The following is a 61,724-nucleotide window of genomic DNA, read 5'->3' as shown; positions in this document are numbered from 1 at the left end:
CTTTTTATAAATACCCACTTTTTTACTTTACTTCTTTGCTTTCAAAAACCTATATTTTGCCTCAATTTTAAAAATATTTTTAGAAGGATACGGTGTTAATGGGAAGAACAAAATGATCAAATTACCCTTACTTCTTACATAAGAAAAAAAAATTTTAAATTTTTTTTATTATTTTAAAGAGTATTTTTAGTATAAATTATAAAAAAATAAGACGAAATAGTAATGAAATCCTTATGGAGGAGGGCTAAATGTAACAATTTGAAATATTGAGAGAGTAAAATGTAAGTTTTTAAAAGTTAGGAGGAAATTATAAGGGAATTTTTTATAATTTAGCTTGATTTTTTTTTCCTATTGTAAACAAAAGTTGAAGGGTCCATTTCAAAAATGACATATAGTTGAGGGTGTCTCCATACATTTTTCAGGTGCTTGGAAGGAGGAGCAGAGGAGTTCTTTCTCAAACCAGTGAAGCTCTCAGATATGAATAAGCTTAGGCCCCATTTATTGAAAGGGAAATGTAAAGATCATCATCAGCAGCAGCAGAAGCAGAAGCAGCAGCAGCAGAAGCAGAAGCAGCAGCAGCAGCAGCAGCTGCAGCAGGAAAGAAATAGTACTGTTAACAGTAGTAGTAGTAACAACAGCAGTAGTAATACTAATAATAATAAAAGGAAGGCCATGGATGATGGTCTTTCACCTAAGAGGACAAAACCAAGATTCTCTACCAGTAGCTTAACAGTAGTATGAGGGGAAAAAAAAGGGCATAGAGAGTATGATCTCCCAAGTCCCATCCCAACCTTTGAAGATTATCTTTCAGGAAGAGAACTCCAAAATCATCTAAATTTTGTTCCAATTGCGAAATTCTACTATCTAAATAACGATGCTGTTGCAATCCATCACATGGTCTCCTGTATTTGTCAATAATTGCACACAAAGTTATATTTTGAGTGAAATAACCTGCTTGCTATTTTATACGCTCGACTATATAATTAATTCTTCTGATTGATGTTTCACCGAAATCGACGGAGACAGTAGTGAACACTGTTCAACAAACAAATAGGCCCGAACTTACTAGGTTGATCGGCTTTTTCTCCTTCTGGAATTAAAACTTCGAAGGCATAATAATCAGCTACCAATTTTCTGCAGACCCATCAAAAAAACTCCTTGAAGATATGCATTAGATCATCCTTTACAACATCCCTAAAATTCTGAAAGAAGAAGGGCGGCAACGCTGCCTCTGAAGTTTCCTCCTCTGATAAATCTCCTCTAATCAGGCTCAAGAATCTGACCAGTTAAGCCCATAATTCTCTATTCCTAAGACCAAATAGTTCCTTAAATTATCAGGAAAAGTTGCATCTGTTCCTTTGCAATCATATACTGATTGGATTCCATCTCCTCCTCGAACTAGCAAAATTAGGACCAAAAAAATTGGTATTGCCATATCCGGTCCCTAACCAATTCAATTTAGCCCCCTGTGCCCAAAGGATTTTCCTCCAATCAATTTTAACTCCTCCATTCTATTCCTCTCACCAACAGAGAACCCCAACTGTTCCAACTTTTTATCCAGCAAAGCAATCTCTAACACTACTGCAGCTTTCCTTCTTAATATATATGCAAAGTTCTTCTCCCATAACTTAAACTTCCTCATCGTTTCCACAAATCTTCTAAGCACTGAACGCTACTCCAGCACCTCGCTCCACGACTTAAGTCATTTAGATCTGCAAACTCCTTTTAAAATCACACCTGTTCAGATTTGCACACATTAGGACTTATTGTTTTCACATGCACTTCGTATCAATTGGCGTACAAACTGAGGTCAACATCCACATGAGATCATCCCACAGTATCTACTCCTAAAAAACAGTGGTCATTTAACAGCCAAATTGAAATAAATAATTTGTATAGTTCATTTCGACTCACATTTATACAATATACAATTGAGTTTTAGTTAAGAAATTTTCAAAGCATGAAAAAAAAAAGTTGATTTCAATTTGTACTTGAGATAACTAAGCTATGCTTTATCAATACAGTTGGGTTTTGTTTGTACATGCAAAAACCAACCATATCAATAAACTGCGGCTTAGTTGTTTGTGTTTTAGGCCTATTTGGAAAAGTGGTGGTCAAACACACCAGTTAAATATAACAGAAAAAAATCTGCAATTATGAATGGTTTAGAAGACATTGATTTTCTACTACTGAAAGTAAAAAAAAACCTACTAATACGAATTACTTGGCTCCTATTTTAAGGTATGTATTCAAGATTACCTTTCTGCAATACCATGGAAGTTTCTCTTCCTGTCCATGATAATGCAACTATATCACAAAATCCAACCACATCACAGAAATCTGCAATAAACACCAAAAAAAATTTCAAAATTATCAAATCCAAAAGCTATGATAGTCTAAAATCATGCTACTCATGACAGAAAGAAATGAAATGAACTGACCCAACATGGGAAAAAAAAATATAACTTAATCATCTGAAGAAGCCCCATAAACCATGTTGAACCTGCAAGCAATGCCGCCAATTTTATCCACCAAACCATCAATGTTATAACATCCTCCTCACTCGGAAGGAACACGTCACTACTTGAGAAAATCCATAACCTGAATCGATCAAGGAAACCACCATAAATCCTTATAATTTTGGAGAAAATTGGAGATATTTCACATACAGGGTGCCATAATTCGTCGTTCTCTACGTGCATGTGATTCTGTTGATGTGTCCCTATGGCTTATTCTCCTGCATAGCAGAATTGGTTTCTTTCACATATTAGGACCCCAGAGAGAACAAATCTCTCTTATTCCTAGTACTTCGAAAGTTCAAATTGGGAATGAGAGGAAACATACCATCCATGATAAGGCACAAGAATGCAGGAAGCACAAGAATGGAGGAATGGAGCAGATGCCCCCCCACACTTTTCAGCTTCGGATCATTCAAAAAGCTCCCATGCCAACTGCAAAAGATTCAATTTTAACCTTTTTTTCATCACGAAAGACGGAACAAAAGGGCATATTCCAAAATTCTAAGGTCAGCTTTAAAAAAAGCATCACAAAAGTAGAATTCGGAACATATTCGCACATATCAATCGTATGCTAAAACAAAAAAGGGCCCAAAACATTGTCCCAGTGCAGATAAAGCATATTGATGTACAGTTCTTTAGCTTAGAATGGAAAAGGTGTAGCAGTGCACTAATAAAATTGTTCTAAAACCTAAAGAGCTAAAACATAAGGTCAGCCCAACAATGTCTAAAACGTTAAAATAGAAATCGGAACTCTCAAAATTTAAAATAAAGTCAGTACCTAGCACAATATGGAAGATATTTTAGCCTCCAGCCAAGCTGTACAATAATTAGCTTGCTTCAGAAGAGGACTGACTCCATTTTATATGCTTTAGCTGAAGTTGCTTCTATTTTCTTTAAAAAGAGAAGTTAAGGAATGAGCATATGATCTGCATTTTGTCTCCCATATACAGAATATCATTTTAGAAGATGAAATAAGCATGAGAACAAGAAAATTATCATTAAGAATAGTCAATTCTTTATTAATAGGCAGATATTTTGCCTCTTTATACAACTTATAGAATGATTTTGTTGACCAACATTTTGGAAATTCTAAATCAAGAAGAGTTTTGAACTCTTAAAAGTTAATAACCTGCATGATGTGTGTCAGAAGTCCCTTCCTAACTCCTATTTGCAAATAAATGCTCATCAATTTATATACAACAGCAAATACATCTCATTCTGGAAATCCACCTCAATGAGAATCAAGCTGCTCATTTGGAGCTTCAATATGGGTGACCACAAAAACCTAAAAAAGAAACAGAAATTAATCAGAAGTATTTAAATATAAAATATAACAACCATAGACAGACAAAAGAGTGCAAGTGTAATGGTCAATAAAGCTGCAAGCGAACAGTATAAGCAGCAACTATTTAAATAGTCATGCATATTTATGATCAACCAAGTAAGAAGTTTTGGGTGCATAAATAATCACACAGATAGTTAAAATTGGTGAAAAGAAGTAATATAACCAGCAACTATATAAATATGCACATATATTTACCTTGTGCAGGGACAAGCCAATATACTGGCAAAACTCAGAGCTTTAGAGTTTCCATTCAGTGTCGAGCATCTAAATTGCTATCTCAAAACATAATGCTAATGGATCTCATAGTTTGCTGCAAACAAAAGTGCAGAAAATTTTCTATTTCCCACTGCACACAACAAGAGCATCCGATGAATCTGAGTCTGAAGTTTCAATAGCATTATTACCCTCCAAATAATACAAAAATTGTTGGCAAAAATCTCCATTTTGTTTAACAGAGATACGGCTGCGATGTCGGGAAAGTAATGAACAAGTGGCTGAATTGGGCTGCATCCCCAGATCAAGCATTTTCCTGACCAATCGAGAAGCCGAACGAAAACGATTCAATTTAATCAAGAGAACTACTATGGTGTTGAACGAGATGCTATCCATCTCAACTTCAGCCAACTCCATATCTCTTAGCAATAGCTGAACTGCATTTAAATCCCTAGCCTTGCAAAAGCCTCGAAGCATCACATTATATGTACATGTATTTGGACTAACACCAAACTCCTTCAATTGATCAAACAAATCGCAAGCCTCTTTATACATACTAGCCCGGAATAGCCCATGTATAGCATTAGTAAAAGCCACCACATCAAGAAGGCAGTTTTCAGAAACAGCTCTTCTGAACAGCCTAATGGCTTCGTAGTATTTTCCATTTTTGATGAGCCCAACAAGAATAGCTGTATGGACATAAGGATCTACATTGGGATTATTCATAAGAATACCAAGATAAACATTAATCGCATAGTCAATCCTTCCAATCTGACAAAGGCTGTTCAGCAATCCAACGTAGCTATAACAGTCGGGTTTGAAGCCCCTATCGACTATATCACCATAAAATTCTACTGCTTGGGATGGAAAACCAGCCTTGGATAAAAGGCTTAATACGGAATTACACAGCACAAGATCGAAAGAAACATCCACCCTCGGAACTAACTGAGGAAGCAAGCTTATTTTTCTCGATAAACGTAATATAGACATCAATGTAGATATTGTGTAGGCATCTGGCTTCAAATTCCTATCACGCAAACAAAAGAAAACATCAATAGCATCATCATACCTTCTCTCCTTGGAGAAGCAATCCATCATGACATTATAAAGAACAACATCAGGATTGCAATCATCAGACGACATGGAATCCAAAAGCCCAACAATCTTATCATGCTTTTGAGCTCGAAACAGTCCCTTTACAAGTGATGTATAAGTTACAACATTGGGCGAAAACCCAGATTTTACCATCTTCTCTAGCAATCTAATGGCTGAATCAACTTGCCCAACTTGACACAAACTATCGATTAACATTGTCCAGATGGCCAACGTAAGCTGCATGCCAGATACGAGCATAAAAGATAGCAATTGTAGCAATTCTCGAAACCTTCCTAACTTTCTACAACAATCAAAAACCACCGTAAAGGTGCCAGCATTTGGGCGAAATCCACTCTTCACTATCGCCTTGAAAACCTCCCAAACTCCCACCCAATCACCGGACTTCGAGAGGTTGCTTAAAACTATGTTGTAAGTAAGGAAATTTGGGGACTGGGTACCTCTCAAGAATTTCAAAGCTGCATCAATATCACCGATCCTGAATAGTACGTCGAGAATTATGTTCCTTGCGAAGGTATTGGGTGCAAAATTCCACTTACCCATTTCATCGAACACCTCGAGGGCGCTGCTATACAAATTCCCGCGCCAATAAACCCTAAGCAAAATGATAAAAGTTTGCGCCTTTACGGGGCACCCGACACTCTCCAGCTCTTCTATGATACCTGGAACGGATCCAAACCGATCGGTGAGGCGGCGGACGACGGGGACTATCCGATCGAAGGAGCGGGGATCGTGGAAGTAATCCGGTTGGCGCGCGCACCAGAGGAAGAAGCTCAGAGCAATAGTATCCGAGGGGCAATTCGATAGGGTAGAGTCGACAATTTGTGGGGAGAGTGAAAGGCGAGATTTTTCGAGGGATTTAGCAACTGGGTTCGCTAGGGTTTTGAGCGTCCGGTGCCATGACAGAGTTACAGGTCTCCTCCATATCATAGCATCTAGGGTTTACTAGGGTTTACAGCGAGCGACGAGGAAACCCTAGCCCGAGGCGGAGGAGGAAGACGAGGAACAGATATGGGCGATTGGTAGGGTTTAAGGTTGGGTAAATTACAGGGCGGTGCCTAATATTTTACCAGCGTTTCAAATATGATACCTAATTGTCACAATTCGACCCTTAGCTTTTTTTTTCTTTTCCTTTTTTAAGGTCATGCTTTGTTAGTTAGTTTGAAGAATTTGAGGCTCGGAACGAAAATCGAAAATTGAAATCGTTTATTTCCAGTAAGGTTGGAAGTGCCCGTCGGCACGGGTCATATCCACCGTGCCGTACCGTGCTGTTGAGCCAATTAGGCGCGGACAAGTTGTATGCCGGTATTATTTTCAAAGACATTAATCTAGCCGTGCACCAGGGGCACCGGAAAAGTTTTAAAGAAAAATCATCGCGTTAATTGAAGGAAGTTACAGCAACCGCAAGCAGTTGTATGCGGTTCCGATCGGCTGGAGGTGGTCCGGGATATTAGCAAATAGTGGCCGATCATGTGAGAGCAATAACTGATCAAGGGGCGATCTATAAATAGTTCAATAACGCCCTAAAAAGTGGTCTTTTCCTCTTTGAACAAAAGACTACCCTTATTTTCTCGCAATTTTCTGCATTTTTTAGGAGTAGTCTACTTGTAATTTTACTACTTTTTTTAAGAGTAGTTCGCTAAGTAGAACCCTGGAGTCTGTCTGCCTCACGGGTATCACTCCGTTGTAAACTATATATCCATCCTTATACTTCCCATCAGTCAATCAATAGAAAATCATTTCGGCTCTTCAAGCCGACCAAACCTCGTATTGCTTTAACTATTCGGCTCTTTTTCTGGCTTAGTTTCCGGCATGCTCTGTACCTTCGGCTCATTCCAGCCGAACTGAACAGATAGTAGTATTTTTCGAACCCAGCTGGCTGGATCCCTCGTCAGTCGAATCGCTTGATCTGTCGAATGGCGCAAACTTCGAGGGGCACTATCCGTAGCCGTTCCTCGCCCCGACGCGCTTCCCGAGGAGGATCCTTGACCAGGTCAAGGTTCGGAAAATCCGGCTACCAACACGTGCCAACAAGATATTGGCATGATACAGACCCCGTACCGGTGGCACAGCTCAAAACCCTCTATTCATTAAATTAGTAAATAATTTTCTCAATAAAGTTCAAAAGATGTGATAAAAAAATATAAGAAATAGTTAGAATATTTTGTTGCTAAAGAAAATAAATATTTCGTGCTATTATGTGTCGGCATACAAGAATTTTTTTGACCCGGCACGCATTGGCACGGCTCGGCATGCACCGTGCCGTACCGTACCGTGCTGGCAAGTTTCCGGCACGACCCCGTGTTACGGCACTTAAATCATTGATTTCTAGTGTTGGTGTTGGATTTGAGAAATTGGTATTTTGACTTCTATTTTCAAAGAAAGATTAAATTTTCAGAAATAATTTTCCTTATGGAGGTGGGAATCAATTTTGATTTCAAAAAGGATTAAAATTTTTTTTTCATTTTTAACTAATAGTTATTTAAATTTAAATATTAATTTATATTTAATTTTAAATTATATTTTATATTTGAACTTCAATTATGGATTAAAATTTTAAATTTTAATTTTTCAAGGTCAGAGTAAACTTCAAATACCACCCCTGTAGTTTTACACTTTCTCACTTTAGTATCTTGTGATTTAAAGTTCATCAAGTTAAAGCCCTGTGGTTTCATTTTTCTTTTTTCACAGCTCCTCCGTTAACATTTTGTTAAATTATATATAAAAAAAACTTTAGATATCCTATCTAGGTTTATCGAATATTTACTTTAGTATCTTTTAGTTTTTACTTTGTCACCGATTTAACCAAAAAAAAAATAGTGAATGGAATAATGAAAAGAGAAAAATAAAATCACGGGGTACTAAATTGATACACTTTAAACTATAGGGTACTAAAATAAAAAAGTGCAAAACCACAGGTGCAGTATTTGAAGTTTTTCCTAAATTTTAATATAAGTTTCATACTTGAATTTTAGTTCTAAATTATTTGATACTTTATTTTTAACTTTCAACTTAAATTTGAATTATAAATTCAAATTAAATTGGGCCAATTTGCATAAAAAATCCACAAGTTTTAAGGTTTTGCAAACTGGACCACCTTTTTCAATTTTATAGATTCGAGCCGGATTTTTTGTCATCGGACGAAAATATTTTTATTCCTTTTCTTTCTCTCTTTTTGTTTTCTCTCTTCTTTTTTTTTTCTTCGTTATTTTTTTCTCGCTGAACCTCATCGCCTCCACCGTCTTCGCGGCCCTCGGCGATGGTAATGAGGGCGACGATGTTTCCTCTTCCTCTATCTTCTCCTCCACCGGCACCGGCGGCCCTCGGCGACGGTAACGAGGGCGGCGCCACCTCCTTTTCCTCTTCTCTGCCTCCACCTTCGCCGGCACTGAAAAAAGAGAACTCAAAGCAGGCGCGGGTGAGGGTAGAGCAGACGAAGAATATGAGGTCATGGTCGAGGAGATGCTCGCCACCCATGAGGGTGAGGAAAAAAGACGCACCTATCTCCAAAGAGTGAACAAAGATGCAGAGGATAGTAAAAAAAAAGTAATAAAAAGTAAAAAAAAAAATAAAGAAAAAAATTTGTCTCTTTGAAAGACTATTATTATATATCGTTAATATTATCGAAAAAGGCCAAAAATCAGAAAAAAAAAAAGGAAGAAAAAGATGAAGGTCGCATCGTTTAAATTATGTTGCACTGTTTTACAAAAAAATTAAGCTATTTAAGGTGAACGTTGCACTCTTTGAAATAAAAATTATACTCTTTGAAATAAAAGTTGCATTCTTTTGACAAATATTACACTGTTTTAAAAAAATTACACCGTTTCTCTTTCTCTTCCTCCTTCCCCTCAGCGATGGCTTGTATGGCGTCGGCGTCGGCCTCAGCAGGATCGGCACCGCCTGCACGTCGTACTTGCGTGGGACTGTGAATCGGGCGTTGCGCATAGTAGCGCGACGTTGATTTGGTGGAAGCTGAGCGTGAAGCTGATGTCCGAGAAGCCCGCGGTGGCTGCGCGGTTGTCGTTCTCGGCCACCACCGTGAGGGCCATCCGAACGCCGAGCATGCCCGACTGGTCATAGTCGATCCGGCCCAGGTGCACCGCTAGCACGCGAAGCGAAGGGGAAGAAGGAAGAGGAGGAGGATGAGGAGAAATGGTGTAAAATTCGCCCAAATGGTACAATTTTTGCCTAAAGAAAAAGCCGTCATGGGCTTCTCGGACGTCAGCTTCACGCTCAGCTTCCATCAATTTAATGTCGCGCTGCTATGCGCTGCCCCGTTCGCGGTCTCGCGCAACGGCTCTTGGCCGCTGCAGTACAAAGTGTAGGCGGCACCGGTCCCGCTCGACGCCAACGCTATGTAGGCCATTGTCGTGGAGAAGGAGGAAGAGGAGAAAGAGAAAGAGAAACAGTATAATTTTTTTTAAAAAAATAGTGTAATATTTGTCAAACGAGTGCAACTTTTGTTTCAAAAAGTGTAATTTTTATTTCAAAGAATGCAACGTTTATCTTAAACAGTGCAATTTTTTTGTGAAACAGTGCAACATAATTTTAACGGTGCATATTCATCTTTTTCTTCCTTTTTCTCTAATTTTTGGTCTTTTCCGATAATAGTAACCATATATAATAGTCTTTTAAAGAGATAAATTTTTTTCTTTATTTTTTTTACTTTTATTCTTCTTCTTTTTTTCTATTCTCTGTATCTTTATTCGCTCTTTGGAAATGGATGTGTTTTTTTTTCTCATCCTCATGGCCGGCGAGCACCTCCTCGACCATGACCTCATCGTCTCCGTTTGCTCTATCATCATCCGTGCCCGCTCTGAGTTTTTTTTCTTCGGTGCCGGCGAAGGCGGAAGCGGAGAAGAGGAAAAGGAGGCGACGCCGCCCTCGTTACCGTCGTCGCGGGCCACGAAGACGATGGAGGAGGTGATGAGGGGCGGAGAGAAAAAAAATAGCGAAGGAAAAAAAAAAAGAGAAAAAAAAGAAGAGAGAGAAAGAAAAGGAATAAGGATATTTTTGTCCAATATCGAAAAATTCAGCTCGAATATGAAAAAATTCGGCTCGAAAAATATTGACGGAAACTAATTTCTCTTTCCCTATACTTCAAACGCTACAAAACGTAAAACTTTTCTCCAGCGAAAATTCTTTTCCATGAAAAATTATTTTTTACGATTTTATGTTGAACCAAATGGACCTTAATAAAAATTAATTCTCCAAATCAAAATTAATTAATACTGCAAAAATTATTTTTCCAGAAGCTAAGGCCAAACGGGTCCTAAGTCATGTGTGTGCAAAAATCGCCTCAATTAAATCCCACAATCAGGGATGTCAACAAGTTCGATTTGGAGTGAATTTTTCAAAATCCGAACCAGAACACGAATCCGAGACAATTATTTCTTTTTATCATATTTTAAAATATATTATATTAAAATATAAAATTTCAAAATACAAGTTAAAATATAACATCAAATTCATATATATAATATAGTATAAAATCAACTCGAATTTAGTTCGGATTCAGGTCGTGTAGGTACAAAATTCATATCGAAATTCAAGCTCGCTAGATTTTTATTTTTTATATCCGTATTCAAAACTATATATGTATAGTATGAGAAAAATTCGCGCTTTTCGGATTCCAAATCAGATAAAATTTCAAATATTTTTTTACACACGAAGCTGTGGAGAATTGGGTTGCCCAAATATCACCCTCTTTAATTGAAAAAGAAAAAGAAGAGGATGAGATGTGGGTCCCATTTTGGGACCACTTAAAAATGAACTTATCCTCTTACATGTGCTCTCTCCTTCACAAAATTAATCTGACTCTGACTAGTGGAATCGTGGACTCGAATGTGGACCGTTGATTTGTTGAAGGCCACGGATTTGTGTGGACGCAAACTCCCGGGGCCATGTGGCTGCAATAACTGGTGAAAATCATAGGCCCTGATATCGCCACGTGGCACTACATGCAGCGTATGTTGTTCACAAGTTACGACTTTTCCCTTTTAAAATATGAGTTACAACTTACAACCATTATGTCACTTAATTCGCCAATTATTTGCTCCGTACGTGATTTATTCCTAAAAAATTAAAATAATATGCTAGTTTTTTCCCTTGTTTGGTTGAGGGTTAAGGGGTGGAATAATCCTTAACCCCTATATTATTTCCAAACACTCTAAAAAATGAGTGCGGTTAGTTAATCCCACCTTAAATAAATTATTTCGGGTTAGCTAATCCCACCTAATCCCACCAAACTCCAACCAAACACTATTTTTTATTCATAATAACCCACTATTTTTCTTATCCCATCTATTCCAACCAATTATTATCCTTCTTTATCAATCATTATCTTTTTATCCCAGCTACTCCAACCAAACACTATTTTTTATTATTCTAGACTAACTCCAACCACCAACCAAACACAAAAAAATTTTAACCTCATTTTAACCCTGAACTTAACTCTATCCCTGGAATAGCTACTTTTCCTTAACCCCGAACCAAACGGAGGCGGTTATATTTATTATTCGTGAATAATCCGCGTATGCCGAATTATTTGGCCAAAAAAACGCATAATTTTTTTAAATAAAATTTCTTTTCGAATTATTACCGAATTATTCGCGAATTATTAAAAAATTTCACAAACTTCTAAAAAATGTGGATCATAAAAAAGATGAAGATGAAGACGATGATAAAATTTGCTATTATTTTTTTTACTTAATCTACTTTATTTTGTAGCTTTTTTTTTTTTTATATTCTTAAGAATTTATAATTATATATGCTAGTTGCATAAATCTAGAAAAAAAAATTTAGTTTGATAACCGAATTTTTGATCCTGAATTATTAATTGGTAAATGTATAATTTTCGTCTAAATCGCGTATCCGAATAATTGACGAATCCGTTTTTAAAATCGCATTTTTCAACGAATTTAAAAATTGATATACGAATTTTATGCATATTATACCTGTACCAAATTTTTGTCGAATCCGAATTAACTAACTATGATTACAACATCTTAGAATTTTAAAAATATATATTATTATATATATATATATATATATATATATATAAGAGTTTAGTAGTCTGAAAAATTAAAACCATTCTTATTCAATGAGCAAATAATTGTATTGATAATTTTTTTTGTTTTTGAAATATAGGCCTATTCAGTGCCATAGATCATATCTAATAAGTTATTTTCACAGCTAGTAAAATTAATAATTTGAAATTTAAATTTTTATTTGGTTTTTAATTTGCTAAATAGTTTATTGAGAAAACTATAACGGACAGAAGAAGCGCAGCCAAATAGACTCTGTGTGTGAATATGTACTAAAATAATGTCAAAAAATAAGCGGATTAAATTAAGCCTCCAACTTTTATTTTATTGGTGCACAATTGTACAGAAATATCATTGTATTGTTTCTAAATTACAAAATTTATAGTTGCGAGGACTACATAAAATATACTAATTAAATCTGTAAAGATAAACGATTTGAAAATCAAAGAGGCTTCACTGACTCAAATTAAACAAACTAAAAGTATAAATAGCAAAATCAAAATTTTGAAAAACTGAATAACCAAATCAAAACAATCCATAGTTCAGGTAAATTCTATATCTTTATTTATTTTTAAAATTTTAAAAAGGCAATTTTGAAATTGTCTCGAAATATTTTTATCAGCAATCTTGTTTAGTTCTTTATTCAGTCCAATAATTTTCCTTTTAACAGGATTATTTATTATTTTTTTTTTGTTTGAGATAGTTGTTTCGTAAATAAAATTACAACTCAAATCTAAAAAATATTCTATTTATTTCTGCTCATTCATTCTCGTAAAAAATATAATTTGAAGCAAATTGTAATAATTTATTTACGATATAATTTCTACGAGATCATTAGCGAACTATATTTTATATATTTTTGTCTATATTTATTTTTTTAGTTTAATATTATTAGACAGATCTCAGTACCAAACGATAGGCAGTTTTAGAACCAAATAATATTAAAAATAAAATATTTTTTAAAATAAAAGAAAAAAACAAATCCTATTAAGTTTTCTGCACAGCTCACGCGTGTCGAGAACTGCTTGTCTCGTTCCGATAAATCCGGCCGTCCATTTCGGTACTCCCAAGACTAAAACCTCAGCCATAATATGCTTAAAAAAGAAAAAGGGTAAATTGCACATTTTGTCCTCAACCTATTTGCGATCGACACTTTGATCCTCAAGTTTTAATTTATTATAATTTCTAAATTTTTAAAAATTATTGTAATTCAATTTAGTTAACTAAATAAATATTGACGTATCGTCAATGTAAAAGTGACGTGATATTTTAATTATTAGTATATCATCAAACGCAAAACTACTATATTATTTTCATACTAACGATTTATCAATATTTAATCAACTGAGTATCTAAAAGTTCGAGCTAAAAATTATAGTAAATTAAAGGACCTTCTTTTTGCATTTAGTCTCCTCAGAAATTTTTTTTCACAAGTAGCTCCATAAAATTTATATTTGCACTATTGGTCATATTCCTGCCATGCGAGTACCACATGAGCAGCAGTTTAAATTAAATTGAATATGGTGAATCATTTATAGTATTTTATTAGTTTTCCTACGACGGTATTAAGTAATATTTGAGGTTTGAGATTTAGAAAAATACGGTGAATTATTCATCATGTCTAAATACTGAATGATTCATTTTATTCAACTTAATCCCTACCACCATCGACGCTCACATGGAATATGTATGGTGGGAATAAGGCCAATTTTGTAAACATAAATTTTATAGGACTGTTTGTGGAAAAAAATTTATAAGGGGACTAAATGCAAAAAAAAATTAAAATTAAAATTTGAGGACTAAAACGTCACCTTGCTCATAGTTTGAGGAGCAAACGAGCAATTTACCCTAATAAAAGAATTAAAAAACACAAAAGTTAAGAATTTTAAAAAATTCCTCACCCACATAAAAAAACACAAGTGTTTAAAACCCCTTGTGCTTATATAATGATCGCTCCTCGAACGCGAAAGAGAGAGAGAGAGAGAGAGCACTTCACGCAGCTGCGCTTCTGAATGAGTAGAGAGCGGCGACGCGGCGCAGCGATCGCGACCACCACCACCACCACCACCACCACCAGCGGCGGCGGCGCCGGCGAGAGGGACGATGGCTAGGGTTTCGCGCGGCGCTCTAATGGCAGCGGCGGAGGGGCTCCTTGGGAGGCTGAGAATGGCGCCGGCGCGCGCTTCGAGGTGCTATAACTCCGCGGCGGCGGCGGTGGAGGCGGAGGCGGCGGCGGAGGGCCGCGGCTTGGGGGGGCTGAGGCGGATTCCGGCGAGCGGCGCCGCCGTGGGCGGCGGCGGGGGGAGGTGGGAGATGTTGGCGGCGAAGGAGTACGAGGAGTATCGGAGGTCCATATACGGGGAGATCACGCACAAGGCGCTCCTCGTCGACGCCGTCGGCACGCTCCTCGAGCCGGCGCAGCCCATGGCTCAGGTCGCCACGCTTTTCCCCTTCCATCTCTATTCTCTGCTAAGTGATCGTCGTCTTAGTTCCATTCGTGGATCATTGTTGTCTTTTTCATTGGATTTGTAATTTGGTATGGTTCTTCTTATTATCCGAAAGATCAATCAAAAGAGATGGGAATTTAACCATTAGAGTATAATGCAGAGATTTAACCCGTCAGATGTTGAAATGTTGAAGGCCGGGATTAAATCCACAACTCGATTCGTAGAATGAAGAGGATCAAAATTAGCTCTGATAGTATGTTACTCAAAATATTGATCTAATAGCAAACAAGCTTAGGAATATGAATATATTTAACACTTCTTGCTTGCTAGTGTTTGAATAGTTTGAATGCTGTTTTTTCTGTTTATTTTTTTGATCTCTGGAGTCAGATAATGTGTGTGTTTGTTTGTTAAATCTTACAATTGTTTCGTGTTGTTGCCGTTTTCTGATACTGTAATTGCAGATTTTATGTTGATAAGATGTGCTCGCCAGATGAGCTTCTATATTCTTGTGATTGTTGGCCAGTTTGTGATGCGTGCTCACTGACTATTTTCTAAAGAAAGAAATAAACAAAAATAAATTCACTCTAAGTTTTTGTTTTTGTTCTCGAAAAATCATGTACATTTTTAGATTGCAATCAATTTGGCATCAGATAGTGAAGAGTGTAAAGAATTTGTGTTTAAAAAAAAATATATAACAACATGACACAACAATTTTTTTTTTTTTTGAAATGTGGAATTGATAAGGATTGTTTGTTGGGTTTTAGATTTATAGGAAGATTGGAGAGAAGTATGGCGTGGAGTACTCAGAAGATGAGATATTGCAGCGGTACAGATGGGCTTATGAGCAACCGTGGGGCAAATCGCGGCTAAGGTTTGTTGCCGCTTCTTTTACTCCGCTCCTTTTTTCTTTTTCTGTATGATTGATGAGTTGGAAAATCTAGCATCCAGACTCTAGCTTGCATAAAGGATGTGCTGACAAATAAATATTGACGACTCAGTTTTAGCCTCTCACCACTTTTTTATTGCAATTGTTATTTGGAGTCGGTTTCACCATGTGTGCCACAATTTACTATTTCTATTTGAAGAGCGATCGAAGCATTAAATACATATTATTTACAACAAACGTTAAAAGTGTGATACTTATTCAGTAATATTTCTCTAGAGTTAGAGAATTCTTTGCCTAGAAGTGGCCCACCACATCATTTGTAGACCACCCATCCTATCTCCCTTTGTCCATCTCTGCTTGTTTCCAATATCAACACACAGTGAGTTGCTGACTTTTCTTGAGTTAGAAAAGGTAAGTTAGGTGGTTTGGTTGAAATCGTAAGCCAAAATGCAGGAAGTTGGGGTGGACAGTCTATGCTGATATGGTAGCCCAGATTTAGACAAGATTTATTTGCCAGTTGGGTCGTTTGGGTTTGTTTTCAGTCAGAAATTTCAAATGTATCAAATTCTAAAATGCTCTGTGAAAAGTCCATATATTGATCAGTGGAAATACATGTAAATATAGTCCCTTTGATTTATTGCAGTCTATCTTGAACCTCACTATTTTGCATCTTTACCTGTTTGTACACCAATTTTCCAGTAAATAGATAAAGTCTTGATATACCCGAACTCAGCTAGTCCGAGAAAGTTTATTAGTCTCTTAAAGTATATTATGTGACCTTGTGCCGTGGAAGCCTTTTTTTAGCTTTGTTGGCATCCTTAGCGGACCTTTTATTTTTGTTAAAAGTTTTGAGTTTTTCTTGAGCCTTTTCATGAGCTTTTTTTTTTTTTTTTTTTTTTTTTTTTTGGCGTCCTTTGCTTCTCATGAGCCATTTTTTTGCTTCAAATGATTTTGCCATAAGGTTGCCTTTGAGTTTCTTATTTTTCTCTGTCTAGCTTGTCTTTTAGGTTTCCAAATATACTGTTTGCAATTTCTTTAATATGCTGATATTTAATTATTTCAGGAACAACGATTTTTTTTAGAAATAGAGGGCATTAGATATGAACTTGAGGGCAGAATCACAACTGTGGGCGTCATATAGTATATAATCAACGAACACTTGGCCCTTTTCTTCCTCTTCCTTCTGTCACGTTCCATAGGATTTTGACGCTTGGTTGAATTTTTCTTCTGTTTGTGTGTCGGCGTGCTGGGCTATAGTGGCTGAGTTGAGTTAATTGTGCGATGAAACAAAAAAAAAGAAGTGTACTTCACAATTTGTTGGTCGCCTACAGATTTAAATCTGTAATGCAAGGTGTTTTACAAACTTTAATACTATTTTTATTTTCATAATATTTGTTTTCCTACAAGAAGTGAAACAGAAAGGGTGGTTTTTTAATATTTGAAGTTAAGCTTTTAGGTTCATCCATTTTTTACATCGTTCATTGATTATCATTTGATCAAAGCAATTTTAAGTTGATAATTGATTGCTTATTGTGACTTGATATGTAAATTAGTAACATTCATTTAAGAGTTATCATTCTCAGTAATGCAAGAATTGACAGTATGAAGAAATGGACGACGGTTAACTGTTGGGAAATTAGAATGTTTTTCTGATGTTTGTATATAAGCATTTGTAAACATGTCAATGAAACTATAAGCAATAATCTAATGAGTGCAAAAAACTAAAGAGAAAAGAACAACTCCACGTAGTCACCTCAAGGTGGGAACTGAATGGCCAGACCCTTCATGAGACTTGCAAAGTTAATGAGACAGCGGGCCTAGAGGGTAATGTTGGAAGAATTGATAGATAACAATGGCTAAAAGGGGCTAAGTTTTATGCAGCAGCATGCATATAATTCATAATTTTACATAGTAGGTTTTTCAAGAGTATGTATATGATAAATAAAGCAGATGATGGTTTTTGAAAAATAAAAAAGTTTGAAAACTATAGTTTGTATGTATTTATTTTAAGTAGTTCATTGATATTATACTGGAAAATATTAGCACTAAAGTGCATGGACACTAGTAGACATAAAACTGTTTCCATATGGACTAAATTAATATTAAAATAGAGAAAAATATTATATTTTTCCCTTGAGGAGTACTACATTTTAAATATATTGTTTATCTAAAAGTCGCCAATCGTATTGGTTTGGGGATACTGTGTCTGTTGTTGGGGGAGACTAAAGGTTCAAGTTTATCGACAACAGCACTTTCTTTAACTTTTCCTCCTTTTCCTTTTTCCTCTGCTTATCATCTACACTTATGTTCAAATGCTCCTTCATTAGTTTACGGTTAAGGAAATTGGTTAGTTCCAGTCTTGTAGTATGATTTTATTTCTAGCTTATGCATACCTTAAAACAAGTATTTGTAGTCTTCCTACTCGAGCTTCAGTGAAGGTTTATCTATTAACGAAAGTCTGTTGGTTCTTGGATACACTTCTAGAGCACTTTCTTGCTCTGTGGAAAGTATTACTGAGTTTGACATTAATTAGCCTTTGGTTAACTGCAGGTATGTTGATGATGGAAGACCCTTTTGGCAGTATATTGTTAGTTCCTCAACAGGTTGCTCGGATTCACAATATTTTGAAGAGCTGTATCATTACTATGCTACCGACAAGGTGAGATAAATCTCATTATAGATGGGAAGAAATTTTCTCTTTCTATATGACATCTGATGGTACAATTTATATTTTGCCAGGCATGGCTCCTCTGCGATCCTGACGCTGAAAAAGTTTTTGAGGCTTTGAGAAAGGCTGGCGTTAAAACAGCAGTTGTCTCAAATTTTGATACCCGACTGCGGCCTGTTTTGCAGGCCCTCAAGTGTGATCGCTGGTTTGACGCAGTCGCAGTGTCAGCTGAGGTGGGTTTTTCCCCCTCCTTTTTTTTCGTCATTCTGTTAGTTTTGATGGTACTCTGCGGGCCATTTTGAATGATAGAACAAATTTTCCAGCATTTATCCTCTTGTTCGCTCAAGGACCATCTGTTGATTGGTTGTCTAGAGGCATGAAAAGAAGTCTAACCTAAGTGAGAAGGAATAAATATCTCTCTATCTTGAAAATCCTCATTATTAGAACCTTAGAATATGAGTAATGCCAAGTTTTTGTGTAATAATCACCAAAAGGAAGTCTCATCCAGCAAGATGTATCTATGTAACTTGTAGCACATTGCTACATCCAGACTAAAGTAAAGCTTATTATAAAAATAGTGCATGAACTATTATGTAGACATCATCAACATATCTTGTTTGTTTTCTCGGATCTTCCATTTCGTTTAAATAATGTCTCCAATTTCATCCTCTTTTATCCTCATTATTTCCATCAAGTTCGTTGTTGTGCCTTGTTATTCGTGAGGTCTCTTACGAGGACGTACTCTTTACAGGTGGCAGCAGAAAAACCAAACCCAACAATATTTCTAAAGGCCTGCGAGTTTTTAGGAGTCGAGCCTGAGGAAGCCGTCCATGTAGGCGACGATCGGAGGAACGACATATGGGGAGCGAGGGATGCAGGCTGCGACGCGTGGCTTTGGGGCAGTGATGTATACTCCTTCAAAGAGGTATACCATTTTCCTCTTTATTACAGCTAAGAACCATTATTCAATGCGGGGACAAATTTTATATGGGAAAGCTTTTCCATCCCCATGATATCCCGCTGGAAAATGAGGCTTATTTTTCTGCTGGGGTTTCGATTGCACAAATAGTTACAAAATGATGAATGGCAACATTAACTGGTACTAGTAAATCCGAGGATAAAGTGATGTGTAGAATAGATTTCGGGGTTTGGCACGTATGGCTCTTTATGCTAGGGGGAATAATTTTAGGCTACATACGCAGTTTTCATGCGTCTGTTTGGTACCTTTTTTGTCGAAGATTCGAGCTGCATTCTTTGCCTAAATAATGACACGGCCGAAATTTGCTACTGACTGAAGTCGATTAAAGTAATATGGTTTCAATAGCTCTTACCAAATACATGGTTGACGGCAGTAAAACTAGATCAATTACAAGCTGCTAAATTTCCAGTCGAGTCGAAACTAAGACTTCTCGACTGGTGTGAAAAAGTGATTTTTATGATCGATTCTCGGAAATGTAAAAAGTAAGTTATCCTATGCAGGTTGCTGAAGGGATTGGAGTCAAGGTTTGAAGGTTAAGAGTCGTTCTCGATCCACCAAACAATAATCCTAACCTTTCGATGTTGTTTGTATAGGGCTTATCCATCTTCTTTTCTGCAGGTATGTTATGTTGAGTTCTTCTCAGTAGGTGTACAAATTTGGAGAAATAATAGTGAGGAGGAAGAAGAGGGTGTGTGTTGTATCACAAACTTTTTAAATTTTTTGTGCTTCTAAGATAAGATTGCGAGCTTCTGCTGTGCTTGGTGATCAATTCCTTTGTAGCAAAAGGATAACAGTCTGGGATCCTCCATCTGAAGCTACAATGTAGTTGTAAATGCTGGCTGACAAGAAAAAGAAAAAAAAAATTGTTTGGTTTTGTGCATTTTCTTATTTTCTTTTAAATATAAGTTTTTATAATACCAAGTCGGGTTAAAACGTTTATAAATTTAATGACTCTATTAGATATTAACTGTTAATTGACCTAGTTTTATTTGGCGAAAGCCTATAAATTTGGTAAAATCAGGAATGAATTTTATAAAATTTTTAACTAAAATCACTTGAGTTCAAAAAATTAGTAAACAAAGAATGTAAAAGTTTTTGAGTGGTCTCTTTCAGAAATGCCCGTAGTTGAGGGGGTCTCTATACATTTTTAACTTCTTTATTTATAAGGCTCTTGCACTCCCTTTATTTGATTCTTTTCATCTTATTTATCTTTTGTCATTCATTATGATGACAAATTGGTCCCCTTTGTTACAGATGTTGTGGTAACTCAATTTACAAGCAGTCCAAAATGTCATAGTGTTACAACTAATAGTCTTTCCCTCTGCTTTGATAAAGTTAAGAGAGTTTCAAATTTTACTGAAAAATGTATAAAACTCTCTGAAATTTTCCAATTTTTGCAAATTGTCCTCTGCTGTATCCTCTTCGCAAAGATTTACAAATAATTATGAAAGTTTAGTAAAGTTATCAATAAATTTGATAAAACTTTAATGTTGGTTTGATTAAAATCACTTATTAAAGGAAAAAAATCTAAAGTTGAGGAGGTCTCAATTAGAAAAATGAAAGTGGATCGGGCCATTTCCAAAAAGGGCATAAAGTTGACGCGTTCTTTACGTATTTTCACCCAAAAAAAATAAGAGAAATACTACTTGTACACCCGACAAGAGAGTGTATGATTTACCCCCTCCATTCTTTAAAACTTTTTCAATCTTTAGTTTAGAAAAAAAACAAAACTTTGACAAGACAAGCTTTGTTAACTTCAGATTAAAAAAAAAAAAAGAGAAAAAAAAGAAGACATTGTGAGGTTCTCACTTGAACCTCACCCTAACCTTAACCTCGGTAGATTTATATTAGTGGCGAGCATTGGTTGCGTTTTTATATATAACCAAACTGAACCAAATTGTAGACAGAAACCAATTTGAACTCCGAAATACACCGATTTGCTCTTCACTTTGTCTAAAGGATATGTTATTAAAAACTATCTAACACTTGTAGACCAAAAGAATTTGCATTCGTATTTAGTCAAATTTGTAAAATATAAAAATATTTAAACACCGTTCTCTACAAACTTAAACGTTTAGAATACAATAATTATTTAAATATTTTTATATTTAACACTCTCTTGATATCAAAATAAAAAGCCCTAAATTCGAGTCATATCCAACTCCTAACATTATTAATTTCTTTCTATTTAATTTAAATTCACCTCACAAGCCTATCAAAAAGATCTCAAGTCCAAATATAAGAGGAAATGTTAAACATCATTCTCTACGAGTATAAACGTTTTTAGAGTATAATAATTGTTTTACGTGGTTAATGTAGAGAACAGTGTTTAAATATTTTTATACTTAACAAAACCAATGCGACCTATGATCTTAAACAAATATTTTTTTTATCGCACTTTCTCACTCATCACAAATAATGCATTGTACTAAACTAACAACACTTTCGCGTCGATACCGATCACTGGATACAATCATTCATGGTTTGCCCAGCAACTTAAATATTTTCCAACCAATGTTATCAAATATCATACACACCTACAAGCAGCACATACAGGGCTTCTCAACAAGAATTTCAGCATCCAAAAGGAGATCTCTTAATTTGATCACATCACACGAAGTTCCACTCATCTTTTAAAAACATTTGAAACAACATTCAGCAAAATCAACCCGCCGCGACTTTTCAGACCACCAGTTTTGTATCTAGTGCTGCTGCAACATTAGCCTCTGCAGAATCCTGTTTGCGATAAATTATCAGTATCTGATTTTTAATTTTAGCCTTGCGGAAGCTTGAATTCTCAGTTCTAGAATTTACCTCCATTCCCCATTTGATGTAGTCCGGCGACTCGCATGCCTTGTATTCGTCGACCAAGCTTTCGATTATCTCCCGAGATTCATCAAATTCAGATAGATCATTATCCTGCTCAGGCAGTCCACAAAAATTGAAATAGATCATCAATCAAAACTATAATCAGATTGATTCACAAAAGACTTTCACTTAATAGTAGCTAGTCTGACATATTGCATGCTACAACTATTCGACTAGTTAATTTTGATAGATAAAGTAACATTAGTTTGTGGGGCACAGTAGATGCATGCAATGTGTGCATTGCGTGTCGTCACCACATTTGCAGTGCGCTGGTGAAAACAATCAAACCTGAAGCAAGGTGAGTTTAGTGTAAGACAGTTTGCATTAGTTTTCAAGGTGCGTTGCTTTAAGGTTGGTGCCGACTATTCGATTCTAGGCAGTGCAGCTCCTTATTTTGAGTTATACAGGAAAGCAAGTTTTTGATCCTCAACAGCCGTGGAACTGCAGCCGGTAACAATGCCACGAATTGTTTGACCAAGACCACTTGAGGGGTAATATTATGTGCGCACAGATATGTGATTTGTCCTAAAAAATTGCAGCAGCCAGTAGTAGCATGCATGATTCACATAAAAGGAAAAATAAAAAAGACAGCAGCATGCATGAAACATGCATAAAAAGGGGTGAATAAAGCATTGATCACAAAACATTAGCAAACTTACAGCAAACATGGGGAACTTTCGATAGTTGTCAAGGAAGGCCTGTTTTTTCCTCAGTTTCTCATACTGGCCCAGACACTTACTGAAGAGGTGGCGAATACTAGTATGGTTTGCAAGCATTAAGCCGCTAACCTAAATGATTAGCAGAGAGGTATTACAACATTAGCCTTCATAAAAAGTTGATAAGAAAGTAGTAAACAATTGTAAGTAGAAATCGAGAATCTGTTCGCTAAATATGAAAGACAGATAACAGATGAGAGAGAGAGAGAGAGAGAGAGAGAGAGAGAGAGAGAGGAGATTCAGTCACAAGAAGAGGATGTAACTAAACAAATTATCTTACCCTATGAGTAGTTTGGACATATGGAGATTTCCTAGACAATGCAACCTGTAGTAGTTGTGATGAAATTTTAATATAAATAATTGTAATCAATACAGAAGTAGAAACTTATCCTATTCGTTATATGAACCTGAATGCTAGCAGGGCCCCACTCAATGAAGTTCACAAGTTTTCTTTCACGAATCCTCTGTAAACTCTCATGTACCTGTTTAAATTGTATAGACAAGCATCAACTTCGAGAACGTGAAATCCTACCACAGTATAATATGCAGTCAAAAATTGTGAAAAATAATGGATCTAAGAAAATAATTGCTCAAAGATAACTTAGCAAGAAGAATTGCACACAGCCTGAGTCATTCTGCTGATGCTTATTGTTTCAAGGAAATTCCCTTGTTAACAATATCGGCAATTATTATCTTGTTCCGAAACCTAATGAGAATTTCATTCATGTAAATATACTAGTTATACTGAACAATCCCCTTGTTAACGATATTGACAATTATTATCTTGTTCTGAAACCTAATGAGACTTTCATTCATGTAATACACTAGTCGCACAACATCTACTTACCCTTCTGTTCTAAGTTTTGGAAACTTAGAACAGAATAAAAGCGAGTGCGGCTAAGAATTGTAAACTCATAAAAAATGATAAGCAACAGCTAGGTGGATTGTTAAACTCGACACTATCATAGATGGCCCCCCAATACTGATTTGATAACCCCTTCGGAAATATACCGTCCAATGCTGATTGGCACAGAGCAATCCATGTGTCGAACAAATAGTAAACCAAATAAAGCATTTCATAAAGTACAATCATAGACAACCCCATTCAATTTTAAAATTCACCCAAGATAAAATTGAGTTAAAGCTTCTTGGAGAATCATATCTAGGCAACCAATGTCACACACACACACACACACACAACCACACACCTCCCTGCCCGCTTGGACATTGTGACCCATGTTTCTTTTCAGTTCATATATTAGTAGTTCCTGGAATAATATTTTAGAAAAAGTCGAAGTACCTAAATAAAAGTGTCATAACAAGCAGCAATACAAACATCATCTGAGAATCTAATTGTTCATCTCAATTCCAAAGATCAAGCACCAGGAACCATATTTGCATCTATACATATGGCACTGACGTGAAGGGTTTGTCATTAAGTTACAGGTTTGATAAAGTATGAAAGAATGAACTAAGGTATATAACTTGAAGGATTTATCATTATGTTATGAGTTTGATAAAGTAGCAAAGAATCAGTAAGCGACAGAAAAAATTAAGTCCCCACTTTATCTTAGCCGAAGTGAGAAAGAATCATTCTAAGGTCTTAATATGTTCATGAGACAATATCAATTGCATTGTGGAAAATTCGCTTCCACGGACCTTCATTGACTTATTTCCATACTCCAACGTAGCCACTATGAAGGCCCAGCTCCAACCAAACAGGAAGCTCAGTTGACAGCTAAAATTTCACTAGAAGCTATATATATAGACAAGAAAGTTGAACAGATCCAACCCTCAAATGTGGCTCAAACATCCAATAGAAGGAAGAATAAAGGGGAAAACGCAGTAGATAAGATAATTTACAGATGCGAGTCAAATAATAGCTGATTTGAAAATAGTCCATGCATTAGCCATATCTTTGGCAAAGTAAATTTTCATCTGCTATGTAAATTTCCAATTGACGAGTTCCACAAGAGAAAGTATTCTGCAGTTACTTATTCAACTAAATTAGTACCTGTGTTGGATCCACGTCTCCCTGGATGATGTTCAGTATAGATATATATTTCGCTTGGCTAGCTTCTTTTGTGCGTGCATAAGAAGAGACCATTATATTTTTTGTCTGCAGGGTACTCTAGGTTAGTTTGTTCAATCAAAACCACCACAAGGACAGATAAGTAACTCCAGATAAAATCTCACCTGCAAAAGTCTTCTCATGACATCTAGCACTGTAGTCTTGCGAATCATGTTAACCTGTAAATACAGGGATCCTTGTATCACAAATCTGCTCTCAAGAATGCTAAAAGGTCCAGGACAAGTATGGTCTAATGTCACTTCTTAAATATAGTTATTCTTGTTAGATAAGCTATAACATTTTCACATTTTAGTTCTCAAAGAAGTATGATGGACATTTCAGACAGAGAGTACTCTTGATTCAAGAATAAGAGGGAGTTGAATTGCACCATGAGCATGCTAAAGAGTTAAGATGAATTCCAGCATGATGACATAGAAAAAATAATCTAATTGAATCTGACAATTTAGGAACCAATTATTCTATTTAGTTTTATTATGACACGAAACAAGATTTTTTTCGTGATGGCTCTGTTTTATCAATTTAACTGTACAGCCAGTTTTCGATTCTTATATACAAACCTACCATATTTTGGTGCCTTTAGCACACTGTCAAAATCAATTTCCAGTATTTTCTCTTTTTTTCAGTCTTTTTATGTTTAAAAAGTGTAAAAGATTTTTTTAAGAACCTAAATAAAGGAATAGCAGCTCTTGCGATCGAGACTCAACCATGTCTTGCAAAATAATGAAATCATAACAACATATTTACATAGTTGGCTGCAATCTACATAGGACTAATAATCGGAGATAGAATTTGATGGCAAAGTTTGTATGACCTGGCGCTCCACAGTTAGAGGAGTATAGCCCGTCATGAGGAAATGGCACCTCGGAGTTGGGATTAGAGATGCAAGAAGGCCGACCAAATCGTTATTCATATATCCAGGGTACCGCAGTGTTGTTGTGCTTGCAGACATAACAGTAGAAACCAATGAGTTTGTTTGCGCAAAGGTGGGATTTGATAGATGAAGACGTTCCACAGCAATCCTATTGAGCGCCGTATTGTCGAGAACAACAACACAATCAGCATTCAGTGTCAGACGTTTCAAAGTGAGAAGCGAGTTGTAAGGCTGGACAACAACATCACTGGTTTCCATTTGGTTAGGGAAAACACTATATGTCTGCACGAGTTTTTTGCTGTAACGATCATTTAAAGTCTCCAACAGATATGAGCCCATACCTACACATTACAGCAAAATAAAGAAGGGGTCAGTGGATTGGAGTTAAAGTAGAAATAAAAAGGCCCTATTGTTGTTTGTTCTCCAATAATGTGTAATAAACAACTGCAAGAGCATCGGATTGTTGCTTTTCTCCAGTAGAGTGTAATAAACAATAGCTATAGCATTTTCCACACATTTTCTGCTGAAGTGCTGAGCACATAAAATGATTTTATATGGAATAAAACAAGTGCTGCAATAAAACAAAACAAGGATGTGGAGGAATTAAACGTACAAATAATCATCTACGAAAAGAAGAAAAAAAGGAACATAAAATTGCATATAAAATGACCTGAACCAGTTCCGCCGGCAATTGAATGGCACAAAACAAAACCCTCCAAGCTATCACTTCCATCTGCTTCTCTATCAACCATGTCCATGATATCATCAACAACTTGTTCTCCCTAATTATGAAAGACATTTCCAAGAAAGAATCTGCGTCAGTAGATCAATCAAGTGTTGTAAGAAAGTCACACATAAGTTAAAGAGTATCAGACAACATACATACAGATCAATCTTTAACTTACCATAAAAATACTCAGCGAACAATAGTCATTTAACAAAGGCTGGACTATGCAATATTATTAGGTATATGTCAATAAAAAAGAGAGTTCTGAATAAGGCACACCATATTGAAGAATCTATCAAAAACTACATGAGAAGGAAATGCAATAACCACGACTTTTGATCAAGCATTGAATCCGTTGAATGAAGAATCAAAGAGGAAGCCTAAATTAAATTACGAAAGCATAGTGCAGTTCTTAACTCTATGTTGTAGACGAGGTGGATTTTCTTAATATCGTTTTCTTTGGCCCGTTTTACTCATACAAGCAAATGTAAGCAAAGCTTACCATTTCTCTTACAATCAACAATAGTAGAATAAGGCATGTCATTCAAATAGGAAAAAGAAATAGATAACAGAAGATAGGTTATTACACAAACAACTCCTCTGCATCCAGCTCAATTGACCAAAAAAGGGAATTAGGTAGATTATCAACAATGCAAAATAACTAAGCATGATGTAAATTTGTAAAGAAATGCACCGAGTATTAAATAAGGGTTATAACATATTAGTAATGCTTGACTTGAATGGAGCATAAACAGACCACAACAGAAGATAACAAGAAAAATTAGCGTCTCGGTTCTAACTAAAATTGGCAAACCTGGTGATATCCGCTAGCCCAGTTATTTCCAGCACCACCTCCATGTTCTGAGACAAATATGTTTTCATGGTTGTAAAGATTCCTGTACTCACTATTCTGTATGCCATTAATAACTCTTGGCTCTAAGTCCATAAGAAGAGCTCTGGGTATGTAATGCTGATCATCAGCTTGATAGAAGAAGACATCTTTCCTGTCACCTCCCTGTGGTAGCACCGTAGCAGGTGGATATTAGAGGAACCGTGATTATCTATGCGAAAAACCAATTAACACAAGAATGTAGGCCTCAAGCATCATCATTACATTCACTCGAGCATGAGAAATATTTATTAAATAAAAAGAACAATCAAAAGGCTACCAGAAATAGGAATCTAGCTACTATCCTTTTAGAAGGACGGAGACCTTCGTCCTCCTAAGTCGTTTTAGATGACAGGGATCCCCAATTGATGATTGGAATCGTTAAAGTTGATCTAGAGTATTTAAAGTGTCTACAACCTAAATTTCATGAATTTTAAAAATTATTTACATAATGATCAAAGGATCCCAAAATCAACAGTTTTTTATGGCTTATATGAGCCGTTTGCTTATTTAACGGCACAGAACAATCCAAACAGCCTGAATTTTTGATAGAAAATTCTTTATACTATTTAGATAATGTTTGATAATTCCGACCATAAATTGAAAAAATCTACTATCTATTTTCACAAGGTTATTCATTTTTTACCGTTCATTTTTCAACTCTTCAATGAACTTGATAACGAATTTTAAAATTTACGAAATTTGGTTTCTAGACGTAATAAATACCCTAGATCAACTTTAAAGGTTCCAATCATCGATTTGGTATTCCTATCATCTAAAACGACTTATGAGGACGAAGGCCTCTGGCCTCCTTTCCTCCTAAAAGGATAGTTGCTGGACAAGCAGAAATGGAATCAAATATCGAATAATCTACAGGTACAATGAAATTCAGCGGCGGCGAAGGCTATTGAAACTTTGGCATGGTAAATGGAAATCTAGAAATGCTCTATAAGAAAGTGATCACAATGTATAAATTAACCTATCAAAAGCGGATTCAAAAGAACAGAAAAGTTAATTGCATCCAGATTCCCGCGGGAAAAGCCCATAATTTTATGAAGCTCCTGACATTTTCCTCAATACCTGGGTGGCGAAGTCCTCAAGAAGACCGTCCTTGCCGATGCCGTGCTCGAGGCAGAGCTGCTTCCAGAACTCCATCCCGATCTGGTTCCCGCATTGCCCTACCTGGATCGTGATGATCTCCCGCGGCATCTCTCTCTCTCTCTCTCTCTCTCTCTCTCTCTCTCTCTCTCTCAAGCAAAGAAAACCCATTTGAGAATATATATTATAATAGTAATGGGACAAAACTTCCTCCCTCCACCTTCTCCCATTTCTTCAACCTCAGGTTTCCTTAAACAAATGGAGAAGATAATCATGAGTTGAGCACTCCAATCCAANTTTCTTAGGTACCGTTTGGTTCGGGTATAAGCAAGAACTAGCTATTATAGGGATAGGTACAAGTATGGGGATAAGAAAAATAGCGTTTGGATGAAAATTGGGTTGTATCCCAGCCGGACTCATATATATATATATATATATAGAGAGAGAGAGAGAGAGAGATGGAGAGATAGATAGAGAGAGAGAGAGAGAGAGTGTGTGCGCGCGAGTGAGTCCGTGAGTGAGCGAGGAAGGGTTTTGGCCGGGGGTGGTGGTCAACTGTGTGTTTGCTCTAGATTTTGAATTTTGAATACTAGTTTTACGGCCTTGATTTCAGTTTTGAAGAAACTCTAAATTTTCTTTTTTTTCTTTTTTTGGGAGACATGCAGCACCTTACCCGTCAGTTTTATTTATTTTATTTAGAAATAAATTTAGCTAAAAATATAAATCAATTAGAATTTAAACTTGGAACCTCGGGTATTAATCACCAAGTCCTTTGCCTCTTAGTCTAACGGCATGTTTGGTTATCCGTAAGTGATCGAAGTGAAAAAAGTCATTTTTCAAAAAGTGACTTTTATAAAAGTCGCTTTTGAGTTCAAATGTTTGGTTTCAAAAAAGTGAAAGAAAAAAATACAATTTTTATGACTTCTATTATTTGATTCTATATAAAAAATAAATAATAAAATAAATTTTTTTAGATGCGTATTTTTTTTTCTTTTTTTCTTTTTTAGATGGTACGAGTAAGGCAGTCTCTTTCTTTGTTTTGTTTTTTTTTTTTTTAAGATGTGTTGGTTTTTTTTGTTAAGATACGGTTGTTTTTATATTTTATATATTTTTATTTTTTGTAGATGGTATGGAAGAAGGTTTTGAATGCGGTTAGTAAGTGGCGTGGAGTAAGCGGCCCAATTTAAACGACTTCGGAATTTTTTATGCCGAAGTCAAAAAAGTGGATTTCAGTTATTATCTACTTCATGGGTTCATTTTTCAAAAGTCACTTACATATCTATTACTATATATAAAAGTAGAACCCTTAATGAACCCTATGTGAGAAGCTGACACGTGGCTTTCTATATGCTTGCCACGTGTCAAACTCAAATATGGATATTTCTATATGCTTGCCACGTGTAATGAACCCTATGTGAGAAGCTGACACGTGGCTTTCTATATGCTTGCCACGTGTCAAACTCAAATATGGATATTTGGTTACGACTTATTTGAAATTATTAAATCACCTATAATGAAGGAGAAATTATTTCAAAGTCACTTATAATTATGTTGAGATATTTAAAAAATTCACGGATATTATGTGGCAAAAAAATTGACCGGTGCAGATATTATGCGTGAGAAGAAAAATATTTATCTTTATTTGGAAATAAATTACTACTTAGTTAATTATTTGAAATAATTGATTGAAAATTTATGGACATAAAAATATTAATAAAAAAAGATAAAGATAGAGACATTTTTGGAAAGAGAAAAAATTCAAAACTCACGTTTTTATAAAAAATTAATATCTTTTACTATATTATTAAAAATCACATATAATGAAGGAAATTTTATTTCAAAGTCACTCTTTATTTATGGATATTATGTTGCGAAAGAATTGGCGATGTGGATATTACGCGTGAGAAGGAAAATATTTATCTTTATTTGGGAATAAATTATTACTTAGTTAATTATTTAAATGATTGGTTGAAAATTTTTGGACATAAAAATATTAGTAAAAAATGATAGAGGCATTTTTGGAAAGAGGAAAAAATTTAAAACTCACATCACTCTTGTAATTTTCTTCGCTCTTAAATATTGATGCTTTAAAATAGAACATATTATTTCCCTACTATCACTTTTGTAATTTTCATTTCCTAATTTTTTTTCCCTTCTGTCACTCATTTAACTTTTTATCTTCATGCAACAAAGTTTTTTTTCTTTATATTTTTTTGAAAACCAACATCTACATATTTTTGAATCTTAAAAGCGATAGTAGGAACATAATATATGTGTGCTTACTCTAATTTGTGTCAAATATGAAAGTTTAGTTGATCTCATTATATGCTTAAATATTAATGTCATTTGTAATTTTTCATATCAATTTTAGTTATCATTTTATTTCGCACATCAATATGTAAATGTAAATTGTTTTGCATACCAATTCATAGATAATAAAGCAGGATTGAATTTTGTATTTTAGTTGAATATTTACTTTGGTCCAAATTTTTTTTTCCTTAGCTTGTGTACTTTAATATGTACTATAATTAAGATTGATAGTATATTTTTTATTTGTTAAAAAATATAAAATTAATTAGAAAATCTTTTTGTTATCATCACATAATAATTTTTATTATTCTATATTATTATATTAGCCGTGCATCGCACGGGTGAAAATCTAGTTTACATTTATAATTCAAACAACCGAAATAATCTCACTTCGCCAAAATACCACTTTTATTATTTCACTTACGAGCAGCCAAACATGCCCTAAGGACGGCCGGTAAAACTCCAAATATTATTTCTATAGTTTCGTATTTTTTTTATTTTAATACTCTATAATAATTTAAAATATATTATTTTAATATTTTATAGTTTTGTTTTGTTTCTTTTCTGTTATTTTCTTCATTAATTTTTTTGTTAAATTAGCGACAAAGTTAAAATCACATGATACTAATTAAAATAAGAATTCAGTAAACCACACACAAACTACTTAATTTTTACTTTTTGATTGGCATCCTATTAACTTATTAATTAATTTCAGTAAATAGAAATTGAGAATTTATCAGATTACTTAGTGATTTTATTAAATTTAATGACTCTATTTACTATTTTAAAAAATAATATAAAAACTTAAATTTAAAAAAAGCTGAAAGGATTTCCTCTGATTTTTCTTAAATCTTAAAAGTCTAACAAATATTTTTTAAACCAAAAAAGATGTGATTTATCCTTTGAACAAAGCTCTTATCCTTTTCTCAATTAACAAAAGTGTATTTATGTGATATTTTTCAACTAAATAAGAAAAAAAAAACTGCCATTTATTATTTCAAAACTATTGCTATTGATTAGGAATGTCAAAGGGTAGAATACCCGCGATTTCACCCGAATCCGAATAAAGGCATGTTTAATCGGTGCTAAACGGCAATTATTTTGATTATGGATATAAAAAATGAAACTCGAAGGCTTCGTTTGGTTCGGATATAAGTAAGAACTAGTATACCGGGGATATGCATAAGTATGAATTTTTGTAAGAACAAGAGTAATTTGTTGTTTGGATGAAAATGTGAGTATAAGGTGGAACTAGAAAAATTGTGTAATATCCAGTGTTCGATGAAAAGTGAGTTAAGTAGAATAGTGGTAGTTATAAATAGAGTAAAATGATATTACCCCTATAATTGAATTTAAATTTTTTAAATTTTTAAACTTATAATTTTAAATTAAAAATTTTATTTTAAATGTTAAATTTTAATTTAAATATAAATTTTAAATTTAGACAAATTTAAATTTAAAATGCATAAAAAATATTAAAATTTAAAATTAAAACCAAAAATATCAAAGTTAAAATTTAAACTTTAAAATGTAAATTTAAAATTTTAATTTTAGGAATTATAAATTTTAAATGTTAAAAATTTTAATTATAATTTAAAATCTCTCTCTCTCTCCTCTCTCTTCTCCCTTCATCTCTCTCTCTCTCTCTCTCTCTCTCCCTTATTCCCACCCCACAAAAGGTGTGGTACAAAGAGGGGGATAAACCCCTTTATCCCCCTCTTGTACCATGCCAAACTACTACCGTAAGGATTCGGGTTCAATTTTAACTCTCGGTAGGTTAGCGCGGAATTAGAAAATAAATCTGCTATGAAGTGTAGTATCCCTGGTGATTCTCCGACCTGTGTGATTCTCAGCATCTGAAACTTTCGACACATTGAGATTGTCGCCGGACAATTGAAGATCGTTTTGCGCGCAGCAATGCGACACAAAACGACATCGCGCGAAGACGAAGTGTGAGTTCTGATATGAAATCCGCATAAGTGCCAATTTAGTGTTGAGTACCGTACGATATCGGACTCGTACCGGTACCCAAGGTATATATTACAGAACAAAATTGCCCGGGTTTTGCCGCCATAATTTTGATGTGAAGTACCGCGGTATCGACTGCGTACCGGACCCTTTGTGCGAGCTTGCGCTGAGAGGCGATACCGAATATCCAAATCGGTTACGCTACTCTAGCTAGATTTCGGAGTTAGTGAGGGGCACTTTGTCTGTTGAAGTGTCGTCAACCCCAACTGTTTATCCTCAACCTCGTATATATTTGCCAAAGAGCTTTGAGAGAGGGTTTGGTGTACTCCTCTCTTCTTTTGCTTTTGGACGTGTCATCGCCCGGGGACCCAGCGGAAGCCCGCCCGGCACGTGCCCAGACCCGCCATGCGTCTAAAACGCATAAGGCGTCTAACAACAACAATGATAAAAGCAATAATAAAAGGCATCTAGGAGTATCAGAGCATAATAAATGTCTAAATGCTACCTCAAGAAATAAGGATAAAACTGTAAATCCACTAAATAAGACATGAAGTAAGGACAAGAGGAAATCCCAAATACAAGTGCTAAAAGCAGGTACATAGGTGGTCTCTACACATGGATACAAAAATCTCTCTCTCTCTCAACTGCAAAAAGAAAGAGTAAACCACCTAGGCAAAGTACCGCTCCTCGCTAGCTAGCTACGCAATCCCCTTGCCGCGATCCCGTGCCTCCGCCGGTGCCGAAGGCTCTGAAAAGGAAACATAAAAACAGGGGCATGAGAACTATTAAGAATAGTTCCCAGTGGGCAATTACTGACTTCAGTGAATGCACCACAAGGCCCAAAGCTACCATAGATGTCAGTGACTATAACTGTAGGAAAATGAAAGGCAAGTAAAAATGTAACTTACTACAACAAGATATTTCTGCTTAGCATAAATAGCATAAGTATGAAACAACTATGCATGAAGTAAAAGTCTCCAACTATCATAATGTTCACAATGCGAAATAGTAAAGTTCCGTTGTTTACTATTCTAGTCAATGTCCAAATAATACTCTAAGTCATCATCTGTCCACATGTCATGATGAATACTCAAGTCAAATCTGAAGAGACCCACCCGAAGGCTGTCTATGGCCCTGAGACCTACCCGTAGGCTGTCTGACCGGTGCCGAGCCTAATGGCCCCGTGGTAGTCATCATCCCCACCCTAGGAATGAGCCTGTCCCACGGCAATCCACTTCGGCGCCCAATCCCGCACGGCGAATATGAATCGCGATGGCCATCTCCGGAGTGCCGGCTTGTAGGGAGCGACCCTCACAAGCATGTGCGAATGAGCACAATGGCAAGTAATCAAACGATCAGTCGCAAGTACCAAATTCTCATGTTCAGTAACGTGGTATATAGCAAATGTCCTCGTGGCCAAGTCACTATTTCATCATATCTCAAATATGGAATATAGTTGATGTCAATGTGGCCTATTATCAAGTCTCTATGTTGCAGTTTAGTAATTCTCCAGTCCAAGTGCCTCTTTATGACACTATGGCTCATTCTGTCCCAACATGGATAATAAGTTCAAGAACTTATAATGTCTAGTCAAAATCGAAGCATGAAACTTTATTTCCTATCATCTCATAGAGTAGTCGTCGCATGCATATTAACAAAGCACATTTGTCTCTCTACTATATAGAGTAACTTTCTTGATGCATAACATATGAGTTCTAAGCATTCAAGATTCCCATAAATGCTACTAAACATGAATATGCATGAATTTGAAGAGAATGAAAGCATTTCACCCCTTAGGAGGAATTTCCTCCGATTTCAAGGAAGCCAAACCCACCGAAAGAATCGACTTCTTCGTTTCGCCGAACGAAGATATCCACAAGCTCCCTAGTACCCTAGAAACATCAAAAATAGGGTCACCCAAACGAAACGAAGAGCGAATAGCTCAATCATTAACCAACTCAAGCTAGGGTTGGGCAAAAACTCACCTCAAGTGGAAAACCCTCTCCCAATCCTCAAATGGAAGGTAGAGGTCTCCCAATCTAACCTATTTAAAGGTTCCAAACCATTCAAATGAGATCAAGAAGCCTCAAATCAAAAAACCCCCAAAATAAACCCTAAATCCCAAAATCTAGGGTTTCATCTAGTAAAACCTAGAAATACATGTATTAAATGGGGATTATAAGCTACCAACCTCAAGAAAGCTTCAATCCAAGCTCAAAACCAAGTAGGGTTGAGGTTTGATCCTTCACAAAGCTCCAACTGCAAGTGCAAAGCCACCAAAGGTGAGAAATGAGGAAGAAGGTGATGCTCCAAGGCCTCTATGCAAGCTCTTCTCCTCTTCTTCTCCTTCTTCTCCTTCCCTTTCTCTCTCTAGAAGCAAAAGAAATGGTGAAGTGAGAAGATGAGAAGGAGAAGTGGCCATATAAGCCTTCTCTTGTAACAAAATCCAGCTAGGCCCCTCAAAAAGTCCAATTTACATCAGCCCGGACTGGGCAGTTTCCGTCCAGAGGGACCGGTTGTTTGAGGTAAAATAATACTTGTCATACATATATATATAGGTTGAAACAATCCTAATCCTAATAAAAAAATGATTAGATTCGAGTTCATACAATTCTAATAGGTCTCGTATTAATCATTAATTTTCTCGGATCAATAATTATAATATACAATAAGCCCATTTAAAAATGTGAGTGGGTGGGCCCTTACGAAAGCCCAAACAAATAAAAAAAAAATGTGAGTGGGTGAGCCATTACGAAAGCCCAAACAAATAAATAAAAAAATAAAAAAAAATAAAAAAAAAAAGTGAGGGTGGGCCTTTATTTCAGCTCATTATCATTTGAACCCAATAAATTAAGGTGGGTCTGATCAACGACGGCCCACACCCACACCTTATAAAGTTTCTAGTCGAAATCCGATTTCAAATAATAATCCATTCAAAATTCGAATTTCGAATTTTGAATTCCCAAAATACCATCTAATAATCCATTCAAAATTCGAATTTTGAATTTTGAACCCCCAACAAATTACCAAAATATCCTCCAATAATCCATTCAAAATTCGAATTTGAAATTCCCAAAATATCATCCAACAACACATTCGAAATTCGATTCGAATTTCGAATTCTCAACCAATTCCCAAAACATCCTCCAACAACCCATTCGAAATTCGATTTCGAATTTCGAATTCTCAACCAATTCTCAAAACATCATCCAACAACCCATTCAAAATTCGATTTCGAATTTCGAATTTTCAGCCATTTCCCAAAACATCATCCAACAACCTATTCGAAATTCGATTTCGAATTTCGAATTCCCAACCAAATTCCCAAAATATCATTCAACAACCCATTCAAAATTCGATTTCGAATTTTGAATTCCCTAACCAACTCCCAAAATATCTTCCAACTATCCAACAACTCATTCGATTTCGAATTCGAATTTTGAACTCCCAACCACCCCCCAAATATCCTCCAACCATCCAACAAATAATTCAAAATTCGAATTTCGAATTTTGAATTCTTAACTAACTCCTCCCTTCCCATTATAAATATGGGAACCGAAATCAAATTCGGGGAGAAATTTTTTGGAGAGAGACGACACGATAGATAGATTGCTACACACTTCCAAGTTCAAAATATTCAAAGGAGGAGATATTGCCGAGCTGCTGAAAGGAGGATACATTGCCGAGCCGAGGAAAGGAGGAGATATCACTCAAGCCGCGGAAAGAAGGAGAAATCGCCGAGCCGCAGAAAGAGAGAGAGATCGTTGAGCCGCTTCATCGAATCCATCAGCAGGTAGTAAAAAAGAAAGAAAAAAGAAAGAAAGTAAAACTAATAATAAAACAAAAAAAAGATCTCTTTTCTTTCCCCTCTTTTTTTTTTTTTCTTTTGTCCGACGATCGTAGCCATCCATATCATCTAGATGGCTTCGGTGGGAGAGTGGAGGGGAATCTTTGATTCCCCGTTTCTTCGGACCCTTCAATACTTATTCGAAAATGTCAAATCAAATCCGATGGCCGAACAGATCCACGCCACCGTCATCAACTTCGTCGACGTCATCCGCAGCATCGCAAGAAGAGGGGAGGGGAATCTTTGATTCCTCGTTTCTTCGGACCCCAAATCAAAATCAAAAGGGGATTTCTTCGGACCCCGAATTGGAATCAAAACGGGGATTTCTTCGGACCCCAAATCAGAACCAAATGGGGATTTCTTCGGACCCCAAACCAAATCAAATTTGAAGATCAAATTCAAATTCAAATCAAACGGGGATTTCTTCGGACCCCAAATTCAATTGCAAAATCAATAGGGGATTTCTTCGGANACGCGCTCGGGAACCGGTCTCGCCTGCTAGGGACCGGTTGCCTCAGAGCTGCCGCAGCACTGTTCACTGGGGGAACCGGTCTCTCCTTCCAGGGACCGGTCCCCGAGAGTAAAAACTCTCAGGACTTGTCCAAAACTCTCGAGATCGAACTTTTAGACCGGTATACCATTGACGGCCCTCCACCAAGTGTGGAAAAGTTCGGAATACATCCAAACACTCGAACCTCGCAATTTGCAAAGGTCCAGTGTGTTACACCCCCACTCCAGAGCGGCTTCACGCTTTCGTGGTTGCTCAAGCAGCTCATACCAAAGGACGTGGGTTCAATCACAAGCACATTCGCGAAATGTGATACAAGAAGTGCATTATGGGTTTCACAATTTCGGGGCAGCGCGAGTCAATATTCGACGACTGTAGGCGCTCTAATACCTCTCACTTTCCAGCACATGAAGGACTTATTTTACCTTGCACGACAAATCATTTACCCATCTCTCGGGTGGCATTTCCCAGGAACGGCAATCCTTTACTGCCTCTTTCCCATAACCAACAGCTACCCGCACATTTCGCTTATCGGGCCCGTTTTGTCGCCAATCACCATCGATAGAGGACAAGCCTCATTAATGCTACTGGATACTACTTTGCTTCGAGATCAGGACTGCCCTTCATCCTCGTAGTGTGGATCTAATAAGAATGCACCAACTAGTCGAATGGTCCACCACCACTACACAATACATACGAGTAGACCTCATCAAATCACACAAGAGTCTATAGGGTGGCATTCTACCACTCTGGTCATCCAAGAGTCTACGTTACCAAGTACAACTCTTCTTTGCATTTACCATCCCCTTAGGGAACTCACTCTGATTCGATCACCGGCATTGCTCGAAAGTAATTTTACGGGTGCATCGCTGAATCGCAAGTGCTTCAATCACAACCGGACTCTTAGCTCTGCCGCGAGATGGCACACATCGGCACATCCCAAATTCCAGTTCACCTGAGAGCACTATCCCCAAACCTCACGTGGCTTCCCACTAACCAAGTGTCTCATATAGAGCACTTCACTTTTTCTTTCATATGCCATGGCCAACATCAAATCACTCTCGCAACGAACTCACACTAACATTTCATTCGTGAACCCAAGCCAAACTCCTCGAGAGGGCTATCCGCCAAACCGCTTACCTCAATTACCATAGGTGGTCCACAGACCGCCAATCCTACGTAGGCTTACCGCCTAAACTTGTCTCAATAATGCACAACGTCTCTCGCTCGCATGCGCAGACCCAATCATCACTGGGCGGAGTTCTCATTTGAGACTTCGCACACACTCCAACCAGGAGCAACCAAGACCCCAAACCACGTCATGTCCTCGGGTTGGGTCACAACCACACTCTCGGTGTATTATTGATCACACGATTCAACACGTGGCATTCCACATTCCCGGGTCCTAGCTCGGACTACCGCCCCGACCAAAACCTCTGCCCTACCCGTAGGTACCGGGCCGCTGTCACATACAGCTAACTACGCCTGTCCAAATGGCCCCAGGCCCCATAGTACACAAATGGTCTAGGCACGGATCGTCTCTAAGCAATACCCACCATCGTCGTCACACACGACACGCTCTACCGAGCCACACGTATTACTATCGGCTCCTAAGCACCTAGTGCGAGCCACCAGCCCTACAAGCGGTCCATGNCGGACCCCAAATCAAATCAAGATCAAACGGGGATTTCTTCGGACCCCAAATCAAATCAAAATCAAACGGGAAAATCAAATTCGGACCCCAAATCAAGACCCAAATCCAAATAAAATCCAAATCCAAAGCAAATCAAGTCCACAAATAAAACCCAAACCCATTCCCCAAATAAAACCAAAACCCAAACTCAAATCAAACGCAAACCCAATCCAAATCAAGTCTACAAATAAAATCCGAACCCAAAATCAAACCCAAACCCAAACCCAAATAAACCTAAACCCAAAACCCAAATAAACCCAAACTTGGACCCAAATAAATCCAAACCCAAACCAAGTCCACACATAGAACCAAAACCAAATCTCATGGACCAAATCCCATGAGCCAAAACCAAACCTCATGGACCAAATCCCATGAGCCAAAACCAAACCTCATGGACCAAATCCCATGAACCAACCAAACCTCATGGACCAAATCCCATGAACTAAAACCAAATCTCATGGACCAAATCCCATGAGCCAAAACCAAGTTCATGGACCAAATCCCATGAACCAAAACCAAAACTCATGGACCAAATCCCATGAAACAGAACCAAATCTCATGGACCAAATCCCATGAAACAGAACTAAATCTCATGGACCAAATCCTATGAACCAAAACCAAAACTCATGGACCAAATCCCATGAACCAAAACCAAATCTCATAGACCAAATCCCATGAACCAAAATCAAATCTCATGGATCAAATCCCATGAACCATAACCAAATCTAATGGACCAAATCCCATGAACCAAAATCAAATCTCATGGACCAAATCCCATGAACCAAAACCAAATCTCATGGACCAAATCCCATGAGCCAAAACCAAACCTCATTGACCAAATCCCATGAGCCACAACTAAACCTCATGGTCCAAATCCCATGAACCACAGCTAAATCTCATGGACCAAATCTCATGAACCAAAACCAAACCTCATGGACCAAATTCCATGAACCAAAATCAAACCTCATGGACCAAATCCCATGAACCAAAACCAAACCTCATGGACCAAATCCCATGAGCCGAAACCAAATCTCATGGACCAAATCCCATGAACCAACCAAATCTCATGGACCAAATCCCATGAGCCAAAACGAAACCTCATGAACCAATACCCAGATCTCATACCCATGTCTCATGAACCAATTAGACTCTAATACATAGAGTTTAATGTCGATTAGGTCTTAACACATATCCTTAGGGCCTAATCAACCTCAAATCCAACTGAATCCTAATATATATACTTAGGATTCAATAAACCAAGATATGATTCATTCAATCCTATCTATAAAGGTCTCTTAATCGAAGGTGCCCCAATCTACAAGGGGTAATTAACAGTAGATGTTTGCATCTATTGGAAACCATGGACCCGCAAAACCTGATACCCACATACATATAAATATCAATCTGAATCATGAATACTACCCCACGGCACCAAAATTACATCGATCGTGTGAAGTGCGTCATTCGTGGTGGCAGACAGGATATGTTGCGAGCGTGTGTCATCGATTACAAAGGAGGTTGGTGTAAGTATTTGCTAATGGCCGAGTTCGCCTACAACAACAGTTATCACGCTAGTGTAGAGATGGCACCGTTCGAGGCTCTTTATGGGCGGAAGTGCCGCTCTCCCATTTATTGGAGTGACGTGGGCGAGCGCACGAAATTTGGCCCCGATGTGTTGCGGGAGGCGGAAGAAAAGGTTCGCCTTGCTCGCAAACGGTTACACACGGTGCAATCTCGACAACAGAGCTATGTGGATAGGCGCCGACGAGATTTGGAGTTTGCGGTGGGCGACCGCGTCTTCTTGAAGGTATCTCCTATGAGGGGCGTTAAGCGATTTGGAGTTCGGGAAAAATTGAGTCCCCGATATATTGGCCCCTATGAGATCTTGGAGCGGATTGGGACGGTGGCTTATCGGCTCGCGTTGCCGCCGAAACTCGCGGATGTGCATAACGTATTCCACGTCTCCAATCTTCGCAAATACATCCCTGATCCCGAGCATGCGATGTTATACGAACTGCCGAAACTTCAGGAGGACTTGAGCTACGAGGAGTTTCCGGTGGCAATTACTGCTCGTGAGGTGCGCAAGTTAAGGAATCGAGAAATTCCTTATGTCCGAGTCCGGTGGAGCAATCATGATGATCGCGAAGCCACCTAGGAGCTCGAGGAGGAGATGAAGGCGAATCATCCTCGCCTGTTCGAAGGTTAAATCGAGGTATGAGTTTAGAATTTGGAATTCTAGTTAAGTTTTGTAGTATTGAGTTCGTTTCGAGGACGAAACTCTTTTAAGGTAGGAAGGATGTTAGGAAGTGAATTCTCGAAACTCGAGGATTAGACTTTGGTTTGGAATCGACTATTCGTCGAGTGTGTAAGCTTCGGAAAGTCCGAAGGTGGCTATAATGCATAAAGTGCATTAAAGAAGGGTCCGCGGGAGCACCAGTGCAAAATCTGCGCTGGAGCATAATTGCTCTCGGGGACCGGTCCCTGGCAGGGAGGGACCGGTTCCATCAGGCTGGGCTGCGGGGGTCTCTGATGAGACCGGTCCCTGGCAGGCAGGGACCGGTTCCCGAATGTCAGCCCAGCGAGAATAGCTGAAATTTGGCTAAGTCCCGAGAATCCAACTTTCGGGAACCGGTCTCTCGGACAAGGACCGGTCTCTCGGGGACCGGTCTCTCAGGTAAGGACCGGTTCCCGAACGCGAAAACCCCTCTACTCGAAATGGCAGCTCTCGGGGACCGGTCTCCCCGAGCTGGGACCAGTCTCTTACTGCAAAAATGGCCCAGGGAGGGCTGTTTCAGGAAATGAAAAGTTAAGGGGGCTATCTGCAAAATAGCCTATATGAGGGCTTAGGGACCCCTTTCTCTCTCTCAGTTGCTCTCTCTCCCTTTCACACTCTTTCCCTCTCTCTCTCTAGGAAAGAAAAGAAAGAGAAGAAGGAGTGGAAGAAGAGGAAGGAAAAGAAGAGAAAAGAGGAAGGAGAAGACTAAGAAGAAGAAGAAGATTGTCTTCTTCTCTCTCCCTCAAGCTTGGAGTTTTGAAGAGAGGTGAGCTCTAACCCCTTTAATGGTGTTTTCTAGGGTTTGGGGGTTTCATGGTTTAGAGATGGTTCGAATAGAACCTAATGGAACTAGGGAGAAGGTTCGAGCTCGAAATTGAAGCTCGCACCGCGGATTTCTCCATTGTTGAGACCTAGGGCTCAAAATTGGGACTTTGGCAAATCTAGGGTTTTGGTCTAATCTAATAGGTCGCAAACCTAATTGCTAGGTCTCGGAACGCGTCGGCGAAGTCAGTTTTTCAATCTGACGAGCGAGTGCGGAGTTATCGCCGAATCGGGTACTCGAGGGCTCGCTTCGCCCCGAGGAGTTGAAGCGGCGTGCGAAGACCGCGGCGTCAAGCTTTCTATCATCGCGGCATCGTCAAGAGGTGGGTGGTGTCCATCCCGAAGCAATCGGGCTCCCTTCTATGTCTTAGTACATTTTGATTTTGCATCTTGTATTATTGCATTATAGGATGATTGTGCATTGCCTTTCCTTATGCTTTCCTTGATGATATCGTAGCATGTATTGGATACTTGACATAGTGGATTGATAAGGATTGGGTCGAGACTTGTGAATCCTATAGTGCAGAGAAAGTGATGGGCTCAATGGTTGGTCTAATGATGAACAAAGAACGAGTGGCATCTAGTCGATAGTAAACCATGGACGAGTGGCAATTTAGTTGATAGTGTATAAGAAAACAAGCGGTGCATGTTAAACTTGGTGTATACGACGTCTATGGACTATATGATGATTGTAACCCTAGAGGATAGGGTATTCTCGAGACGAGGATTGGATCATGCTCACGGTCTGTTTCTAAATCTTGTGATGGAAGCCCCACACAAGTAGTGCGCTCCGGAGTTGGTCACGTGGGATTGCCTATTTTGGGTCCCAAGGGATTGCCTATTTTAGGCCCCGGCAGACGGTCTCGGTTCGTAGTGCGAGTTGACCCTCCCTACCTTCGAGATGGCTAGTGAGCAGTAGGCTCCTTCAGGGAAGCCACGAGATTAAGAAACAAGTAAATGACATTGATGAACAAGTACATAGCTTTACCTTTGACATGACGACAGGTTAGTTGCTTACCGTTTTATTGAACATGCATTCATGTATCTATGATTGGGCATAGTAGTGTAGCTTTACTTTCCTGTCTTTACAGCTTTCCTTATCTATCTATCTATCGATTATCTACTTGTGCCCGCTTGGACCTAGTGGGGAGATCGGCGGAGTCGGCGGCCGAACCCACTGGGAACTAAGGAAGTTAGTTCTCACCCCACTCTTTACAGGTTCGAGTTCGGGCGTCCCCGGTGAGCGTGAGGATCGTGGTAAGGGCCCGGCGCCTTAGTTGCATTAGCCACCTACCCTTTTGTGTTAGCTCTATCCTTATTTATATTTGAGAGTAGATGATGTATAGGGTAAGGTTTGAGTGCTTGTATTATGTTTTTGGAAGAATGTAAAAGACGTACTTAATGTATTGAGCCAAATGGATGTAATAGATAGCCTCTTCTCTCTTTATGTACTTGTATATGTTTTTATACTTGTATCTTGCTCTTGGTTGTTGCACTGGTGGTGCTTCTTGATCGTGTATTTATGAATTGATTCCTGGGTAAATTCTTATACATGATCTGTTGGTTAGCCTTGGGCGAACAGGGGAGGTCCTGTCCGTTCGGCGTCTGTTCGACGCGCCCGGGGCCGGACCAAATTGGTAGCGGTCTCGGGGCGTGACAGAGAGCTCTCGGGTTTGCCTCTGCGCGGTGTTACCGGTGACAGCCGATATGTACCGGTACACTTTGGGTTTGGCAGCGAAAGAAAGTCTGCTGCAAATACGGGAATTTGGGGGGCTTAGTTGCTATTGTAGCAACCTATATAAGACCCCAACACCCTCTCCCCTTCACAGCAGCTGAAGAACACCCTCCTACACTCATTTCTCTCCCTCTCTCTCTAGAAGCACTACAACAAGGTGGATTTGGAGGAGATTGAAGAAGGGTTTGGAGATTTTTGGAGGATTTGAAGGGTTTGAGCTTTCCTACAAAGTGGACCTTGGAGAGCTTTGGGCAAAGGTGAGGTTTTCATGTAAGATCTAGGCTAGGATTTGGTTTTGTACCCTAAAACTCTTGGATTTGAGTTTCTTACATGTAGAGAAACCCTCTAGAGGCCATGAACACCATGAAATTCATGGTTGCTTCAAGAGCTCTCATGGTGAAATTCTAGGGTTTGTGTTAGAAGCCCTAAGAACGGGTTAGATGGTTCTAGATGAGCCTCTAGATGTTGGCCAAGCTTATTTTTGCTTGCCTTAGAGATCGAAATGGTGGAATGAATGGCATTGTTAGGGCACCAAAATTGGAGCTTTTGTCATAGTTGGGTTTAAATATAAATTGACCCTATGAAAACCTAATTGAAGGTATTTCCGACGCGTTGGCGAAGACGGTTCGGCAATTCGTCTAGCCTACGCGAAGATATTCAAGAAACAGACGTTTTGGCTTCGTTTCCCCCTGGAGGGCCGAGGTAACGTCCAAAAATTACGAGAACGGATCCGGAGTGTCGTGGCATCAAGTTATAGACCTTTAATTTTCGGATTGTGGATTGGTGGCCGTTTGGTGGTCGACTGTGAGTTCGGGTTGAACCGGGCAACAGGTGCCGCGGGAGGCCGATTGCAAGCGACTACAAGCAATCGGAGTGTGAAATGAGGTGGGTTGTGCTCACCGAAGCGACTAGGTCGCCTTCATGTTGAAGAAAATATGGTTTCATATTGATGCATATAATGGTAGCTAGCGGTAAAATATATGAATGCATGAGGTGAATGTTAAGTAGGCTACCATAGAATGCATGATGACATAATGTGAATGATGCTAGTTGAGAGCAAAAGAGAAATGACCTATGCATGTAAACATTATAAGAACATGCTAGTCGAAATGCATAATGACATGTTGTAGAGAATGCTAATTGAAATGTGCATGTTGTAATATATGCTAGATGAAATGCATATTGATATAAGATAAAAATGCTAAATAACATGCAAGTTGGCAAGTTGTATATTATACTTGATTCATATGAGTTGAACACAGGTCGATAACTCTAGATGTATTAGAGAATGCGACATTGAAAATTAAGAATGTGTAAACTATGATACTCAACGTGGACAAGTGGAGTGTCAAGCAGATCGAGTGGCATTGAACCTAGTGTTGTGAACCTAGGATGGACATGTGTGGCATTTAACCTAGTGTTAGTAAACATAGGTTGGTCAAGAGTGGTATTGAACCTAGTGTTAAAGAACATAGGTTGAGAATTGAACCTAGAGTCATGTAAACCTAGGTTATGTGACAAAGGAATTGAACCTAGAGTCAATTGGACCTAGGATGGAAGGGACATTGGACCTAGGTAGGTCGATACTAGAGGGTTAAGACCAACCCTTGAGTTATGTGAAATGGATTCCGGAATCCCAGGACTTATGGATCACACCGAGAGGGGTGTGGGGCGTGTGCGACGATTTCACCGCCCGGGGCTAAACCATTGCCTTGGCGTGTGCGACGATTTCACTGCCGGATGGTTAAGCCGGTTTGTGGATTATACCGCCGGTTGACTTGAGCCATTGTCGTGGCGTGTGCAACGATTTCGCCGCCGGGTGCTAAGTCATGGAGCGCGGTAGGCTGTGGTTGGCTGAGGTGTATGTGAGAGTTTCTTCATCTCGAGCCGGACAGAGCGTGGATTATCTACAGTTGATTGACTCAAGACCAAGTTGAGTGGCATAGTGTGACTGAGGTAAGAGTAACCTTAGGAAAGAGTGGCAAATGAACATGATATGGCTAAGGTGTGAGAACCCTTAGTAAAGAATAGAGAACGGCTAAGAATAAAGATTAGCGTAGAATAAAGAATGGCTAAGAATAAACAGTGACTAATAAGAAAGGATTGCAAGTAGTAAAGAATGTCTAACAATAAAGAATGGCAATGATAGAGAGTAAAATCGTTTAATCTACTTGCATAGTTGCATAAATTTCATATTGCATATTGTGAGGCACATTCATGTATTTTAATGTTGCATAAAATACTTGTGGATATCTGTTGGGCTAACATGATTGTAGTGCCTCCTTGGACCTGGTGGGTCGAGCTTTTTTCTTGGGTGGCCATACCCACTGGGAACTATACTTATATAGTTCTCACCCCTATGTTATTTTTGGGGGTACAGGTTCACACGCGAGCGACGTGACGGCACGAGGAAAGGGCGTAGCTCCGTAGTTAGTGCCCTACTACCGAGACCAGAGATAGCGGTACCCTGAGTTGGCTACTTAGGGATGTAAGGAAACGAAAAGAATAAGATTGTAATAATTTGTAATAATTTGGATTGTATTTGGAAGACTAAAATGTAAGATGCATGTATTATATAAAATTTGAGATGAATGCTTGTAATAGCATAGTTGTATTTATATTTTTGATACTTTCTTATGCAATCGTTGTTTGAATACTGTTCCTGGTTGGAACCTCGTGTATTGCATTGTTTGGATTGTGATGCCTTGGACGTACATGGGAGACTCTCTCCGCGGTACAGGAAAAATCCTATTCGTTCGGCGGTCTGTTGGTGTGCCCGAAACCGACCAAATAGGTGGGCTCGGGGCGTGACACCTTCTCTACGTGACCCAATCTCCCATGCTATTTGATAGAATCAGACACAATATCAGAAAAAACTAATAAATCAGAATTATTGTTATTATTAAGAAAATCCAAGTCCAAATCTAAGACAAAGAAATCATTCTTTAAACAACCATTACTATAAAAGTCCTTGCCCAAATAAATAGCTAACTGAGTATCCGTAAATTTAAAAGAAAAACCTAATCTAAGTAACGCTAAAACTGACAATAGATTACATCGGATGTTCGGTGCATACAGCACATCATGTAATATCAGATAACGACCATTGCGCAATCTAAGTTGGTATGCGCCAATTCCAAAGACTTCTTCCTCAGTGTCGTTTCCCATCATGACATAATGGCCGCCAGCAGACACCCGACGATAATCCACATATCCTGCTCGATCTCTTATTACATGCTTTGTTGCTCCTGTGTCTACAATCCAATCAGAGAGAGCGTGAGCAACAAAAACATGCGAACATACATAAATAAGAGAGTCGGGATTGGGATTTACCTTCTTCGGCTCAGTGCAATCACGAGCGAAGTGTCCCATGTTTCCACAGTTATAGCATTTCACTTTATTTAAGTTTTTCTTTCCGCGCCTGCCTTTGCAGGGTTTCTCAATTCCGCCCTCATTTGGCGTGTGGTTCCCAGTCTTTAAATATTTATTTTCTCCATTTCGGCGCTTGTGCTTAGGCCACTTGCCTCTGCGCTGTCCACCGTGGGCAATGAGTGCATTAGCACGGTTCTCCTCTCTGCGCTTCGCTTCCAACTCAAGATGTCGAGCTATATCGTTGAAGATCTTAATACCTTCATTATGAGTGAGCACAATGTTGATTTGATCCCAAGATGAATCTGATAAGGACCTTATAACTAACTGAACCTGTTGTTCATCAGTGAGCTCGCAACCGGCTGCTTTAAGTTCTCTTATCATAGCAGACATCACCCTTAAGTGCTCTGCCCATTACAACAAAACTAGGTTATAGGGACACTTTCTTAGGACACTTTAGTGTAAGCGTACCAAATATATTCAAAAACTTTTAAAATTAATAAAAAAAAATTTGCAAGGCTACACCTGAATTACAAAAAAAAAAAGAGAAAAAAAATAGGTCTCTTCCTGGGTCGAATCCCTCTTCTTTCCTCACTACCTTTTCTCCTCTCACCAAACCCGTCGAAACCCTAGATATTGGGCCTCGCGCTCCTCCTCCTCCGTTGTAGCACTCGAAGAGATAAGGTATGAGACACCACAGTCGCCGGGGGAGTTGGCACCAAATGTCGAGGCGGCGGTGGTATTGGGGGAGGAGTCCGGCGACCGCTTCCTCGCTGTGCTCACGGCGCGTTGAAGGTGCAGAAGGAGAAGAAGGAGAAGGCAAGCTCGATCGATCCTAGGGTTTCTTATTCATGAGGATTTAGGGTGTAATCGCTTGTGAGAATCTCTTTGTGTGTAAATCGTTTGCTTGTTTGTGCATGAATAGAATCTGATCTCTTTGATTAAGCTTTTAGTGATTCATACGCTTTTAGAAAGCTTCCAAATTGCTAATTGGATTGTTGGGACAGTTGTACTTGTGAGGATCTGACTAGTTAGCAAAGAAATTTGTTGAATTCTTGAAGATTTCTTGAGATTATGTTTTCTGAATTTGTAGGGTTTTGCAGCAAGGGATTTTGCTAAGCAAGGCCATGCTAGGTTTGCCGATTCGGCGAGCCTGTTTGGCAAATTAAAACTTCCATATGAACATTTTTTCACATATATCAACTCCCTCAACACTTGCTGGATAACAATGAATTAGATTTATACATACACAGCCAAAAATCAGAGAGACCCACCCAAAAGGCAACCTGGAGTTTGGCCTTCTTATGTAACTTGATAGAAAACTACAATGTTGGCTTCATATTTGCATTGGTATTTACAGAAGAATCATATACAAGCATATTTACATGGCCATCATAGAATAAGTCCTGGGGAATAAAAAAGAAAAGTAGAATTAGTATCCTAAATGAATCCCCATCTTAATTACTCACAACATGATTCCACAGCTAAGAAGAGAGATATCCTGGTGGAAAATTTTCGCTTCCCTTCCTTTCTTCTTCTTTTTCATGATTTCATATTTGGTTTAACAAGAGCTTCAGTTCAATGTCATGGAAATGAAAGCATCTTTTCAGCCTAAGTTGAAAGAAATTAATCATATTTATGAGCTCTGAAGAGATGAAAGCCACTGTTCGATGTACTTTTTGCGCTCTGAGGAGAAGGATGAGGTAGGATAATCAGGCTCAATGTCTGCACTAAAATCTTTATGAGTAGTGGTTTGCGATGATGCTACAGGCACATTCTGCTTTTCATTATTGTGACGTTCTAATCACAATAATGAAACAGTGTCTATTGTTATTTTAGGACCTATATTTGTTAATAACTTTTTTCTCATGGTATGGTATGGTGATTGATGTAAGTGACTTTCTAATCACAGTTTTAAGAGTCTCTTTTTGTTTGATTTTATTGAAAGAGGTGACAAAGGGCAAAGGCATCCGAAAAACTCAAAGTGAAGATGAATACTGGATGGAACCTCAATCTAATTCCAATAAGCAAAGCACAAAATGATGAATATGCAGAAAGCTCTATTCATTCAAATTCTTCTACAGATCTAAATCGAGAAGAAGGAAATAAAGTGAATAGTGAAGGTATGAAATGAATGTTTGTTAAACTTTCAAGATTGATGCATTATATTTCTATTTTAACTATGTGTTCTTTGTTGCTTATTTATTTTTGTACAATTTTATATGCAATATTAAGTAAAATTAGCACTTTAAAGTGAGAAATTTTATTGTATACAAACTTTATCGCATAAGCATATTATTTACAAACTTTCGTATTATTTAGAAGATTATTTGTGAACTTAGCATCTATTAAGGGATTGATAGTACTATCTGACAAAATCATTATCTAATTAGTGTTATAAAGAAAAAAAAAGAAAAATAATATTCTCAAATATTTCTGCTTCCTCCATAGTATACTCAAATATCTCTGCTCCCTTTAAAATAATGCCTTCGATAGTTTTTCTTTGGAGTGAAATTAGAAGCATCAAACAAAAACTATTGCCTTTTAGGCTATAAAACTCATTTTTTTACTTTATCCTGCAATATAAATTTTAATCATTTTCTATTATTTGTGCAAAAAATAAAGCAGTAGCAGCAGCAGGAATAAAATGTCCTTTATGCTTGATAATTGATACTTGATGAACACACCTACTTTTCTTTTGAATGAAAAAGCTATTAGCTACTTGAATGTTGATAGAACTTGAAATTACTGGGAAAAAATGGATGGTGTCTTAATGAAAGGGAATGAAGTTGTGAGGGTCATTTGCAAATTGCCTATGGTTTACAGGGTAGCTACATTTTTACCTCTGGAGATATGATTACAATTTTGAATGGACGGTACAGAGATTATATTCATATGTGATGTACCTGCGACACCCAATGATTAAGTTCATATTTTTCTTTAGGCTCAGAATTTGCTTTGTTTTATAGTTCCAAGTAGTCCAATTTTCTTAGCTTGGAGCTAAATGCATTTCAAATCTCAGCCCAATATTTGCTTTTTATCTTAATTTTTTTTTTATTTTTGTTATGTCAGTTCGTTGTGATCGTGTAGTTTGGTTCTCAATCCTCATCGACACCGACCTCTTTGGTCCCGTGAGGGCAATCCTCGACCCGGCAATTTGATCCGAGCCCTCGGTGGTGCCACTTCTCGATTCGGTGCTCTATTCCACTGGTAAGAGCTCTCGATCTCGAATCCTCAGTTTTGTCCATTTTTGTATGGTACCCTATATTGCAGTTGTCTTGAATTAGGCTATTTTGTAAGTTAAGTCGCTTGGGTCCCCAGTATTCTTATCTATTGTTATCTGTGAATAAAATAAGACATTGGCTGAGAAGAAATTTTTGTTTTCTGACTAAGAAAACATGGAATAATTTGATTTAGGTTGTGCATATGGAGGATCTAGAGGGGCATAGTGTGAAGGATCACAATATCTTTGTAACAGGGAAAACTAGAAAGTTTTCTTTTATTGTTTGAAAGCTTAAGAGTCAAATAAGTCCAATTCTATTAGGCATCTTTCTGACTAAGAGAGTAGAGATAGTAAATTAAGTACATTTAAAAGTAGCTGAACTAAGCTAAAAATACAAGAAGGCAGAACTAAAAAGTCTTAGCTACTGTACCATAGATAGTACTGTGCTATAGAAAGAGCAACTACAATATTGATGCAGCAAGGAATGAACCAACTTACTGTAGCATTAGTAAAACCATTAACATGACCAATAATTAGCAGTTTTAACATAATTCTTTGAAGTCTTAACTTATCATCATATGCTTCTACTTTGTGGATGTCATCTTTGAGATCTCGTGGATCATCTCTATTGTAAGACCTTCAACTAGTAATTTTTAGGGGTATACTGGTGGAGACTAGTTTGATCCATTCTATTATGGTAGATTGTTATGCTTTTATCTATTGACAAAGGACCTAGAAAGTTTTAATCATTTATCTAGTGAAGTGTATCAATCAGTTCATGAAGCTTGCAACGATTTATCTTCCAAGAATAATAATTTATAAAAAGATGAGTACCAAATGTAATTTATGCTTTTATGAGCCATAAGTTGACTTAGCATTGAATATTAGAGGGTACCAATCTTCTTCACCAGTGTAATTCATGCTTTTATTTGTGTCGATGCTTTTTATAAATTATTATTCTTGGAAGATAAATCGTNAGAAAAAAAATTAGATGATACCAAAAGAGGTCTGAAAGATTACGTATAGTTGATAATTTGATATAAATATCTAATAGTTCTATGATGTTTAAATAGTTCTATGATGTTCGTTCGAAACAGTATAGTATAGCATGTATCATGCTGAAACAGTGTCTATTGTTATTTTAAAACATAAATTTATTAGTAACTTTCTTGTTATGGTATGGCGTGGTGTTCGAAATTTGACGTAAGTGATTTTTAATGCCCTTATTATTCATTAGGTAAATTTAGTCATCTTAACCTTAATATATGTCCAAAACTTATTCGTTGATTAATAATTAATTCAAATGTTATTCAATGTGTAGGTCCAAGGATATAATCGTGGAGTGGATCAGAATACGTTTATGCACTTTTTGATTTTGTTATCATAAATTTTTTCATTTTTTTTCTTCAGTTGGAGAGTTTGATTGTTATAATTATTATAACATGTAAGTGGATATTATTGTTGTGACGTATGAATATTGAATTTTAGTTTTATCATTTTAATGAGAATTTAAGAAACTTTGTTGATTGCTTTTTTTAGTCTCATCGATTTAATAAATGCGATTAGCTTAACTAAAGTTTAATAGTAGATATTTAAATAAAATATTATACTTTGAATGACAATGGAGCACTTATAAAGTGCCACTATATAAAAAAAAATATTACTTTTTTTATAAACTAGGGACATTTATGTGTGTCACTAAAAGCAAAAAAAAGTGTCACTAAACTGCAGCACTTATTTTGGGATATACCGACACTTTATAATGTGTCGCTATATACCCTAGCGACTGCACATATAGAGACACAATAATTAGTGTCGGTATTTTTGCCAGCAGCACTTTTTTTACGTTTTAGGGACACTTAAAAGTGTCGCTATAGCTTAGTTTTGTTGTAGTGGCCATAGAATACTTCGGGTCCAGCATATATTGTGGAATTTGAGATTCAAGGTACGAAGCCTTGTGGTCGACGTGCTTCCATATTTCACTTTGAGTTGCTCCTACATATTTTTAGCAGTGTTATAATTCTCAAATTCTTTGATCAAATCATCGTGCATACAATTCAACATTGTATAGCGTGGACTTCGATCTTTCTCAAGCCACTCATTATAGGCCTGCATATCGCGACGGTGCTGAGCCGTCGTGCCTTCTTCAAGCTGAACCATACTGTTGGCTAAGTATCCATTTCTCATTAAGGAGATATTGAATTCTTCTATCCCACATGTCATTATAGTTTGTTCCATCAAGCCTATCTTGATTTAACAAATCCGGGATGGAAAATGTTTTGGAAGCCATGTATCACTACAATAATGCACATAATTTTAAATTAGGCACAAATATCCACAATATTATTCTCAATCAAATTTGATAATAGAATTTCTCACTGCATCTTCAAATCGAAAATTTCGCCTTTGGAAAAGACTAATAATCATCTTATCCAATGCAGATTAAAATAATATATCAAATTAATCAAGAATAAATCCATGTCACAAATAAAATATAGTATGCAATTTGTGAAGTAATCATAACTTACATAAGATAGCAAGAAACAATATATATAATTCAGTGGCATACAATATTATAGAAGCAACATTGATCTTGCTAGTTAGATGAAGCGGGCCTAAAGGTAAGGTTGAAGGGTTCAAATCCTACTGCCAACATAGTTTCACTCTTTTTATTTTATTTTAAATTAAACTTGTAAACCTATGAGTTGGGCTTGGCCCAATGCGCTGGACCTACCAGCGCTTGGGTCTAGTGGCTCGAGCAGGCCTATCATGCGTGCAGGCAACAACAGGCCCAACATGCGGGCTAGGCCTGCTTGTAGCCCAGTGCGCGGGCCAATGCAATAGCGGGCTAAAATGCGTGCTGGACCGAGGCACGACTCACCTCCGTACCTAGGCCGGCTATAAGATAGTGAATCCTTGTCTGGTTAGGCCACTTTTAGTCAAAGTGACTAAAGTGTGGCGAAAGGAACTATTGAACGTGATTCAATAGTGGTCCCGGAAGCCTCGGAACTGTTAAAAGTGCGTTCCGAAAGTGTTTAAGTGGTTTTGACATTGTTCGGAGCGAAACCAGGCTTAAACAAGGCTAGAAAGGCAGTCTGGGCAGTGGGTACCGGTACTGGAGGATTGGTACCGGCACCCCGTAAACAACCCGAGAAGGGCTGCTCTCGGGTTTGGTTGCTGCCGAGCTGCGTGCCGGTACTGGAGACCGCGTACCGGTACTAGGGCACCTGCGTACCGATACTCCAGCCCGTGTACCGGTACTCGGCGGTTTGCGCAGAATGGTCTGCTCTCGAGTTTGGTTGTCAACCCGGGGGTACCGGTACTCGAGCCCGAGTACCGGTACAAAGTGCAACGGGCAGCAGAGTGGGTCTGCTCCAAATAAAACAAAATGGAAGGCTTTTTTGCAATTGTGTGAATATATAAGAGGAACCCATCTCCCCCTCTCTTGTTCACAGGCTGAGAACACCCCTCTCCACTTCTTTTTTTTCTCTCTCTCTCTAAGATATTTCTCTCTCTCTCTTCAAGGAAGAAGGCAAGAGGAGGGATTGGTGGAGAAGAAAGCTAGGAAGTAGATTATCATCTTCTTCATCTTCTTTCTCACCTTGGAGGAAAGCTTAATAAGTAAGCTTTTGGAGCATCAATGGTAGATTTCTAGGGTTTGTATTTTAAGCTCTAGAAATGGTTTTAGTGGAACCCTAGGATGCTAAATAGATGATTATTGCTTGAATCATGAAGTTATATGATGAATTCTTGCAATAGTTGAATATTAGGGTTCCGATTGGGGTTTTGCTAAATGTTAGGGTTTCTTCTAAATTAACCCTATATAACCCTAATTGCTAGGTAATCTGACGCGTTGGTGAACTCGGTTTGGCGATCCGACGAGTCTACACGGAGATATTGAAGAAAAGCTTGTTTTTGGCTTCGTTTGCCGCAGTCAGAAGAAATAGGCGGCGAAAAATTACGAAATTTGCCGACCGTCCCTAGAGCAAGTGGCAAAGGGCATGGTGGTTGGTACCCGAGGTCCCAAGTTCAAATCCTAGTTGATTCACATTTGCAGCTAAGTTTATTTCTAAATGAAATAAACGAAGCGGGTAGTGTGCTACCTATCTGTCAAAAAAAAAAAAAAAAAACGAAATTTGGAGTTTAGCTTCGCGGCATCACCAGAAGGTGGGGGGTGTCATCCCGAAGCAGTTAAATTTCCTTTTATGTCTAAGTTATGTTATTGACAATATTTCACATGTTGACATTATGCATTATAGGATGAGTAGATTGTTACATTTCTATTTCCTTGCATGCCTTCTTGGTAGTGTAGCATTGTGAGCTTGACACATGGACTTAGGATGCATGAGGATTAGGTCTTGTGACATAAAATTCTATAATGATTGTGAATTTGAACTTGTGAAGAAGAAAACAAGTGACATGTGAATTAGTGTAGTAGAGGCACTTATAAGTTATAACATGAACGAGTGGCTTGTAAACTAGTGTAGTTGAGACACTTACAACTTGATGATATGAACGAGTGGCATTCGAATCTAGTGTAGGAGAAACACTATGATATGAACCTAGAGATAGTAGATTTCCCGATTGTCGAGTTGTGCATTGGAACTAGTGCGGCAGAAGTACTAACCCTAGTAGACAGGGTATCCTCGAGTGAGAGGATTGGATCATACTCACATAGTCTATTTAACCTTGGCGTGGTCGCTCCACCCAAGTAGTAAGCTCCGGAGTAGTAGTCGCGTTTGGGTAACTTGATTACCCAGCAGGTGGTCTCGAGTATGTGTAGCGCAGAGTCTCCTCACCTACGAGATTTGAGATGTGAGTTGGGCATAACCTTCGGGTTAGCCGGCATGAGATTGGATAACAGACATAGTACTTGATAATAGATTTCATTGCTATGTAGATATTTCCTTTATATCATGTTTATCATGTAGATTGAGACATAGTATCATGTTAGTAGAGTACATTACTATGTTCATACAGTCATTCTATTTATTGAGGCATAGTAGAATGTTGCAGATTTCATTACTATGTAGCAGCTCATTTTCATATATCTATCTATCTACTTATGCTTGCTTAGACCTAGTGGAAAGATCGGCGGAGTCGGTGGCCGAACCCACTTGAAACTATTCGTAGTTCTCACCCCACTTTGTTGCAGGGCCGAGTTCGAGCGGACCGGGCGAGGACCGCGGTATGGGCATAGCGCCCTAGTAGCTAGCAGCTTTTGCTTTTGCATTAGAGTACCCTCGTGTACATGTGTAGTAGATGATGTATATTGGTAAGGATACCTTTTGGAGAGCTACCTTGTATCTTGAGCAGAACTTGTATACATTTTGGGAGATGAAAATGTAAATCAATTATGTAAATGATTGAATGAAATGTAATAGCTAGAACTCTCTCTCTCTCGCTTGTTTGCTTGTATTAGTACTCGCAATGCTTCATGTATGTTGTTTAAGTTTACCTGGGCAACTTATTGTACATGATTGTTGTTGTTTAGCCTTGGGCGGACATGGGAGGTTCTGTCCGTTCGGTGTCTGTTCGGCGTACCCAAACCGACCAAATTGGCGGTTGTGGGGCATGACACCGGCATGCGGGCTTGGCCCATGTCTAGGCCCATCCTGCATGCAGGCCTACAAACGAGGGCCTTGCTGGTAGGTAGGCCGCATAAAACAGGTTGCTGTAGGCTGAGTGCGGGCTTGACCTGTATGTGGCCCAACATGCCTGTAAGTCCACAGGCATAATTTGTGGAGTGGACTTGAATATGGGAAAGCCCCAACAACCCAGCGTGCGGTCAACCCGCCAAAGTCCTTCCGCAATGGTTCAACTAGTTCGGTTCACAAACGAGAAGAGAAAGAATTTTTTTTATTTTTTTGCCAATTGCGACTCAAAACTTCACCAGATATTATTTTTATCTTTTAAACAAATTAAAAATATATTTGAGGTTACAAATGAATCATCGAGCGAAAACAAGCGTTGTAAGGCTCTGATACCACTGTTGGATAAAAATAATTAAACACCCAAAAATAATTTGGAAAAATCGCAGAGATTTTTACATACCTTTAATGTTGCAGAATGTATTACGATTACCAGAATCGAATCTCGTCTTGTTTTACGAACTCGTTAATCCGCCAATGATTTGTCTCAATTTGTTGCACGTAGTTCTTACTCGTTGCAATCCGGCTACTAGAGTCGATCGCCGCACACCGCCCAAATCCCTATGTAACGACCCAGCCCACTAGCAACAATAACTCGTTGGAGACCCAACCACTGCCCAAATGCTTAAGCCCAGTTATTATTACTAGTGTAAGTCTCTTATAAACCCAATGACACCCATTCCCATCCGATGTGGGATTATTGGGGTGTCACAAGACTCCCCCGTTAAGGCCCTGACGTCCTCGTCAGTCCAACACACACAGCCCAAGATCACCAGGCTATGTGAGACTCGTCTCGCTAGCCCGTCATCCAGACCTGGCTCAGCCGAGACTCGCCACACATGTCCAGCTGTGAACCGCTCTGATACCAAATGTAACACCCTAGCCCCACATAGCAACAATAACTCGTTGGGCCCAACCACAGACCAAAATGCTTAAGCCCAGTTTTATTACTAGTGTCTAGTCTCTTTAAACCAATGACAACCCCATTTCCATCCGATGTGGGATTATTGTTGGGTGTCACAAACTCCCCCGTAAGGCCCTGACGTCCTCGTCAGTCCAATCACACACACAAGCCCAAGATCAGCCAGCGATGTGAGACTCGTCTCGCTAGCTCGTCATCCAGACCTGGCTCAGCTGAGACTCGCCACACATGTCTCAGCTGGTGAACCGGCTCTGATAACCAAATTGTAACGACCCAGCCACTAGCAACAATAATCGTTTGGGCCACAACCACCTGGCCCAAAATGCTTAAGCCCAGTTATTATTACTAGTGTCTAAGTCTCTTATAAACCCAATGACAACCCCATTCCCATCCGATGTGGGATTATTGGGGTGTCACACCCTAGGGTTTTTGATGGTGCCCTAGAGCGAACCCAAGAGAGAGAATTTTTTGTTGAGAGATAATTCTAATTTTTTTCGTGTATCGTATGTGGTCAATACCTCATGTATTTATAGGTCATAAGGGAGACATTAATCCTAATCATATTCTAACTAAATCTCACATAGATGGAGATTTAAACAAATTAGGGTTTATCTGCTAGATTTATTCCTTATCCCATGTAGACTAGGAATATAACTAGATAATTAAAAATATTTATTTTTATCCCATATGAATTAGAAATATTTTAGATAAGTCCCAATGTGGACGAATCCTAACATAAATGCATTAAATATTTAAATTTAATGCTGCTTTTAAAATTTCTCCTTTTGCTTTTTTATCCATTAGATTAAAAGATACATATTGTCCGTTATAACATGAAATTGATTCTTCTCTATCATCTACCGTTCCTGAAACATAAGGATCAGGAGCTGGGATTTCTGATGACAGTATTATATTACACTATAAGGACTGAGAATTTGACAGTATAGTTAGACTCTCTGTTGACGATGTTTTTGTGTGCAATTTAATTACAAAAGCACTCGTCAAGTTTCAGGAGAAAACGAGTTAGAATGAAGATTTTACGCGATCTTCAGTTTTCACTTAAAGTGAATAGTAACTCGGTTTTTCGGAGAGGCCAATGCATGGAGTTGGCTTCTGGCGCGTTCGGACTCCGTTCATAGCGATTCAATAGCTCGTTTCGAACGGTTCAGCTATTCTAAAACCAATGGCGCTGATGGATTTTGGGTTTGACACACGGATTTCGAGAAAATCTGAAAATACATGTATTATATGTATAAGTGTGTCACTTTGCCTTTTGAAGAGAGAGAACGGGTTTCGTCGCGAATCCTTGACCAAACTGAGATTTGTGGTTTTCGGCTTTTACACCTATTCAACCCCCTTTAGGTGTTAGATACAATCTAGATAGATCCTTGGGCTCTCTCAAAACTTTCAATTGGTATCAGAGCAGGATCTAGATATATTGATATCTTATGGCCGAAGGCGGTAACATTAATCGACCACCACTCTTCGATGACACGAATTATGCCTATTGGAAAGTTCGCATGAGAGCTTTTCTAATTGCAATCGATGAGCGTGTATGGAAAGCTATAGAATTCGGTTGGAAGCATCCTACCGAAGTCGTCGATAATGCTACCGTTCCTAAACCACGGAACAAGTGGACGAAAGATGAAAACGAGTCATCTTCGTTTAATGGTAAATGAATTAATGCTTTATTCAACGCTTTATCGCAAACGAAGTCTACTCGTGTTTCAACGTGTGGAACCGCGAAAGAAATTTGGGATACTCTACAAGTTACGCATGAAGGAACGAGCTTAGTAAAGGTCCAAAAATTGCAAATGTTAACAAGTAAATTTGATTCAATTTTTATGGACGAAAATGAGACCTTTACCGAGTACTATACGCGTCTACAAGACGTTGTGAATACATGCGCTAACTTGGGAGAGAAAATTCCGGATGCTAAGGTTGTTAGAAAGATTCTTCGAACTCTTCTGGAACGTTTTAGGGCAAAGGTTGCCGCAATAGAAACCGTTAAGCATCTGGACGAGATGAAAGTCGAAGAATTAGTAGGCCCTCTACAAACGTATGAGATGACTTTTCCTACTAATCAATCTTTTGTCAAGTCTTCTTCTAATAGCACAGGTGTTGCACTCAAATCGACAAAAAAAGAAGACGACGACTCGGAGTCCGACGGAGATATTTCGCTCGCCGACTTTGAACATCAATTAGCGCTTCTCACGAAGAAATTTTGTCGGAATTTTCGAAAGAAGAACAATTCGGACAAATCTTCATCTTCGAAGATTAAATCATTTTCTAAGCATTCTTCTAATTCAAAATCTAAGGATAAAAACCTTGCAAAGCCTTCGAAAGAAAAAGATGATTTTGAAGGGGAAATCCAATATTACAAGTGTAAAGGCTACGGTCATATTGCAATGGATTGTCCCTCTAAGAAATCATATACAAAGAAGGCTTTACGAGCTAAAACTTGGGATGATTCATCTTCAAGTGAATCATGTTCAAGTGACGAAGGGAAGAATGTACTTGCTTTGTTTACTAACACTTCTTTGCCTTCGTCTAACGTTGTTTGTTTATCCTCTATTGTTTCTAACTCTAGTATTTCGCCTTCCTTGCATGGGTCATCGAGCGACAACGACGAAAACGAGGAGGAATCAAACGACGAGGATATAGCGGAAGCGTATCATCAACTTCTTATCGATTCGTTGGGATAACTATCCAGGGTTTTGCGCCCCCGCTTCAGCTAAAGCCGTAAGCCGCTTGGCTGCACTTCAAGAGCCGTTTTAGCCCGGCCCTATCGAACCTAAACCCGCTCCTTCCGATTTCGGAGAAACACTTCGAGCGGCTCTTCTTAAAGGTTTCGGAGATGTAGCTATTTTCCACCCCCCACAGTAGGCTTTGAAAGCTTGAGGAAAGATACAGAATCTAACGTAAATTAGAGTAGAGAAGTACAACGTAACATCCTAACGTATCATCGAGGTAAGGAATACGAAAGATTACCTACTGGATCACATGAACCTTGCGAACCATTGATCTATCCACTCCTAACCCAGCCTTGCACCTAGGATACTACGATCTCTATCTCTACTTGGGCTACCCCCATAACTACTGTATCTTTCATCACAATAACAGTTTCTTGTTTGTTCACCGTAGGTTTATAACTTACTATTGCTCACCGTAATTACATCACATTTATTGTGATCTCCAGCTATCTGGATCCCTATCCACCTAGGGAATCTTTTATGGAACACTTGTTACTTAAATCTGTTGGATTTGTCGCAACGTACTGCCAGCCCTTGTTTGTTAGGGCACTCTCTATAACTGGGATCACCATCCCGAGGAGTGAACCCCTCCTAAGCTAACCCATAATTGAGATCAACATCTCACAGGAGTGAACCTCTCCTATCTAGATCGAGTGTCAGACGCAAATCCTACCATATCGGTAGGTTAGGGGTGTACCTCCCCTAACAGCAGCTCATGAGGCCTCACAGCGCGCTGATCCTGGTGAACCTCCAGGCCTGGTGTACCTCCAGGCGTCTGCCAGGGCCCGAACCCACGTGAACCTCGAGGGAGGGGTGAAACCCTAAACTTCCACTCAGTACCCGCTCGGGATCCCGGAGCGGTGTCTAACCCATTTACGTTTTTCCAATTTCCAATATTTACAGTAACTTGTAATGATAAGCTTGTACCTAGCTTGAACAATCGTACCATCGTTTGGAAATAATATACTACGTACGTAAGTATAAGTACTAATACCCGTATCATCGTATCAAAAGGATGATGACGTAAATGTCGAAAGTCTATGTATAGATAGATAGATAGACAACAATGAACACGGGTGAACCTGGATCACCCCTCTAGCCGTCCCAGCCGCCGGCTCGGGTGACCCTTGATACCTTCTATCAAGAGTGGGGTGAGATAAAGGTCACCATCCAAGTCCCGACGTCTCTCTCCTGGCGCCGTTCCCGCAGCGCGGGCTGGTCATTCTGGCACCATCATATCATCGAAAGGAAAACGTAATCAGTGGATACATAACTCTCTCTAAGTACATCCACTCCAGCCTCCCGATACATAAAACTCCTAGTTTACATAAGTAAAACCTTTTACTACATTAACATTTCTTACGTTAATAACATTATCAATCATTTCATGAGAGAAATAAAGTGAACATATAGAGCACCTAATGAACGAGAAGACCAACAACCGTGACAAACACGGGAGCAACTTACACATACAAATCCTAAATTTGAGGACCCATTTAAGAACATGTGTAAGGACAACAACTCTTGTCCCCTCCACGACAGGCAAGCCGCCAGGCAGCGGCGCCGGCTTGGCACGGTTTGGCCATCACCAAAGCCCCGCCCCGCACTGTTCAGGCCAAGGGAACTCCACAAACTGAATTTACTAAAACGAAAACTAAGGCACCCCCTACAGTTCAGCATCTAACACGGCTAACTCGAAATCTTCAACCCGTTGAGAAAAACTACACAGGAAACAAAGGCGTAGCTACTGTGTGGAAGAGAAAGTTTTAACAACTCTGAAATCTACAACTGAAATTTAGGAAGAGTTGTGTGCAAGAGAGCATAGGCTCCGGGTTGAATAAGCAAACTGGGTTGGGCTCGTATACTAGGTTAAAGAATCTAGGACTTCTTTTAGAAACTTATAGCCTAACCTCAACTACTTGGACTAATCAGTTCCGGAACAACCTAAACACGCTAAGGAGCTTAACAACGAGGTTTTTAGGTTGGAACAGAAATATACTAAACTAGCAACTAAGAGGAAGTAGTTCAAAGAGAACCTCCTAATTCAATAAGAAACTTTAGCTAAGGAAGAGGAGGAGTTCTCGAAATAAGTAACAGAAGTTCAACAACAAAAGGAGAAGTTTTAGGTTGTTTGCTGCGGAGTTGAAGAATAATTCAAACCGGTAGAAAAA

General features: G+C 38.3%; 4 protein-coding genes across 16 annotated transcripts in view; 2 read left to right on the top strand and 2 right to left on the bottom strand.

Annotated features, from left to right (window-relative positions):
- The window catches only part of LOC109723688 (two-component response regulator ORR9-like), a 4,601-nt gene extending 3,635 nt beyond the window's left edge, over positions 1-966 (top strand). The window contains exon 5 of the mRNA XM_020252147.1: positions 423-966. Within this exon, the coding sequence (XP_020107736.1) occupies positions 423-741 (319 nt within the window). The 3' untranslated portion in view covers positions 742-966. The remainder of the gene's footprint in view (positions 1-422) is intronic.
- Positions 297-6,250, bottom strand: LOC109723685 (putative pentatricopeptide repeat-containing protein At1g16830). 12 transcript variants are annotated; one of them, XM_020252142.1, is made up of 7 exons: positions 4,060-6,250; positions 3,649-3,804; positions 2,845-2,951; positions 2,442-2,737; positions 2,260-2,340; positions 1,067-1,737; positions 297-588 (listed from the first exon to the last, which is right to left on the bottom strand). In XM_020252142.1, exon 1 carries the CDS (start codon positions 6,118-6,120, stop codon positions 4,201-4,203), a length of 1,920 nt encoding a protein of 639 aa, XP_020107731.1. In that variant the 5' UTR covers positions 6,121-6,250; the 3' UTR covers positions 297-588; positions 1,067-1,737; positions 2,260-2,340; positions 2,442-2,737; positions 2,845-2,951; positions 3,649-3,804; positions 4,060-4,200. The 12 variants fall into 12 exon arrangements, with proteins under 12 accessions (XP_020107731.1, XP_020107725.1, XP_020107723.1 ...); XM_020252136.1 differs by lacking the exon at positions 297-588 and adding an exon at positions 3,298-3,456 and having other exon boundaries at positions 739-1,737; XM_020252134.1 differs by lacking the exon at positions 297-588 and adding an exon at positions 3,298-3,445 and having other exon boundaries at positions 739-1,737.
- On the top strand, positions 14,188-20,096 carry LOC109723686 (haloacid dehalogenase-like hydrolase domain-containing protein 3). 2 transcript variants are annotated; one of them, XM_020252146.1, is made up of 7 exons: positions 14,188-14,669; positions 15,448-15,554; positions 18,120-18,228; positions 18,309-18,470; positions 18,989-19,162; positions 19,717-19,748; positions 19,835-20,096. In XM_020252146.1, exons 1-6 carry the CDS (start codon positions 14,340-14,342, stop codon positions 19,744-19,746), a joined length of 912 nt encoding a protein of 303 aa, XP_020107735.1. In that variant the 5' UTR covers positions 14,188-14,339; the 3' UTR covers positions 19,747-19,748; positions 19,835-20,096. The 2 variants fall into 2 exon arrangements, with proteins under 2 accessions (XP_020107735.1, XP_020107734.1); XM_020252145.1 differs by having other exon boundaries at positions 14,190-14,669; positions 19,717-20,096.
- LOC109724365 (tubulin gamma-2 chain) lies at positions 21,640-28,641 on the bottom strand. Its single transcript, XM_020253160.1, has 11 exons — positions 28,460-28,641; positions 27,305-27,505; positions 26,434-26,545; positions 25,704-26,104; positions 24,997-25,050; positions 24,815-24,919; positions 23,208-23,282; positions 23,081-23,125; positions 22,744-22,872; positions 22,031-22,135; positions 21,640-21,952 (listed from the first exon to the last, which is right to left on the bottom strand). The coding sequence occupies exons 1-11, from the start codon at positions 28,586-28,588 to the stop codon at positions 21,899-21,901; spliced, it is 1,410 nt and encodes a 469-aa protein (XP_020108749.1). The 5' UTR covers positions 28,589-28,641; the 3' UTR covers positions 21,640-21,898.

This window comes from Ananas comosus, linkage group 18 (genome assembly GCF_001540865.1).
Source record: "Ananas comosus cultivar F153 linkage group 18, ASM154086v1, whole genome shotgun sequence".
Lineage (NCBI taxonomy): Eukaryota > Viridiplantae > Streptophyta > Magnoliopsida > Poales > Bromeliaceae > Ananas > Ananas comosus.
This window is presented reverse-complemented; position numbering and strand designations above follow the sequence as displayed.

What these genes read in the sequence shown, in the direction of transcription:
- LOC109723686 (XM_020252146.1), top strand. Translation starts at nt 14,340, where the DNA reads ATGGCTAGGGTTTCGCGCGGCGCTCTAATGGCAGCGGCGGAGGGGCTC. An exon ending in CGGCGCAGCCCATGGCTCAG is followed by an intron (nt 14,670 to 15,447) that starts GTCGCCACGCTT and finishes GTTGGGTTTTAG; the next exon opens with ATTTATAGGAAGATTGGAGA. An exon ending in TGGGGCAAATCGCGGCTAAG is followed by an intron (nt 15,555 to 18,119) that starts GTTTGTTGCCGC and finishes GGTTAACTGCAG; the next exon opens with GTATGTTGATGATGGAAGAC.
- LOC109723685 (XM_020252142.1), bottom strand. Translation starts at nt 6,120, where the DNA reads ATGATATGGAGGAGACCTGTAACTCTGTCATGGCACCGGACGCTCAAA.
- LOC109724365 (XM_020253160.1), bottom strand. Translation starts at nt 28,588, where the DNA reads ATGCCGCGGGAGATCATCACGATCCAGGTAGGGCAATGCGGGAACCAG. An exon ending in TCATGAGAAGACTTTTGCAG is followed by an intron (nt 24,920 to 24,996) that starts GTGAGATTTTAT and finishes AGTACCCTGCAG; the next exon opens with ACAAAAAATATAATGGTCTC. An exon ending in GGGGCCCTGCTAGCATTCAG is followed by an intron (nt 23,126 to 23,207) that starts GTTCATATAACG and finishes CAACTACTACAG; the next exon opens with GTTGCATTGTCTAGGAAATC.